The sequence below is a fragment of the Dipodomys spectabilis genome, unplaced genomic scaffold (genome assembly GCF_019054845.1).
Source record: "Dipodomys spectabilis isolate Male_0828 unplaced genomic scaffold, ASM1905484v1 ptg000089l, whole genome shotgun sequence".
Taxonomy (NCBI): domain Eukaryota; kingdom Metazoa; phylum Chordata; class Mammalia; order Rodentia; family Heteromyidae; genus Dipodomys; species Dipodomys spectabilis.
The window spans coordinates 19,729,536-19,801,624 of record NW_024870766.1 but is presented as its reverse complement, the minus strand read 5'-3'; positions in this window follow the sequence as shown (position 1 = coordinate 19,801,624).

The window sequence follows — 72,089 nt, the reverse complement described above, 5'->3', positions numbered from 1 at the left end:
GTTGTTTCTTTGACTAACTAGCTACCCAATAATACAAAAGCACTCCACTGTAGGATGAGCCATACAGAATATGGCAGATTTTCAAGGCAATGAAAATAAATCAAAGTTAGTAGCATCTGTGTTTCATAAGACAAAGATGTTGAAGACTCACGTGTGAGGGATTGCATATCCGACTGAAGGCAAACAGAATGCTGGCTGATGCCTCCACGCCTCTTTTCCCAAGATACCGAATCTGCTATGGACATCAACGCTGGCATTATGAACAATTACATCTGCAAAGTTTACTTGTCAGGGCTAATATTAAACAAGACAGAACTATTGATGAAATCTGAGAGCAAAGTCACAAAAGAAAATAAATGGCTTTTCAAAAGTTATGTTCATGTTCTTAACAGCCCAGGAAAAATATCTTAGTGTTTTGAGCAGAGGCACTTTGAGAATTACCGCCTTGGGGTAAGATTCTATGTCTGCCTCTAATAATGAAGAAAGAAAATGGTACTTGGGGCGCACAATCATCCTCCTTCAGCCAACCTCATGCAGCTTTTCTGTTTAAGTAAATGTTTTTTTCATGGGAAACATGGGGAAGGAGAATGATGTAAGGGGTGACACTGATCATCATACATTGTACAAATAATTTGATATTGAATTGAAACTATTTCATCCAGCTATTTAAAGGTAATAAAAATTGATTTTTAAAAAGTAATAATAATGTGTTTTTTGTGAAAGAAATGTTACAGGTCAAAGTATGCCCTTTAAGACACTGTAAATCCATATTCAAAATGTTGACACATGATGCCCTCATGCAATTAATGCCACATTCAATTAAAATATAGACTTATAGAATCTTTATTGTATCCTAACTTGTAATCTTTTGAATAAATACCCAAGAGTGGCATCGCTGGATCATAGGGCACACCGATGTTTATTTTTATACTATTAACCATGGACAAACTTTGAAAGCAGCCCAGATGCACTGAAGTGAATGAGTCAATCAAGAATATACAGTGCATATGTCTATGCCTGTGTACATGAAAATATGTATATGTGTATACAACAGAAATTTATCCATCAATCAGGAAGAATAATGCTATGTCATTTTCAGGGAAATGAATGAACCAAGAAAAATTATGTTAAGTGAAGTAATTCAGGCTCATAGAATCAAACAGCGTATGTTTTCCCTCATATGTGGACATCAGATCTAAACTATAAACATATATCAAAATATATATAGGATCCTATGCACATAAACATAAACAAATTAACAAAGCATAGTACATACAGGGGAGGCTTCCAATGGTATAACTCCTTTGAACAACTAACAGTCAAGTAGATTAAAACAGGAAGCTTACATGTGTTTTGTCAGAGAGGAGTGAGGCTTACGGGGAGGGATGTGCAGAAAAATTGAGAGAATGATGGAGGAATACTAATACTATTCAATGTACATATGTGAAAATAGAACTAGAAAAATTGAGAGGAAGCATAGGGTTGGGAGAATGGGAGAGAATGCTGGAAGGGGTGACATTGATCAAGAGGCATTGTACTCAAAAACTAACATGTTAAATTGAAACTACTTCATACAATTACTTAAAGATAATAATTTTTAAAGGACTCCAAAATAAAGTTTATTCAACACTAACGTAAAAGTCATTTCAAGGAAAAAGAAATCCACTTGATGCCCATAAATGCTTCTGCAACTGAAAGAAACATCACCTGATACCTCAGGGATCCTTTCTAATACTAAAGGTGCTAAGGTCTCCAATGGAGATTTCCATTACAGACCTCAGAAGACAGAAGTGCTCCTGGGCTCTTAATTAACAACCAAGACCTGTGATCTTCCCCTACCACCACCAACAAGAAAAAGCTCTTAAGTAGCTCCAGCTTGATCTGCCAGCATTCATAATTTAAATGGAAACATAAAAGACCATGTTAATGGAACATTAGGAAAAAAATCATATTGAAGCATTACATTATATCCCTGTCACAATTTAGTGACAATTTCACTTTCTGAAATTTCCATTTGAAACCTAGGGTCAACTGCAGGCTAAATACTAAAACAGAAAATCTCAGAAATAAGCAACTTGTAAGTTTTAAATAACTTTTATTATAATGCATTGATATAATTGTTCTGTCATACCATTTATTATTGTTAAGCTGTTGTGTCCTTTTATAGATTACTATACATATTTAAACATAGAAAAGCCATTACATATATGTATTAACATATATCTGTATCTAATATATAGCTATATCTAGTATAGCTATATCTATAGCTATGTATAGATATATAGATCTAGATAACTATAGTTACTATAACTTTATAGTTATAGAGGTAATCGACCTCTATCCTGAGAGTCTCAGAATACATAACAGCACTCTATCCGGTATCAGTTAGTTAAAACTTTCCTGTTTTGTTGGGGGGTTTTTTCCTTCCTTCTTTTACCTCACTACTAAGTGGCCAGAAATACAGTGAGCCAGATTAAGGGAAAAGGATAATCAGAAATCCTAACCATCAGCTAACCATCTCTTTCTCCAGCTACGCAATTCCTGCTAGCTACAGGTAGAAGATAGGAATAGAAATCTTGCTTTAAGTTCAGAGATTTGATTGCCACATATGACCGGACATTTTAATTATCAAGTAGAAACTGTTGGAACATAAAGCAATCATTGCTGCAAGAACCATGGGCCTGTGCCAGTTGCCAAGCAGGTCAGGAGAAGAACTAGCCATATAAGAGTTACTTAAAAAAAACAGTGCAAGGAAAAGGTAATATTTTTATTTCACAATTACATCTCAGAAGCCATTTTGGTTTAACATAATGATTACCCAGTTCTTAATACTGTAAGTCCCTCCTATTTAAAAAGAAACTCATGAAGATGGGAAAATCATGTCTCCAAACAGAAAAAAATAACATAAATCTAATTATTCAATAATTGATATTTGATCAATGCCAAAAATTAATGATGGTAGTAAAAGCACTAATATTATGTATAAAAGTTTGCTTTAATTCTTTTTTTTTTTTTTGCCAGTCTTGGAGCTTGAATTCAGGGACTGGGCCTCTTTGTGCTAAACCTTGAACTCAGGGCCTGAGCCTGTATGTGCTCAAACCTAGTGCTATACTATTAAGTCACAGTGCCACATCTGGCCTTTTCTGAGTAGTTTATTAGGGACTTTCCTGCTCTGGCTGGCTTTGAATGTCAATCCTCAGATCTCAGCCTCCCGAGTAGATACGATTACAAGCGTGAGCCACTGGTACCAGCTTAAATCTTACTTTTATAACTTTCTAGGGTTCAAAATTTTCTAATATTATCCTAAACTTTCTGCAGCTTTACCAGAACCTTCCTAAATATTTTTCTACATTCCTCAATATAATAAAGACTGTGTATGACAAACCTACAGCCAGCATTATAATTAATGGAGAAAAGCTAAAGACATTTCCTCTAAATTCAGGAACAAGACAAGGATGTCCACTCTCTCCACTTCTCTTCAATTTAAGATTAGAATGCCTAGCTACAGCAATAAGACAAGATGCAAACATAAAGGGGATCCAAATAGGGAAAGATGAAGTAAAACTCTCCCTCTTTTCAGATGACATGATCTTATATTTAAAGAATCCCACGGACTCCACTCCTAAATTACTCAAGCTGATTCAAAACTTTGGCAAAGTAGCAGAATATAAAATTAATCCTCAAAATCAATGGGTTTTCTGTATGCTAATAATGAGAAGAGTGTGGCTGAAATCAGGAAAGCAACCCCTGTTGTAATAGCCCACAAAAAATAAAATACCTAAGAGTTAACAAAAGATGTGAAGCACCTCTATGATGAAAACTTTAAAAACCTGAAAAAGGAAATTAAAGCCGAACTAAGGAAGTGGAAAAATCTCCCATGCTCCTGGATTGGATCAAGATTGCGAAAATGGCAATACTTCCCAAAGCTATCTACAAATTCAATGCGATACCTATCAATATTCCAACCTCATTCTTCAATGAAATAGAAGCAATCCAAAAATTCATATGGAATAAAAGACCCTGAACAGTAAAAATGATCCTTAACAGAAAGAACAGTGCTGGAGGAATATCAATACCAAATTTCAAACTGTACTACAAAGCCATAGTAATCAAAACAGGTTGGTACTGGCACAAGAACAGACCTCAGGATCAATGGAATAGAACTAAAGACCCAGAAATGAACCCACAGACCTATAGCCATCTAATCTTCGATAAGGGAGCTAAAAAAAAAAAATAGAATAGAAGAAAGACAGCCTCTTCAGCAAATGGTGCTGGCAAAATTGGTTAATCACCTTTAGAAAACTAAAGCTAGATCCTTATATATCACCTGCACCAGAATCAACTCCAAATGGATCAAAGACCTCAAACTTAAAGCAGACACCCTAAAAACATTACAGGAAGGAATAGGAGAAACTCTAGGGCTCCTAGGCACAGGCCAATATTTTCTCAATAGAGACCCAGAAACACAACAACTCAAAAAAAGGTTGGACAAATGGGATTGCATGAAACTGCAGAGCTTCTGCATGGCAAAGGACTTAGCTAGCAAGATCAATAGAAAGCCCACAGATTGGGAGAAGATCTTCACTAGCCATACAATGGACAAAGGTCTCGTATCTAAAATATACCTGGAACTCAAAATATTAAACTCCCCAACAACAAATCCTCAAGAAACAACTGCATGACAAATAAGTGGGCTAAAGACTTAAAGAGAAACTTCTCTGAAGAGGAAATAAGAATGGCCAATAGACATATGAAGAAATGCTCAACTTCTCTAGCCATAAAAGAAATGCAAATTAAAACAACATTGAGATTCTACCTCACCCCAGTTAGACTGGCTAAAATAAAGAAATCTAGTAACAACAGATGGTGAAGGGGATGTGGCCAAAAGAGGGAACCCTACTGCACTGTTGGCGGGAATGTAAACTTGTTCAACCACTTTGGAAAGCAGCATGGAGGTTCTTCAAATAACTCCATATAGAGCTTCCCTATAACCGAGCAATCCCAACATTTACACAAACAAGGGTATATACTAAAGCTACAAGCATAGCTATGTTTATTGCAGCATTATTTACCACAGCTAAGATATGGAACCAACCCAGCTGCCCCTCAGTAGATGAATGGATCAAGAAAATGTGGTATACACACACACACACACACACAATGGAATTCTATGCCTCCATCAGAAAGAATGACATTGCCCCATTTGTTAGGGAATGGAAAGACTTGGAAAAAATTATATTAGGTGAAGTAAGCCAGGCCCAAAGAAACATAGGTCCCATGGTTTCCAGGAATCAAATTCAGTGAGAATAGGGCTTATACCATGGGGGAAGAATATACAAAAGGAACAAAAAAATCACATAATACAATGTAAATATGTTAAAAAAAATAATAGCAAGAAATAAAAAACCACTTGTATACCTATCTTGGGATTCATTTCACTTTACATCATCTTATATGGTCAGTCATATGTACATAGCTTTTAACCTTTTCTTGTCCTAGATGTATCTTGTTCAATGGTCTCCCTTTTGTTTAAATGAGTAAGATGTAAATATTCTCACAGAATTCTTCTGCCATTGTATTATAAACAGGTCTATGTACATCTTGTTTTCCCTTTTGTTTGTTACTGGAAACTTGGGACTCTTTATAGGCTTAATTTGTTTCAATTTGACCATTCGCATTATCACTTTCCTTTTTATTGGCTAACTTTTTTGGTCATTAAAGCACTGTCCCCTGGTGCTTCAAGAAGCAGCCTTGAGTCATGGTTAACAACAGGTTGCTTTTTTCTCTCATTTCATCTTTGTCACCAACTTATACTCCACTACCCCCTAGGGACCAAAATTTGTGTACTAGAAGTACACATGAGGGTTGCTAATAAATTAGAACAGCACCCCAGATGTGAGCCCATTTATAATAATGACAGACATAGAAAATGAGACTTTGAAGGACCTGAATTCACACTGATTTTCTCTTTTGCAATGTAACATATTATTGAGCCCAACTTTTTTTGATTAGTTTTTATGCTTATAATAAATATGAAGTACAATGGAGTAAATGCATTTCATTCACAGTTGGTAATAAAATTCCCGCTTTGGAGAGATCCATCTCTCTTGGTAAAATGCTTTAAATTTTAGAGGAGGTGAATTTTTCTTTTCCCATTTTCATTACCATCAGGCCTAAAAAAGATCCAAGTACAGTTGATAAAAGAAGAGATGGTTTTTTTTTTTTTATGTTACTGCCATTAATAATGATCCACCAAACCAATACTGTGCATCAGCTATTTTCTATATGTATTGTAGCATATATTATCACAGCATTCTTCACCATAGCTAAGATATGGAACCAAACCAGATGCCCCTCAGTAGATGAATGGATTAAAAAAATTATACACACACACACACACACACACACACACACACACACATATGTAATGGAAGTCTATGCTTCCATCAGAAAGAATGCATGCACAAGCTTGTGAGGGGTGAAGAAAGCTTCCCTTTGGGGAGACACCTTGACTTTCTCAAGTATAGTTTCTCAACACTTAAGTTCTTCTGTGACTTCATCCAGGCGCTAGTCACCCTTCCTTTACTGGAATGTCATGCCTACCAAAGCAGCTTTATAACTTAGGCTAGTTGAATCCAGTGATACAGTGGAATTCTGAGCTTTGTATAGTCACATGATAGAGCAGATACACAACTATGAATTCAACAGGGATACACATTCGTGTGAAGAAGCCTATCAAGGTATATCCAGCAACAATTTAGTGGATTATGCAAAATACTTCCTAAAGGAAATATCAAAAATTAAACATAAAAGTTTAATAAAACTTTACAAAATGATTTGCAGCAAATGAAATGCACGTGTTAAAGCTATAAAAATGGCAAGTGTCTATAAGAAACAAAATGACCCTAAACCTTCCAATGAATGAATTCAGAAAGGAGTGTAAAATTTCTTCACATCTGCATAGCTTGTCAAAAATGAAGAAACATTTCCAGTCTCACTGTTCTAAATCTGTAATTTTCAAGCTCTACTCCAAACAGCCCCAGTTCCACGTGACACAGAGACTGGAGTACAACATTGACAATTATGAGCTACAGCAGCCCTGAAAAATATTTTTACTTATTGAAATTCGTAGAATTTTATTCCTAGTTTGATATTTTAATAAATTTTCCTTTTTTACTCTAAGTTTTCATTGCTGGTAAAAAAAAAAATCATCTATTCACAAACAAGGCCATACTAAAGCTACCAGCACAATTATGTTTATTGCAGCATTCTTCACCATAGCTGGAACCACCCAGATACCCCTCAGTAGATGAATAGATCAAGAAAATGACATATAACGGAATTCTATGCTTCCATCAGAAAGAATAGCATGATCCCCATTTGTTAGGAAATGGAAAGACCTGGAAAAAAACATATTAAGTGAAGTAAGCCAGACTCAAAGAAATATAAGTCCATGGTTTTCCTCACTTGCAATACTTCATAGACATCTAGGATAATTTTATCAGATGAGCAGAAAAGCTCAAAAGCTATGTACATATGGCCATACAAGAGATGCTAAGCGAAATGAATCCCAAGATATGGATACAAGAGGTCCTTCTTTGTTGTTGTTTTTAATGTACTATGTGATTTTTGTTTGTTTCCATTGTATGTTCTTCCCCCTGTGGTATATCCCGTTGTCACTGTACTTGATTTTGGTACCCTGCGAATGGTATATACATTTGTCTAATTTGGGGAGGGGAAGGGGAATAACAAATTGCTGAAACAAGGACACAGGATGACCCATTGCAACAATGATACCCACAAGACACTATATTGGAAATGTACAACTTCGGGTGGGGGGGTTAGGAGGCGTGAGGGAGGTCAAGGAGGGAAGAGATAGTGGGAGAACAACAAAGGAGGGGGTAGCAATGCTCGACAAGAAATGGACTCAGTACCTTTCTCATGTAGCTGTAACCCCTCTGTACAGCATCTTTACAATAAAATAAATACAATCATTAAAGAAAGAAGAAAACGGGACACATATACACAGTGGAATTCTAAGCTTCCATCAGAAAGAATAATATTGCACTATTTTTAAGAAAATAAAAAGACTTGAAAAAATTATATTAACCAAACTAGCCAGACCCAAAGAAACATGGGCTGCATATTTTCTCTCATTCATATTAATTAGAATGTGCCTCTATATCTACACAGATAGATTGGATGGTAAAAGACCAAAAAATTACACATAGTTCCATAAAGAGGATTCTAAACATTCACATGGTGAGACCAAAGGAGGATCTTCTTAGGAGAAGATCACAAAGGATCAATATCTATGTGCATATGATAATATAAAATGATGTTTATCAAAATGAACTCCATGAAGTGGAAATGAGGTGTTTTTGTTATTTTGCTTTTTGTTTTTGTGTCTTCTTTTTTCTCCTTTGTTACTGTTTGATTCTTATACCTTCTTTCTCATATGTAAGTTTATCTGTTTTGGTAAGGGCAAGGGAGAGTACAGAAATGGTGTGACAATACGAACAAATCCAGCAGTGATATTCACTAGACACTACATTGAAAATGAACTATACAACTTGTATGGAGGGGGATCAGGAGGGAAAAAACTGGGAGAAAAGTAGGGAAGAGATGACACTTTTCAAAAAGAAATGTACTCATTACCTGATTTTTGTAACTGTAACCCCACTATACATCACCTGTACAATAAAACTAAATAATTTTAAAGGAAAAAAATTATGTATTGTGTTTTCTATACAGATATAAAATTATTTTTATCCATTCCATTCTTTTGTTAGAAGTATTGGGAATTTAAAATATATAATTATATTCATCAATAAAAGGATTTTTACACTATGTCAATGATTAAATAATATAAATTATTTGCTATTTGGGATTAATTAAAGGTCTTGAACTGCTTGTGGCAGTTTGCTTGTGGCTCTTTGCTTATATATGTTTTCTGCATTGCACATATTAAATAAAAGTTATTCTAAAAAATATCTTTCCATAATACTGTTATTGTTATACACATAACACCACTTAAACAATATTAAGTGTACAATTCAGCAACAGTAAGTACATTAATGATGTTGGGATATCACAACTAATTATATGAGAATTTTTTCATTAAACCTTCCTACCCTTCCTTTAGCACTCTGATAGTTACTATTTTACTCTTAGTTTATCCACTCAAAGTACCTCATATAAGTAAAAGCACACAATATTTATTTTTATGTCTAGTGTATTTCACTTTGCATAATATTTTCCAAATTTATCCATGTTATAACATTAATCAAAATTCCATTCTTTAGGTCTCTTTGTGGAAAGGCACCATATTTGGTTTATCCACCCATGCACTGGTGGACACTTCGCTGGTCTCTTACCTTTTGGGTATTGGGAGTAATTATGCTCTGAGTAGGGGTGTGCAGGTATCTGTTTGGGTCCCTGATTTCAATAATTTGGGGTACATATCTAAAGTGGGAGTTAGTAGATTATATGCCAATTCTACCTACCCCTTAGTAAAAAGTATCAAATTCTTTCTTGTTGGCTACACCATCTTATGCATAAGTATTCACAATGCCTTTTTAAGTGGTATATTTTTTAAACATTTTTCTTATTTCTTCATCTGTAACTGCTTTTTTCTAGTTTGATACTTCTTTATCAATCTTATAAATGCTTATTTTTCAAGGAAATCGGAACTTTTCTTTAGTGAAATATGAACAATCTGCAAAGAATTTGAAACTGGTTTAAACTAACACCCTTCTAACACCTACATAAATTTAAGCAAATCATTAATGTCTCCAGTATTATATTCGTTATTGGAAAATGTTCAATATAGTCTCTAGAGTCTTTCCAGTTCTACAGTTTAGATTCTACCATTGTACACAGGAAAATGGAAGGAGAGGACAACGTTAAAATGGAACAGGTCAAGTACAATAGTTCAACTGAAAACTTTCAGGCAAAAGACAGATGTAATCTTCTTGTCTTGATAATATAACAAACTTTATATGCAAGGCTACAATAGAGCATCACTAACTTTCAAAATTATGGGTATTGAATAGGGCTATATGTTTTAAAGCTAATTCTATGGTTCATTTAGATACCGATTAACCTAAATTGAATAACTTAAAATTACATATTGGTCTCCATAATTTTCTAATTCAACTCTTAAGTGATGAATAATCATGCATTTGAAATGTACTTATGTCTGAGAGCTAGAATTATTTTGTTTCTGTATTCAAGTCACAGTACATTTCTTATCAACCATTGCAACTAAATCATAAAAAAATTCTATTGTATCTAGTATAGGTATGAGTCAAGCGGAAAAAGTCAGAGAATGTGATGTTAGGAAAACGAACCCTCAAATATGTATTTTAATGTTTTTGTTTCTTTCATGCATGTGTTTCTAACGCATTTATAAGATTATTTCTTTGTTGCTTTGTATGTCCCTCCCCCACAGTGTAACCCCCGCTTTCACTATATTTGATGTCAGTATAACATGTGGAGGAGACGGGGACAAACAAGTCGTTTAAGGATTCAGGTGGACCTGTTGCAACAATGAGAAGTACAAAATGTCATGTCAAAACCAGCTTTTACAATGTCGGTGGAGGGGGGGAGGGGGGGTATAATTGGGTGGGGGGGGAGGGGGGAGGCTGGGAAGGGAGGTGAAGGGTAAACAAAGGAGGAGGCTGCAATGCTTGGTAAGAAATGTATGCATTTTCCTGCCCATGTAATTGTAACCCCTCTGTACAGTATGTTCTCAATTAAAATAAAATAAAATTAAAAAAAAAATTCTATTGTATAATAATCCTACTTTTTCCTAAGTTAATGGGGGAAAACAGGTTAAACTAAGCAGTAGAAGTTTTCAGTATATTTCTTCCCCTTTAGTTTAAGGATGGAAAGTATAGCAGTTATAATCCAATAAGTTTCTGGTAAATATCAACACTTTTTCCAAAGTCTCTCTACAGACTCAACAAAATAAGTCATCACTCCATTGTCTTTACATGGTCTATATTTGTAGAATCAAAAGTCAGCCAAGCGTCAGTGGCTCACGCCTGTAATCCTAGATACTCAGGAGGCTGATATCTGAGGATCAAGATTCAAAGCCAGCCTAGGCAAGAAACTCCATGAAACTCGTATCTCTAATACACCACTCAGAAAACCGGAAGTGGCACTGTGTAGAGTGCTCACCTTGAGCTGAAGAGCTGAGGGACAGTGCCCAGGCCCAGAGTTCAAGCCTCACAACCAACAACAAAAAAAAAAAAAGAAAAGAAAGAAAGAAAGAAAAGAAAAGAAAAAAGAGAAAAAAGAAAAGAAGAGTCAAAGCTAAGATTTCATTTGTCCTGGGACACTATTAGTCCAGACCCTTTTCTCTTTAAGAGAATTTAAACCAGTAACTTTTACAGTTTATTATCACTCTCTTTTTAACATTTAAAATGTAAGATAATAAATCAAGAAAAATATAAAAACATGGAAGACTTGATGGCTATCCTATAGAAATTTACAACCTGGTTTAGGCAGTATTTTTTAAAAAGAAATTATATACAACATGAAATACAGATACAATGTAAATTCAGACAATGAAAATGTCATTGTGGTAGCCTCATTATTGGCTGTGAAACACATCCTAATGTTCGAGATGCCATACTGTTTGAAGATGTCCATATCAATATGTTACTCTACAAAGTAAAAGGGAATTTGCAGCTGAGATACAATTACAAATCTTAAAATGAGAGCTTATCATGAATTATATAGGTAGACTCAACGTGAATGTCTTCAGGAAAAAGACATCCAAAGGTCAAAGGCAATAGAAAGATGTCACAAGTCTGATACAAGGAGGGAGCCATAAGCAACTAGCTTGGTAGCTATAAAAGTCATGGAAAGGGTTCTCCCCTCAAGGGAGAAAAAGAAAGCCAGCCTTATTAACACCTTGACTTTAACCCACAAGACTGATTTTGGATTGCTGACCTATTTTCCAGTCATTAAATATTTAGTAATTTGTTATAACAATAATTGGACATGAATATAATCATAGTCTTCTTTCCAAAGGATAAGTTAAAGATAATCTCAAATTAAGTAATAGAATACAGTATAATGGAAAGGAACTATTCATGGCAATGACACGTTATTAGATTGGAACTCTTCTCCTAATCTTCATTTCCAGGACAATTTTATCTAACATACTCCTAGTGTCTCCAAGAATTTGAATACCTCTGGTGCTAGTGATAAGATCTGAATTATCTTACACTCCTGCTTGGTGGCTCACAACTATAATCCTAGCTACTGAGGAGGCTGAGATCTGAGGATCATGGTTCAAACCCAGCCCAGGCAGGAAAAGTCTGTGAGACTCTTATCTCCAATAAACCACCAGAAAACCAGAAGTGGCACTGTCACTCAAGTGGTAGAGCGCTAGCCTTGAGCTGAAGAGCTGAGGGACAGCACTCAGGCCCAGAGTTCAAGCCCCATGACCGACCAAAAAATAAAAAAAAGTTATTTGATTATTTGAAACAAATTATCTCTGCGTTCACAGCTCAGTTCTACCATCCTTTTTGAAAAAATAGTTTCCTACTGGGATTTTCTTTCCATGAGAAATCTGGTGCAGGTAATGTTGCTATGAGAGGAAGGGTGAGTGTATCTAATTTGGAGATGCATTTACAAAGCCAGTGTATCTCTAAAGCTAAACTGCATTGTCCAACCTATGTTTGTAAGTCATACGTTAGATTTTTGCCTGTATTCAGGTGATATATTACTGCTCTTTACTTCCTCTAAATTTCCCAAATTGATCAGAAAATGGATAGAAAAGAAAGGTGTAATTCTCACATTTACAGAATATACATAATATGTCGTTCACTACTGAAATATTTTGCATAAGTTATCAAATTTCCTTCTGACACAACTTCTGAGGCAAACACTGATATTAGCAGTGTTTAGTAGATAAGAATACCAAGACACAGAGAGGTTAAATAACCAGCTCATGGTCTCACAACTTAGAAATGACAGAGCTTTGATTCATCTCCAGGCCTTTGTCACTTCAAAGCCTGGGCTTCCAAACATCCTGCATAAGGCCCTTCTTCCTGGAGGGCACAAAGTTGAAGGGAATGCTGATGATGGTTTCCCCCCACCCAAAAAGGAAATGCCATGTTTCCCAGTATCCATCTTAGCTTGACTTCTTCCTAAGAAAACTGTAAGATATACAGTTCAACCAAACAATACACACCATAGTTCACAACAGCTTTGCTCAATACACCAACTTAAATGCTGTGAATTGTCCAACTCACTTACAACTTGCTTCTCACATTAACACAGCCTAGACTTGTTTACAAAACCAAATCTGCTTTCAAAAGATTTCACCTCTTAAAATATAGTCCCCTCAAAATCCTTTCATCTCCACTGGCATGGAACTCTCCTCATTTAACCAGAAACTGCCAAACAGGTAATCACAAAAATGGATGCCTATGGCTGAAAATTAAGAGATCAGACTTTCATCTTATTTAGCTATTTTTATTTTACTTTCGATTCCACAACTTCCCTGTTTTCTTCCCCTCCAAGCAGTGGGCCATATATTTTCTGCTTCACCAAGGATTTAATAGGTAGTCACAATTCTCCAGCTGGGCATCCTACAAAGCAACACTCCATGACAAATTTCAGCCATTTTTGACCCTCAGCTTTCCTTCGAGAGCCATATCAGGTATATCGATAAGACCTCATATTACCATCTCAGAAGTATAACAAGGTTAAGATGATTGCTGTCTCAGCAACATGCTAAGCTTTTGATTCATGCTTTTATAAACAACAAGGCAGATTACTACAATTTGTGGCTGGCATCCCTCCCAGAATGCTCGGTGCTTTGACTTGATTCTGTAGAAGACTCAGCCATCGACAACTAATACAGAAATGCTTTCACAGGCCACATCAGTGTCACAAGCACGCTGGAATATAGAACTGGCTTGAAAAATTGTAAGTACAGGTCTATCCTGCTTTTAACCCTCTGAAATACAGAGAACCCTTTCTTCTTAAAATGAAGATGGCATTTATAATTCTGGGACAGAACTGGCTATAGCTCAAGGAGTCTAAGCAACTTTAAGAGAATGTCACACTTCACTTGACCTATAGCTCTAGCAGAAATCTGAGGGAAATCTCTCTCTTGGAGAACCTAATGGGCTTATTACCAATTCCTGCTTGCTCATACACTAACTATATCATGTCAGAAGACACATTCATTTTAAAGTGATATATATATATATAATTTTATAGTCTACATAAATGCATTAGAGGATCTCCAATCACACAATGCCCCAGTATTTTAAGTCTCATTGGGAAGTATTTGTGCTTCTTATAACTTGATAAAGACTCTTACTATTTCCCATTCTAGTACTACCTGTTATCATTATATAGTGATATCCTCTCAAAATTCTTATGCTGGAAGCTAATACCCAATGTGACGGCCTGTAGAAGTGAGGCCTTGGTGAACTAAGTAAGTCAGAAGAACATTACTGCCATGCGTGGGATAAGAATCCTTATATAGTGAACTCTCGTGCCCTCTACCATATGAGGATACAGAAATAGGGCACCATCTCTAAGAAGAGAAGATCTCACCAGACACACTAAGTTTGCTGGTGTCTTCACCTCCAACTTCCTAGCCTTCAGAACTCTAGACAATAAAACTTCAATATGTTTAAGTTAATATATATAAGGTATTTTGTTGTAGCAAAGGACTAAGATAATATCACAGTATGCTCCAGGAACCAACCACCTCAAAAATGACCTAGGATATCTTTAAAAAGAGATAGCAGGCTCTCCTTCTAGATCACTAACAAGCTTCCTAGGCCATTATAATATAGACTAAAAATTGGGAACAATTGTAGTAAACACTATCAGCCATAGGTGTGAATTTTGCTAAGTTGTTTTGCTAACTTTGAGTGCTATCTGCCCCAGGTAGATGCAAGGTTGTCATGATTTCTATACACATTATGTGAATAAATCAGTTGATGGATCTTTACAGGGACTTAAGACTCACCAATGCAAGATAGTTCGTCTATTTGCTCCTGTGATCTGCTCAGCACATCAGACATGATGGGGAAGAGCTGTGAGCTGTAACAGAAACAAAACCAGATTCCCAGTTAAATCAGAATTTCAGATTAAAACAAATAATTGTGGCAGTATTGACAAATCTAGTCCCAAACCATATACTCCTAAGATGACCCAGTATCTTCTCCTGGCCCATGCTCCTTCTCAACCACAAAGGGAACAGAAATATGTGTGTGGACATATTTTATGTGTCAGAGTTCTATTACTTTAATCATTGACTTAGCACTGTCACTATTATCAACATTCCCCATATGCACATGCATGCCCATGTGCTCACTTTTACACACACCTGTGCATAAACATGTGCATTACACGCATTCTACTTGTGATCCAGAGACAGGATTGACACAATGTAGCTTTGAGGTTAAGAAGCAGATGGCATTCGCAGCAAGTGCTCAAATTCCATCTCTGCTATTCATATTTTCTGTGTGAAACTGGCAATCTACTCAAGGTCTTTGTACCTGAGTTTCCCCATGTGCAAAATGTTGACTAATAATTTCTACTTTATCAGTTGCTGTAAGGATTAAATATTTTGAACACAACCAATCATTCACAACAGTGCCTGATCATGGAGACCTTCTATGTATATTCATTATTATTATTATTATTATTATAGTGATCAATGTTACCATCATCACTTTCTCAAATGCAAATGATTTCTTCATTACTGGTAATTTGATTGTCCAGGAATTAATTTCCCAAGGTATTTCTCTCTCCTAGATCTGAAAAGGCCTACAAAACCCCAATTTTCTACTTACTAGGGCATGGGGGGAATAGCTAAATGATGGCTTCAATAAATTAATTTCTACCTTCTGTAAGTATCTAATGTATTCATGTCATTGCAATTTTTGTACTTTATTTTTATTTTAATAAGCATATATTAACAATGCAAGGCTGCTTCACTATAATTCCACACATTTGAACAAGTTCACCTCTATTTTAACATTTCCACTCCTACTCCTACTCTCTTCCTTCTCCCATTTTCAACTGTATTTGTAGGTTTCTTGATACTGACTTCATTCATTTATGTATATAAAATATTATATAGTGTGCATATACAATACATAATGATATATATACATACATACATATATTACTTTGACTCTCTTCTTTTGATATGATCCTCTTCTCCTTCCATATCTTTTCCTATCCCCCACATTCTATTTCTGATCACTGTCTCCCTTTTACATTTATGTTCCAATATTATATTTATCACCATTATCAAAACCATAGTCATCAGTTTAGGGCTAGGTTTCACAAATGAGCAAGAACATTCTGTATTTGGATCATGAGGGAATACTCTGAAAATACTCAGTCCATAGTCCAAAATAAAAAAGAGTGAAATTATAGACCAATCTCTTTAATGAACATAGATGATAATTTCTTGCTTGCCCAGGTCCTGGTGTTTGAATCAAGGGCCTGGGTCCTGTCCTTAGCTTTGTCTTCTCAAAGCAAAAACTCTACCACTTGAGCCATGTTCTGCCTCCAGCTTTTTGCTAGTTACTTGGAGATGAGTCTCATGGACTTTCCTGACTATACTGGTTTCAAACAGTGATCCTCAAATGTCAGCCTCCCAAGTAACTAGGATTACAGGCATGAGCTATCAGAGCCCCACTGATATTTTTAATTAGTGTAGAGGAACAGCCAAGAGTACGTATTTTGGTAATAGTCCTTTGACTAAAAAAGATTGTCATTGGAAATACTCTAGAGATCAAAATACAAAACAAAATACTTTAAATGTCTCATTTAAATACACAGAATCAAAATGTATCCTTGCTTTAAAAAGGATGAGTTTCTCACTTTCACTCACAATATATACTTTTCAAAGGAATATTAATTACTCTTCCTAATTGTTTCTTACTATATTACCCAATGCCTTTGTCCCAGAACAAATTCAGCATTATGTACATAGAGTATAAATGTGGCATGGGTTTTATATATTGATTCATCTACTTATAAATATCATGTGTCCTTTTATATGAAGAAATGAAGATATACAACAAATAACTGGTCATGGAATAGTCTATGGAGGGAATTAGAAAAAGGAGGAAAATATATCAAATGTCATTTGTTGAAAAATTCTGTAAAGATTGTCTCATTGTTTTATTTTTTATTGTTTTGTTTCTGCAATACTGAGGATTGAACCTGACCTTGTGCTAACTAGACCGACCCCTAGACCCAATCCTCCAGCACTTTTTTGCCTTGGCTATTTTCAATGAAGTAGTATGCTTTTTTTGGTTGGGCTGGTCTGGGATAAAAAAAAATCCTCCTACTTGCTTTTCATTGTGTTGCTAGGGATGACAGGTACCACCTCTCAAAGCCTGAAATGGGGTCTCATTTCTACACTCAGGGTGGCCTGAAGCTACAATTCCCAACCTTTGCTTCTCCAGAAGCCATGCCTAGCTTTGTAAAGATTAACTTAATTCTTTGGTACTGTTAAAACAAAATTCCTAGACCTGGGTATTTTTTAGATAATAGAAATGTTATTTCTCATAACTCTAGAGGCTGGAAATCTAAGCTCAAGGCCCTGGCAGTTCCATTATCTGTGCCTTTTACTCTGTGTCCTCAGATGATATAAGAGTAAAATTCATGACTCCTCTCAAGCCTTTTTACAATAACCCTAACGCCATCCATGAAGTCTCTACCCCATGACTTGATTACTCCCTAAAATCTCAGGTCTTAACATTACTATATTGATCACTACATTCTAATGCATAAATTTTGGAGGCCACATACCACAACCACAAGAAGCAAGAATGAGGATATGATGTGCAGGAAACTCTTTTGTGTAAAGTGAAAACAGCATACTGATATTTAAATAGAAACCCACAAAGGGTAATAGAATGAGTCCTGCAGATACCTAAAGACAAAAGTCAGCAATGCAAATACCTAAGCTTAGGAACATACCCGGAGTACTCAGCCAAGATGAAAGCTATCAATATGACTAGAATGAAGAGAATCTTGGAGGGTATATTAGACTGTGTCCAAGAGGAGCTAGATTACAGACATTGTAAATAATTGTATTTATATTTTATTTATTCAACAACTGAAATGTGAAGCTACTAGTGGTTTTTCGGTTGGTTGGTTCGTTGGTTTTTGTTGGCTGAGCACTGTCCCTGAGCTTTTGTGCTCCAGGCTAGTGCATAACCACTTTGAACCACAGCTCTACTTTCAGTTTTTGGTGGTTAATTGAAGGTAAGAGCCTCATGGACTTTTCTGCCTGGGCTGGTTTCAAACCATAATCCTCAGATCTCAACCTCCTGAGTAGCTAGGATTACAGGGATGAGCCAGCAGTGCCTATTTTATTAGAGGGTTTTGAACAGAAGAAAAAGAGTACCTGGCTTATCTTTCAGGGGACTACACTTGTTTCTTATGTAGAATGGCCATGCTGGGGTAGGAAAATAAATATAGGAGACACATAAGGAGTAATGACATCAATCCATGGAGATAACATCATGGACATTATTAGATGATGTTGGAATAATTACGGGTAATAAAAAGTAGTCACATTCACAATATATTTTGAAGGTAACAAAGAATGTGATATATGCCACCCAACAATCTAAGCATGTACATAAGAGTAGTAACACAAAACAAATGGAATCATATTTGAATTTTTCTTAAAGTTTGAATCCACTGTAATATCCATAGGTATCTGACTGAAGTTCTGGGGATGTTGTGAGGCCAGACTGGAAAAGTTGTCAAGAAAGAGGAAGCCATTGTGGGGGGAGGAGGGAGAGCTGGGTAAATGAAAGAAAATGAAAGTAGATAAGGAAGTGTATTTTTGTCAAATATACTATGTACTTTTACTCTTCTCGATTTAATTCTGAAATAATACTGTATTCCTGTAAATGACTTGTGAGAACAAAATACTAATTTGTGTGCACCACCTCAAACTGTACAAAAGTCAAATGGTACTATTTCCCAGCTCTGGGTCACAGTGAATCAACAACCCATGTGTGCCTCTAACCCACACCACTGGTGAGCAACCTCCATGCACACACTTGCTGCACCTGTTTGAGTGTTCAAGAAACTTTGGTTGAATTTAACTCTATGTCATCGGATTAATCATTTCAGAAGTATGGAAGAAATACCAGTGTTTAAGGAAAAATTCATGTAGGCATTATGAATCCCAGCTGCTGGGTGTGCTACTATACCATATCACCTTCTTAGTAGCATTTACTTAGTTCATTTGTTTACATTTCTGCTTAAGTCCTTGTTCTATTGATGACATTTAAGACTACTGAAAACCAAAAATTCAGTTTGCAACGTTATTTTGATTTATTTTTGCAAAAGAAAGGTGTGTGGTAGCATTTTAAAATGATACTGTGGGACATTTACCTCCTTGGCATTCACTACAAGTGACATTTATAAAATATGATCAGATTATAGAGTGATGACTGTTCTACAAAACAAATGGCTAAGAGTCCTCTTACAGTCAGATGTGAAAGACAGAAAGTAAAAACATCAATTCCAAATGATAAGCCTGGTTTTCCAGGTTCCTGAGGAAGATGGCTGCTGGAGAGATGGGGCAAGAAATGACTGGGAATGAAAGCACTTAAGAATATCGGTCTGACTCAGATATCTGGCCTCCTGAGACTATCCAAGGACATGGCTAGAGCCTCCTTAGACCTAGGAAAATATCAGGATTCATTTAAAATCCAAAGACATCTGTTCATTTGTTGGGTTTTTTTCCCATCTCTCTTAAAAGATTCTTCTTGTTAAAACAAATCAAACAGAGCAAACACAGTCAAATTCAGACGCTAGATAACTTCTAAAAAACCTAGATTAAATCAAGCCATCTAGAGCATCTGCTGAGGGCCATTTGGCACCCACATTCCAGAATTATCTACCAGGCTGCCATTACTGATTCTGCAGTTCTGCTATAAAACTAGAGTGAAAATTCCATGACTTGCTGAGCTGCTTAGAAATCTAAGTCTCCCTGGATGCGTTACCACCATTCTGCTGGGACGTTTGCCAGTGTCTCCTACAGTTATTCCAGGGGACAAAACTGAGCTACAAGGAAAAGTGTCAGTTACACTGAGAGAGAAAGGTGGAGGTAAGCTTCTCTTGGTCCTCTCTGAAAAAAACTAATTTCAATGGTGACCATGAAGTGCAAAATTACACATTTTTTATCAGTGTCTGAGTCATTATATTTATATTTTACTTCTTAAATTGGTTTTAAACAACAGCATCAACAACAAAAACCCACACACAGCACTGGGACACTTTCATGGAAAAAGAACATTTTCATTTCATGGTTGAAATTTTTCTGTCACAGAGAAGGCAGTGACATAGATGACAAGGTTCCATTTTCTCCTCTTCTGCTACAAGTGCAGACGTGCATGTCCACATGCCTTATAACCACACATGAATATTCAGCAACCATAAAATCAAGCCTGTAAAGGCAGCTTCTGGTCTGAATAATATTTATTGCAATTGTCTCTTAGGTAGACAGCCAATCTGACTTTACTAGCTGCTGGAAAAGCACTGGCCTAATAACTAAAAAACTCCTATGTGATTTTTAGCTTAGATACTACTTTCTCAGTGTACAAATGATGTCATTGGTGTCTGTTTTTTTTTGTTTTTTTTTGTTTTTTTTTTGGGTCCGGTCGTGGGGCCTGAACTCTGGGCCTGGGCGCTGTCCCTCAGCTCTTCGGCTCAAGGCTAGCGCTCTACCACTTGAGCCACAGCGCCACTTTGGCTTTTTTCTTTTTGCTTATGTGGTGCTGAGGAATCGAACCCAGGGCCTCATGCATGCAAGGCAAGCACTCTACCACTGAGCCATCTTCCCAGCCCTGGTGTCTGTTTTGTCTGAGTTGAAAAGTATATAGGATTTTAAATCAAATCAGGATCTTCAATTTAAGAATCCAACAATAGCTGGGCACCAGTAGCTCACACCTGTAATCCTAGCTACTCAGGAAGATGACATCTGAAGATCAGGATTCAAAGACAGCCCAGGCAGAAAAAGTCTGTGAGACTCTTAGTTCCAATTAACGATCAGAAAAAACTAGACGTAGACCTGTGGCTTAAAGTGGTAGAGACCTAGACTCAAGCAAAAAAGCTCAGGGACGGTGCTTAGGGCCTGAATACAAACCTCACGACTGACGAAAAAAAGAATCCAATAACTTAGGAAGTTGATAATAGAATGATGGTTAGTTGAGAGAGGTGTGGGGAACAGAAGAGATGGAAGGACAGGAAAAGGTTTATTGTTGGCCACTAACTTACAGCTATATAGAAGAAAGAAGTTTTGGCATGTTATTACCCAGTAGTGTGACTATAAATGACAGTAATGAACTGTTCACTTTGAAATCTGAGAAGTATATTAAAAGTTTCACAATAAATGAATAATGTTTTAAAGATAGATACATTTAACCTGATTTGATCATTAGAACTGTATCAAACTATTACACAGATGTGTTCAGTTTTTTTTAGGTTTTGGGGTTTCAGCTAAAAATTAGAATCAGGACAGGATTCCAGGTCCACCTCCTTTTATTTGAGAAATATAAGGGAAGGCAAACATTTTCAGTATCTCAATTTATTTATCTAAAAATAGAAAACCTCTCTCTAAAGTAAACTCAAATGGCAATCTACAGGAAAGCATTACCAAAACTGTAAGGTATCATATAAACGTTAGAGATAGAAGTATATATATTTTTCAACCAACACAGTGTATTAAAGAAAATCCAGCTTGGTAAGCTGAATGAGGTAAAGAAAATAAAAAGAGGAAACTGGTGAGAAATGTCTAGAAGAGTAAGGAAAGTAGGGGTGGCAGCACTAGGCACCTACTGAGTAGTAAAAGGAATATCTAGAGTCAAGAAGAAGGAATACCCTGAGCCAAAGAAACAGGACACCAGAGTCAGGCAGAGGGAATACCCAGAGTGAAGTAGAGGGAAGAGAAGAAAGAAGAAAGCCAAGCCAGGTAAGCTATGCTTCTTGTTTCTATGACTATAAGTCATAACCTAAACTATGCCAAGATATTTCTTGCCACAAATTCCCAATTAGCTGCTGCTAAGTCTATTCGGAAACTCAGAGGCCTTTTTCTAGTATCCATTCCTTGGACGATAGATTTTTCTCTTTGGTTAATAAAGGAACTCAATTGAAGCTCGACTAATTTGGGTAATACAAATTTATATGAAATAGAAAATGTCATACTGGAAGTAATATCTATCTGGAAGAAAATAACATATTGGCAAATTTGGATTCCTTCATTCTTTGAGCAAATGTGCAATGAAATCAAGCTCTGATTGCCATGTGGTTAGTAATCACTACACAAAAATAAAATAAACATTGCTCCTCATTGCTTGCAACTTAGCCTAGGTAAATAAACAAAATGTAAGTAATGTAAGAGATTAGCTAATATGTATTTGCATGCTGTGGAGGCAGAGAGAAATGACTGCCCTGGCAGAATGTTGGAAAGGAGTCATGGAGAAAATATTTGAGGCAGTTGTGAAGGAGCAGGGACTTGAGGAAAAGGAAAGGTCGGTTGTCCAGAAATAAGAAAAGCCATGAACAAAGTCACACAAATCCAAAGGTTGACTAGCTGGTGGCTCAGTGTAAGTAAAGCATGAAATGTCCAGCAAGTACAAGATTGATTAAGGAAATGATTTAATGGCCTTGTATGTTTGGATCTTTGAGTGAAGAAAATAAATGAAGAGAATGCTTTCATAAGAAGAGAACATGGTCAGAACGCTAGCTCTACAAGAATGATACCAGTAGAATTCATCCTGGACATACAGCACACAAAAACAGGGATGGTGAGAAAAAATAAAATATTACTTAAGATAATTTTAGGATACAAGTTCTACCAGCTTTGCCTGATGGAGCTTAGAAAATAGAGGAAGTTACTCAGTGAATCTCAGGTTTCTAACTTTGGCAACAGTAATGAGATCAAGGTTTAGAAGAAGAAATTATCTAGGTATCGCCTGAGTTATCACTAGAATATTTCAAGTGGTAGCAAAATAAATAAATTTGGAGACCAGGAGAGATTACTATGAGAGAGAAAGAGAGAGATTCAAATTTGAGGATAGAGTTCTAGTTAAAGATATGTAAATAATGTAATATCCTTACCTAGCACATGGTATAAAACAATCTGTAAATCAATGAATTGGGTTATAGAGTAAATTCAGGCTTAAAAACCTAGGTAGAGTGCCTGTCATCCTGATTTGTAATCCAGTGGTGTCTTCTGGGTGCCCTAAAGCGTCTTTACATCTGCATACTTAGCTTGGTAAGTGATCCGTGGCAAAATCTCATGGAGAACTCAAAACAAATTATGTAGCACCTCATCATTTAACAACAGATAATGTCTAGTTTTCAATTAATATTCATTCAATAAATGAAGGAAGTAAGAAAGACAAAAAGAGGGAGGAAGGCAGAGAGGGAAACAGAAAGAAAAGAGAATATGGGAATTAGGGAAGTTCAATACTAAATGGGAAAGTTGACTGGGGCAGAGAGATTTTATTTGGAATAAAAAGAAAACAGAAGTTACAAATTCATAGGGCATGGGCCAACACTGATAATAATAAATGTTGAAATAAAGAAATAAAAGAGACAGATCTTTAAGAAAAATTCCACATTATTTATGCATACATAAAAAATTCATATGACATCCAGAGATTTAAAGAGACAGTGCCTCTAAGATAAAGGGAAAGAATAGGATTAATTATGTTGTAAACACACACACACACATATATATATATATTTATCCTGAACTATACTACTTGCTGCATATAATAGAAAGTAAAAAGGGAAAAACAGTATTTTTGCAGCAGAAAACTATGACAACCACCTTAACCAAATGACCAGTCTTCCTATCAGCAGAATGCCACTCTGGTCTCAGATTCCCCTGACATGATGTCATTGACTATGATCTTGTCATAAGAAAAACATCAGACAAATTGAAACTGAGAGGCATTTTACAGAATAACAAATCAGTACTCCACAAAATGTCAAAGCCATGAAAAGCAAAGACTGAGAAACTGTTACGTACCATGGAAGACTAAGGGGATGTCGTGACAAAATGCACTGTGATAGTCGACATTGAATCCCAGGCCAAAAAGTAATGATAAACACCAGGAATTTTCAAATACACTCAGGATTAGTTAATAGCAAAGTGGCAATGTTGATTTGCTAATTTTGACAGCTGTTTCATGGCCAGATGTAAACATTGGGTAAGTAACCATAATGATGAGCTATACTTTGATTTCCTGTTCAAAGTCCCCATTTTGAAATGCAAGTCACCTTTACAGGTACAGAGGCAGGTTCTTAGACACACTTTTGGAGCTGGAGATGATATTTAAGCTATGGCAGGGATAAAACAGGAAAGCTCTGTAATTCCTCTGTCACAAGGAAGTTATTCCAGAATAAAATGCTCATTCATAAATGAGAAAAGACAGTGCTTAAGTGAAAGCAGTATAATGCAGGTATAACATTAGATATTAACAGAGACAGTACCTCTGTGACCAAGAGAAAGAAAGGACAAATAGGATTAATTACGTTCCAAGCACATAGACAGAATGTTAATATTGTTTATAGCAGATGAGACGGACTGGAACTTTAAAAGTCAAAAGGAAAAAAGTTTGAAGAGATAGATCAAAATCTCTGAGGAAAGGAAAGATATAGTTTTAGAAATTGAAAAAGAAGAATCAAACGTCATTAGGGTCTGTCCAAGGTCATAAAATGTGAGTAAGCAATGGTCCCAAACCAGTTAGATCATTCACCATAAAACCCTTCAGCAGCTGGAGCGCAGTGACAGAAACAAAGTGTAGTTTGAGTGTTCCAAAGAGACAGCTACCTAAGACACAGTGACCAAGAAATATGCTGGTGAAAATCAACTAAGTTCTTGACCCAGAGATGAGGAAGCAAGTGAGCAGAGAAGACAGTCAGCGAGTGCAGTCCTTTCCAAACCTGTCTGTGCTGACTGAGCACCTGAGTATTTAGTGAAATGGCAGGCCAGGAGAGGAATGAGAGGATGCTACATTTCCAGCCAGCTTTCAAGTGAGGCCAGTGCCCTTACTACTGATCCTCAGAACTAATTGCGAGCAGTAAGAGGCTAAAGAACACAGATATTAAAAAAAGAACATAGATATTAAAAAAAAGAACACAGATATTGCAAAGAAGACAAAATGTGATACAATGAGGGCACAGAAGCTGCGTGTCAGTGGTTTACAACTGCATTCCTACTCGGGAGACTAAGAACGGCAGGATCACCATTCAAGACCATCTGAGGCAGAAACATTTGCAAAGCATCTTCTCAACTCATAGCTGGGTACAGCAGCACATGCCTATCATACTAAACTACATGGGAGTTTGAGATTAGGAGGATTGCAGTCCCAGGCTAGCTTGGACAGAATAGGCCTTAAGTCTCCATCTGCATGGAGGGAAACTGGATGCACGGTGGGGTGGAAGCCTAAAATAAGTGGATCATGGTTGAGATGTATACCTGAACATGAAGCATGGCATGAGCTCAAAAGCAAACAGCAAAAATTTAGGGCTAGGAGCATGGATTCATGGTAGATCCCCTCCCTAGCAAGCATGAGTCCCTGAGTTCAAACCCCAGTACCACCTAAATAAATGAATGAGTTAATACACAGGAAGGTAGGAAGAAACAATATCTTGGGAATCCAAGAATCAGATTTTGAGACAGATTAAGGAGTCAACATTCATTGGGTAAAACAAGGAAAAAGTGGCTGAAGTCATCTGGAGGGCATGGAAAGACATTGGAGGGTTTGGTGGGTGATTCCTATAAACATGTGAGCTACAACAGGTTGAGCACAGAGGAAAACAGCACACCAAGTACCTTATTCTTTATACCTACCAACTATGAAGGGTGATATAACTGAGGGAGTCTAACAGCAGATGAATTTGTGTTCAACTGGAAACTATAAAAGGTACTTAAAGCACATGACACACTGGAGACACAACGAAGTAGAAGAATATGTAATGTGGGGGGAAGCTTTTCACATTAGCCTCGCTAACCATTCCCAGTTACTAATACCTTCCAAATATCCAAAGGTTGTCAAGCAATCTGAGGGTGCCATGTGCAAGTCTGGAAGGATGTCAACACAGGGTGTTAGGAGTGGAGATGGCGGGGGCCAAAAGTGGATTGCATCTTACTGGAACTTACCCTGAGAATGAAGACTAGAGAAACTTGAAAGAGAGAGAGAGAGAGAGAGAGAGAGACAGAGAGACAAAGAGACAGAGAGACAGAGGGGGAGAAAGAGAGAGAGAGAAACAGAGAGAGAGAGAGTTGAGAGCCAGAGTTGGAGGTAGTCAATATCAAAACAGGTTGCCTATAAGCCTCAGACCTATAAATCCTAACATCAAGAGACTGAGATCTGAGGATTGCAGCTGGAAGCCGGCCCAATCAGAAAAGTCTGTGAGACTCTTGTTTTCAAGTGACCAGCAAAAATCCAGAAGTGGAGGGGTGGCTCAAGTACTAGAGCACCAGTCTTAAGTAAAAAAGCTAAACGAGAATGACAGGTCCTTTGATTAAGCCCCAGTACCAGTACACACACACACACACACACACACACACACACACACACACACACACACACACACACACACACACACACACACACACACACACACACACACACACACACACACACACACAAATAAATGTGAAGTTGAAAAATAAATACAACTATACATGATTTTTAAATGCATAAAATAAAGTCAATATCATTCCATAATGCATGAGAAATTGATACTTCTCTCTGAAATATACTATTTCCAAATGTGCAAATGTCTGTAAACAAGAAAGTCAGAGTGTTTTTTTGACTGATAATCTCTCCATGCTAAGGAAGATGGTATCTGTACAGTGGCAATGGATTGAGGGCTTTGCAACCTATAATTATCAGATTTATTTCAAATTCTGATATGTAAAAAGGTGGCTTTGATACCTCCTACAGTGGGATGCTGTGCTTATCATAGACCTGGGGTGCTGTAGCTTGGGGCCCTGCAGTGGCTGACAAGAAAGCTAACACTGGATATAATCCAGTAGGGCGGATTAGAGATGAAATCTTGGAAGTTCTCCTGCATTCTAATTAGCTGATAGTCATGACAGATGTAAGCCTCAGACATTGACATTGTCACTTCTGGCAAGGACAAAAGTCATCTAATTTATATTAATATGAGAAAAGTTGAAATCAGCCCATTTAGGATGAGAGACTCTAGGCAAACTTTCATTAGCTCTCCTGGCTGGTAAATGAAATGATACAAGGTTATAAAAGACACATCATTTATTCTATAAATTACAGAGACTGAAAATCATTTTATGGTAAATCACCTCTTTTATCAGCAAATATATCTCTGGATTAGAACAAAAACTGGAATATTTTATTAACATCTTAAAAATCATACTCTTGTCATTTTTAGAGCCATTTATGTTATTGCCCTCGTTCATGAATTACCATTAACACTGGTGGAGAGTTGTGAAATCTGGATATAAGTGAAGATAATCAGGTCCTCAAAAATATACTTTGTTAATATTTTACTCCCCATATTTAGTAACGTTTTATTGTAACATAGTATTGTAAGTATATAGTACCTATGTAAAATACTTCTTATATATATATATATTTTGGGGGGGGTCCGGTCGTGGGGCCTGAACTCTGGGCCTGGGCGCTGTCCCTCAGCTCTTCAGCTCACTCTACCACTTGAGCCACAGCACCACTTCCGGCTTTTTCTTTTTGCTTATGTGGTATTGAGGAATTGAACCCAGGGCCTCAGGCATGCAAGGCAAGCGCTCTACCACTGAGCCACCTTCCCAGCCCAAATACTTCTTATATGTTAAATAAAGGTATTTTGCTTCAATCTATAAAGTTTATTACATGTACATTAATAGTTTTAAACTTCTTTACCTAATCTCTTTTAATTTTATCATACCCCTGACTGTAGTGGTTTAAAGACATAATATCAAATTTTAAGTTTAATCAAAGTAAATCTTACAGCCTTTTCCTACTTAAATGGCAGTGCTGTTATCTAGTTCATGAGTTATTATAGTGAAAGTTTCTAGAAGACTGGAGGCCTAGAGGGCTCTCATGTAGTAGAGATCTTGCACACAAAATCCTAAATTCCATCCTCAGTATTCACAAAAGTAATACAATAAGAAAAAGAGGAAGATCAATCATTGATTGATCTGGTTTCAGTGGCAAGGAAATCATTGCTATCTTGTAGCAAAAAAAAATCCAAAATGGAAATTTATGGCAGAAGGTACAGTAATCAAAAGATAACCAGCAAGGTAGTTTATAATTAAATGAGAGAAAATAATTTTTATGGCTGAGCATTCAAACCATTTTTCTCAAACACTTCTTCTTTAGAATTACCAGCAAATATTTTGCCTTTAGAAAATCCCAATTTGGGTAGGGGTAACATTGATCAAGGAGCATTATGCTCATAAACTAATACATTAAGTTGAAATCCCTCTGTACAAATACAAAGGGATATACTAATAAAAACTAAAAATCCTAATTTACTCTAGGGTAAATTTTTAACTATGGTTTCACTTTGTCAATGAGCCATTTCTTTTAGTATTTGGCACATAGTCAGAATCTAGCAAACTATTAGATAAACAAGTCAACCAGGAAAGAAAATGTAAAATTTATAATATTTCTTGGGACTTTCTTTTTCATCTGAATATATGAAACAACCTAGATTAAATGATGATCCCACATTAAATCTAAGTTTAACCAAGGTTTGTTAAAACAGACACAAATACATTCAACTAAATCCTGCCAAATTTCTTTCAAAGGTAATAACGTTCTCTACATTTATTACTTGTTATATCAACACTAGTATCTACAGAAAAAAATTAGAACCAATTTTATCAGTAATGTTGTCTTGGATGTATGCCTTCCTCTCATTTTTCATTATTACCTCATTTTTTACAGAAACTATTTGCAAGAATCTGAAGCACACCATTAGTATCCTATATCTATCGATGGCTGAAATCAACTGCAATATTTCCATCCTTGAGGCCAAATTTCCTCTTTAATCTCTCAGTGTTCTCACAGGACACAGACCTTGTCCTTGATAATCTCCTTCAAATATAACAATGTTATGTTCTAAGTCAATCATCACAAAAATCTGTTTCTTTTAAAGTTTAACTCCTTTTATATTTTACATGACTTTTAATATTCCTATTACTGCAAACAAAACAAAGGATAGAAATTAAATTATGAAAAAATCCTTATAGAATGGGAATAGTGGCTTGAGACCGCAATCTTGGCTACTTTGGCAGTAGAGATAATCGAGAGATAGTGATTTAGGGTCAGCCTGGGGAACAAGTTCCTGAGACTCCATTTCAACCAATGGCTGGGTGTGGTGGCATGAACCTATTGTCACAGCTGTATAGTGAAAGCACAAATATGAAGATTGTGGTTCCAGATCAGCAGAGAATAAAGCAAAACTACCTCAAAAAATAACATGTAAAAAGATTGGGGGAGTTGCTCAAGTGGTGGAGCATCTGCCTGGCAAGTGCAGGTCTCCAAATTCTAACCCCAGTGTTTAAAAAGAAATCTGATAGTTCAACTAAGTGATATCTCTACTTGCTGGTTTTTTTCCCACCCACTTGTCCTCAAGGGTTAAGTTGGGGTAACTATACTTTTTTTTTATTTCTTTACCTACCAGAGGAACTTACAAGAGTAAATTTCAATGAACAACTGAAATAAGGCTAACTATATTTTTTCTATAATACATATTAGGAAGCCTGAAAAATATCCAGTCAGCATCTTATTATTATTCATGGTATTGTCAATTAAACTCAGAGCCTATTGATTGCTAAGCTGATGCTCTACCACTTGAGCCATGCCTCCGGCTCTGCTTTTTATTTTTGAGATAGGGTCTCATGAACTTTCTTCTCAGACTGGCCTGAAACCATGATCCTTCCATTCTCAGTCTCAAGTAGCTGATGTATTAGGTATGAGCCCCAGTGACTACCTATATTACTATTTTCATCAATTAAAAAAACATAGGAAATAAACCTCTAAAGAGGCTGAAGAGGAAAAAAAATGATAATGACAGAACCTAGAAACCAGATTACTGAAAGGAGTTCAAGGAAAGAAGTTGAAATATTCAGAAGGTAATAAAAGTAATGATTACCACAAAAGCCACAAATACACTATGGTACTCAGCAGTTGATAGCTATACCCACATAGAATTAATATTATCTTATATGTTCTTTATTGAAAAAAAAAAGAAGAGTACTTCCTTTAGGCTTTATCTCTTCTATTAAATACCCCTCTGTACACTATTTTTAGAATAAAATTGTATTTAAAAAAATAAATAAATGATGAAGTACTTGTAAATTGAATTAACTTAATAACTACTTATTTGTATGGTCATTCATCAGAAATAAAACATACTAATTGGTAAAAGAATGTAATTGACTTTTAGAGGATTTCACTCTTTATGACCCCAATAATAATACTCTCTGTAAGGAAAATCCATAATGTTCAAATCAAGTATTTTATAAGATTTTATGATGTTCAAGTCTCCTTCCTATTATGACTATCATTTTTATCTGTTCTTCATATTCTAGGCATGTTCTTAGGAGTCAAAAACAATATTACCAAAGCCAGTGAATAAGTAGATGCTGTGCAATTTGCTATTCTTGTGTTGTCTACTTTACTCTAAAGGAAGCCAGGGATACATGGACGGTGAGCTGCCCAGGACAAAGACTGGGCCTTGATTCACTGTGAAATCCCACTACAAGGTGCTAAGAATAGTATGCCAATTAGGTCAGAAATGCCTTGGCAATTAGTGCACTAATTGCCTGTGTCTTCAGGGTTATCTTGTGTATTTTCCCTAAGTCATTATTCAGTATTTAAGGAACAGCATATTTATTAAAAAATGGATAATAAACTTAATACAAGGAACATTATATTCATATAACATGATATGAACAATGAAAACAATTTGGAATGTCATAGTGTCTTTCCACAATGTCAAATTTTATTTATTTTTTTTTGGTGGTTAAATGGAGATAAAAGGCTTATGGACATTCGTGTCCAAGGTAGCTTTGAACTGCAATTCTCAGATTTTAGCCTCCTTAGGATGGTTACAATCATGAGGTATGTTTACCTGGCTCAAAATGTAATGAGTAACAACAAATTTACAAACTACATCAATTTCATTGCCATTAATTCACCAAATACTCTTGATGCATGATAGCCTCAATTGTTGAAAACGCAAGCATTTTAATGCAAATCTTAACTACTAATATTAATCCAAATATCACACATTACACTTCACAATAATATAAAGGTTACAAGATTGCTAAGCAAGACTTATATGACTGTTGCATATTGACAGTCAGACTGCAAAACACCTTTAGCAGTTATCTCCAAAACTCACAGTATTCAGCTTCCACCTTTAAGGTCAAGAAACAAATACCTAAGCCTTTTCATCTATTGGGTCTGATTTCTAGGCAGGAAAAAGGAGGGGAAGTGGCAGGTGATGGTAAAAAAATATGCATACTGGCTCCCTGTCCACTCTTGTATTTTTTCAAGAAGTGCCACACATAGACTCTCATTTGTGTCTAACTGGCCATGTTATCTGCAAGGAATTCTGAGAAATGAAGTCTTTGTCTTGTAGATAGTTACCTGTAATAAAATAGCAATTCATTTCTGAAGAAAAACAGAAAAGGCACTGAGTTAGGGAGTATTCTGTGTATAAAATGTTTTCCTCCCTTAACAGAAAAAAAATATAGTATTTCAATGATTACTATAGCTTTCTTTGAGATTGTATACTGTATCTAGATTTATGATTACTCAAAACAACATAGTATCAGCATTATCTTACTCTAGAATAATTAAACAAATTTTAAACAGCAGAGAAAGACAGCGCATTAAATTATCTACATTTTCCTGCAAGGATGTTGGGCATTGTTCTTTAAGCTATTAAAGGAGTTTGGAAAACTCCCACCATTTTCCCCTCTGGGGGCAAGCATAGATATTTATTTAAGGGTGTGATACACTAAACTTTTTCATCAACTCACAAGATGTGAACCTTTCCCAGAGAACAAAACAGCAAACTCCTATTGTCTTTCATTTCCAAGTACCAGAGGGGAATTGCTTTTAATAAATACTTTTACACCGCACTTCACTCGAATTGCTATCATGTGAAAACAGGCCTGAGGAGAATAACACATTGCCAAATTTCTTCCAGTGAGTACAAAATAATACTGTGGTTTCTAGCAGAGAAATAAAGTGGAAATCTGATTATCTTGTTTTATTCAGTGTGGAGATAATGTTTGAACACATTTAAATGCATAATTCAACATATTTTAACTATGGCCCTAGATGATGATCTAATGGTAGCCTTACACTAACCTTGTAAAATGAGAGCGGCATTTAGAACTTAACAACTAAAAAGAAAGTTGATGGAATTACATTTTATTTTATTTTCTGCAGAGCTAAGCAAATCTGTTTATTTCATTCTTAATGCTAACAACCACCATAAATTTGAGGGAACTAACCCTATGCAGAGAAGGCCATACATACTAATAAAACTGAACAACTGTCTCCTTGCTATAGTTGGACACATTCAACAAGGGAGTAAAAAATAAATAAAATGTGGAGATCATTTTCATGGGTCAAATTACAGTAAGTGACTTACAGTCAAAATAGATTTATGGTAACTTACTATATAATTATACAAAATACACAATAAATGCAAATAGCTACTTTCGAAACAAATATAGAATGGTTGTAGGAAAATGCAGTTGAGAAAGAGTTCAGGAAGTCACTAGTAAGATATTAGGTATTCTTCAGTACTGTAGAAAAGCAATATTATCTTAGACTGGAAAACAGTTATAATCACCATAACTTTAAGATAATAACTTTGAAAAATAAGTTCTGTTATTTTAGGTATTTCACTTACCTTATTGGCAACAAGTATAAGCTGTCCTATTAACTGTTTTCAATTCCAACATTACCGTTCAGCATTGGACAGAGCAGATGATGCCTTACCAGTAAGTTTCCAGAATCCCAGGGACCAGGGACATCAATGAAATGCTATGAATGCTATGCATGCAAAGAGGCAACTCATTTCACCAGCCATTTAAAAATATATTTTATTATCTTTAAATAGTTTCACAAAGGGGTTTCAACATAACAGGAGCACAGTGCATCTTGATCAGTGTCACCACTTCCATCATTTTATTATCTTTAAATACTTGCACAAAGGGGTTTCAACATAACAGGAGCACAGTGCATCTTGATCAGTGTCACTCTTCCATCACTCTCCCCACCATCATATTACACTCTGTCATTGGAATTAAGCTAACCAGTTCCATTTTTTTAATAGAGGAAAAATGAGTATAATGAATGTGTTTACCTACCATTCATCTCTCTATTGATTCACTTCTTCCCCTTAAAATCGACCGCCTTCAAACAAGACTTGCTTCAGCTTCAATTAACTGTCAATTAATTATTCAAATGAGTTACACTATTAGAATTCTCCCTTGCATATACCATATGTTAGTCAGTTTGATTGTGTATGAAAGATATGGCCCTATATGTGTTTTCATATACATTTATATTTCATGTATTCCCACATACAAGAGAAAACATGCAACTCTTTGTCTCTCTAAACCTGATTTTTTCCAAGTGTAACCATTTTCTTACAAATAAAAAGTTACAATATCATTCTTCCTGATAAATAAAACCCCATTGTAGATAAATAGGTAGGTAGATAGATAGACAGACAGATAGATAGATAGATAGATAGATAGATAGATAGATAGATAGATAGATAGATAGATAGATGCATAGTAGATAGGTAGTAGGGCACTGGACTCACCGGCCTTATTTGTCACTGTGACTGTTACTTATGGCCTTGGAAACACACTTCTCACAAAACACAAGAGGCATAGAAATTGATAGTTTAAGAGGCCTAAATGGTCCCTCTACTTTCACTTCTTTACCTGAATGATATTTTAGCAAGGAAACTCTTTCATAAAGGTATGAATTATAAACTAATATAATGACATAGAAGAACTAAATTCAGCTTTACTAGAATTGAACATTAATAGGTTATGGGTGACAGGACATATTTGCATTGAATGCCAAGTTTCTCCTCACTTTCTTCTAATCCTAAGTGAAATAGATGTCTTTAGCTTTTTCAGCTTTTGAGTACCAGAACCTTTCTTTTGCTGTTTATATTATTTCCTTTGGCTTATAGTGTCGATTTAACAGTATTTATCAATTTAAACGTCTTTGAAATGTCTCTAGCACCACAGTGGCTGTAGGTTTCCATGTGAATTCACTTAATTCCAACTTGTAAGCTATATAACTGTCTGCCTTAATTACTACTGCTTCCATTGTTTCTACTATCCTGCTACCACTACTTTTCATATTGTTTCTACCTCTTGTCTCTTTTTTTCCTCCTGTCTCTTTATAATTATGTAAACTAGAACGGAATTGCAGGAAGAGTTGGAGATGCTTATGTCTGGTAGGAAAATTCCTTGCTTATTTAATCTGCTGTGTTTGGTGCTTGGAAGGGTTTGGCTTCCAGGAGATCAGGGACTTCATGGGACAACCCACATAGAAGGTACATGAACCAATTTCCCTTGGTAGTGTTAAGAGAACCAAGATCTAAAAGGCCATAACTTCTTTTCAGCCTCTAGGATAATGAGTGTGTCCCCCCATGGTTATCCCTTGTCCTTATGTTAGAAGGTCATTTTCTCACTAGTTCTTCCAACCTTTAATGGAAGTTTCTCACTTTATTTTTAATAATTTCAGCACTATTTAGAGAATTTCATACTAAACCCCCTGGATCATCCTGTAGCCTCTCTTTATCTTGTGGCTCTCTTCGTTTTCTTACCACACACAAATAAGCAAAACTCTTTGAAATTTGGAGCCTTAAGGTTTCAAACATACACAAACCTCAAGGTGCAGACAACCTATTGTCCCAGATCTTTTCTCAGCATTTCCATCCTTCTCTTCTCTATAAATATTATTCTCTCACATTGAGTATGGAAGACATCAAACACAATGCTTAAGTCGAATGGTTTCATTTGCTACAGTCCTTGAAAACTGCCTTTTATAGTGTGTTTGGCTGTTTTGTTGTAACAAAAGAAAGCATATAAAAGATACAAGAGATTGTTATATAGATTAAGTAATTTATAAAGAAGAGCATTTCATTTGGCTCATTGTTCTGGAAGCTTAATTGAGGGTTAAGTTTTCTATTAATAAACTTTTGGAGGGCCTCCTGAAATGATAGCATGTAGCATTTCTTGCAAGACCACATATCTGTGAATAAATCAGGATAAAATTGATTTAATGACCTGTCTTATATCTCAATATACTAGAGCCTATTTGGACTCATGTATACCCTATATCTGCAAGAATTGAGAATTTTTAAAGATATAAAATTATAATAAGATCTATTACAACTTACAGAAATAGAAATGCAGTGCAACAAGCCACTAAATATAAAAAAGCACCTTTAATGTCTTTTACAGTAAGATGCTAATTAAATATCAGATTAATTTTTAACCATGAATACATTCAATAATGTGGAACACTTCATTACGCTTGTTAGAAAAAATAATCTTTTAGGAAGGTGATACGAAATAATTGTCTACAAGTTGTGAGAATTCTACTCATTTAGTTTATTCAGCTAAAAATGGGATAATAGTAATTCGAACTTAAAATGTGTGATACAAAAGAAGTTAGTATTTTCCAATTAATTAGGATTGCACCTAACACAAAGTTCTAAATTAAGTGTCACCAGTTTTTTCTGAGTTCTGGTAGTTCACATCTATAATACTAGCTACTCAGGAGGCTGAGATCTAAGGAATGAGGCTTGAAGCCAGCCTGGACAGACAATTCCTCAAGATTCTTATTGCTAACTATCCAGCAAAAACTAGAAGTGGAGTCATGGCCCAAGTGGTAAGGTGCCAGCCATGAGTAAAAAGGCTAAGAGAGACTATGAGAACCTGAGTTCAAGACCAAATACCAGCACAAAAATGAATTGTATGTACTATCAATATGTAAACTAAGCACATATTTGACTTAACTCTTCACTTAGAACTTGTCCTAGAATTTGATGAAAGGAATGAACAGTAGAGCCCTCTGAATTCACTTTTTTTGGGGGGGGAGGGGGTGCGGTCGTGGGGCCTGAACTCTGGGCCTGGGCACTGTCCCTCAGCTCTTCAGCTCAAGGCTAGTGCTCTACCACTTGAGCCACAGCACCACTTCCAGCTTTCTTTTTCTGCTTATGTGGTGCTAAGGAATCGAACCCAGGGCCTCAGGCATGCAGGGCAAGCGCTCTATCACTGAGCCACCTTCCCAGCTCTGAATTCACTTTTTGAACCATCATAATATGCTGCCTGTTATTAAGTGCTTCTGTCTTCCCTGTTTTTGATAGTATAAGCCATGCTGCAATGGGAAGCCTTTAATGGTATCCTTAGCTACCCCAGCTGCAGCAGCCAGCAACAATATCATGTCCACAGATGTGAGCTCATGTGCTTCTTCTGGATATCAGCCTCTCTGGCTTTCTCCAGACAGCAGTGACAAGATACTGACACTGCTCTTTTCAAATTCCAGACCTCCAAGGTTGGAAGCTTTAAAGACCAGTTATTTGATGCCATTATGATTTGTGCTAATTGTTACACAGTATCTAGATAAGACAATAGATAAGTGGAATCACATGTATATATTTTCCCTTGATCTGAACATTTTATTTGCTCTAAACCAATGGCAATGTCTTAGTACAACATATGTAAAATCTGAGTGCCTGTAGGGAAAATGGAGTTAACGAAGACTACAGTTATGAGCTGAGTAAGAGCTGTATCTCCTAATTATATCGCATTATATATCTAATTGTATCTATCTAATAGATATCTATGGATATTATGGATACTTTATAAATATATAGATATATAGATATAGACATTTTATCTTGCTGTTCTCTTCTAATTATATCATATTACATTTAATTATATCTATTTCCTAATTATATCTATGTAATTATTAAACCTTTAATAATTAATTTAACAAATTAAATCCATCATAATCAACAAAGCTTTCTGGGTGACAGTGATAGATCCATCACAAAGTGAGTAAATTCTCCTTGGTGTTCAAAATGCAAGTTTGAGGTTGCAGAAAGGGATTAGACGATTAACCAAAGAAATTAAGAAAGACGAAAGAAAGCAAGATGATTCATATCTTATGTAGTGCCTTAACATTATAAGGATATAGTAAACACTGTGTACCCTAGAAAGATCGAGCAATACTCAGATAAACAATTAGAAACTCAGAGGAACAGTGTCCAGAGGCATTATATCATTCTGGAAATTAAGTGAACATGAAAAATAAATAGCTCATGTATACCACAAGAAATGTTCCTCCTTCGGAGAGGATCACAAAGATGCCATACTTATGTGTCTTGGATCATATAAAAAATTATCAAAATGAACTCCAGAAAACAGGAACAAGGTTTATTTTTTAATTTGTGGCTGTTTATTTTTTTTCCTTTTGTCTTGTTTGTTTTTCTTAATCTGTCTTTGGGAGGGCCAAGGGAGTCACAGACATGGTGGGACAAAGGGTGAACCAATGCAGCAGTGATACTCACTACATACCATGTTGAAAATGAAGTACACAATTTGTGGTTCTTATGGGATGGGGAAATTGGGAAAGAATGAGGGAAGGGATGACATTGTTCAAAATGAAATGTACTCTTTATCAGTCGTAGGTAACTATAACTTCTCTATGTATCACCGTTGCAATAAAAATAAAGAAATTTTTGGAAAAAAAAAAAGAAATGTTCCTCCATGTAGATGTTGTATTGTGTTGTGTTCGTCTATGTTTGTGCTGATTCATGAAGAACTTCTAGGAACTCAAGCCCACAAATGAACAAGTATGGGTCTTTGTATGTATGTATCGTTTTCTTGCATTCCCTCTTGCAGCCATTGAAAATGCTAAGAATCATGAGTGAGACGTTTGCAATAATAGTAATGGCTTCTGGAGTGTGAGAGAGAGCAGGATTGGGGAAACAGGCTGTGGGAAGACTGGGGAAACTACACTTCTTGTTTTTATAAGAAGAACATAATGCTTATACAGTCTACATTAAAAGTCAATTTTCAATAAATGAATCTAACTAAAGCACAGGATTTCTAACTTCCCTTCTTGGCTCTCAGGCAGTTACCACTGCAGTTTGTTTACTTCAGGCAAATTTTCTTTGAAAACACCAGTACTAGGTAGTAAGTCATAAGTATTCATTTTCAACATGGAATGGTCATAAAATGGCAAACTCTTGCATTTTTCCCTTATATTATTTAGCTCTAAAGATTTTCAGGTCCTAAAAACAAGGTAAACTTTTCTCCTGAGTTTATGTGCCTTTGACATATTTTAAGCATGTGGCAGTCATTTGTAAAGGAGGTGTCTAAAAGTGGACATCAAAACTGTGTTTGTGATAATCATTTTTCTTCTCCCTCTATCTCAGAGCAATCCCAGGAAATGCTCTTTCGTGACCAAAGCAAATCAACACCGGGAAAAATGCACTATTTTCAGTTAACTCTGCTACCAGCAAGTGTCAAATGCATTTGAAGACAGAATGTTTCACACCAGAGAAAGTTAAGTACAGCACTAAAAGGCAGCCATGAGATTATCAAGACAATCTACACAAAGAAACGAGTGGGCAGACTGTACGTGTTTATTTAGGGCAAAACGACCAACCATGCATAGAACTTAGCTTTATATATCTTACAACATGCCCTGGAGAATAACTAAGACTCAAAAAAGACTGAAGGAAATATGTATGGCTCTCAACTGTCAAAACAGGCAGTTGGGGCAACTATATTAATCATGATTTAGAAGCATGTAACATATTCTCTTTCAATGGTTTTCCACCCCTCCACCATCACCCTCCCCCGCAACAGGAAGGAAGAGAGTTCCTTGGGATGGCAGGGGGAAAACAAAGGAGGAGGCAACACTGCTCAATAGGAAATGTACTCATTACCTTGCTCATGTAACTGTAACCCCTCTGTACAGCAGTTTTACAATTAAAAAATACACTAAAAACCCCAGAAAATTTATAGTTGAACAACCTTTTTGTGTTAAAGAAAATAGATACCACTGTATTACTATCTCAGTGGATACAAATTTTTGGTGAAGGATGTTGTGAATCTATAGGAAGTAAGGGGTATAAACACAAACTCACAGAGTAGCTTATGCTTGAGAGAAAATGGTAATGATGAGCTCTTCCTTTCTGCTTTTCCCACTTGAATTAAGATCAACTAAATCAGTATTAGGAAGTCACCATCTTCATTACTGGAAGGGAAAGTGAAGGAAGGGAAACATCTATTTGACTACTGTTTTAGGGTTGCAAAGTAATTATGACTCTAAAAAGTGACCTCTCATTTGCCATGACAACTTGTCCCTGTTCATATATTGTGAGAGTACTATTGTTTTACTAGAGTTTGGTAAGAAAATATTGAACTTTCATTTACTTTACTCCAGAAATGCAAAAAAGGAATTGAGCTTTACTAATATTTAGTGTTGAAAGAACCCTGATTCCTGCCTGCCCCATCAGTGCCACATGCCACATGTGCTATGTAGAGGACACACAGGAAGGGGCAGGATTTCTCCAACTCCCACTTTTCGTTGATTCCTTAGCTCTCAACAGATGACACTGAATTTTAGATTGACCTATTTAACAACACAGAGTTACACAGTTTTTTGATGCTAACGCTTGAACCCAGGGCCTTATACAACGTACTATTTTTACATCAAACTAACGCTTCTCAAAATGATCAAAGAGCCCTAGAGAAATCTCTACAAAGAGATCCAGATTGAAGATAAAATTAACAATGCGTGTTTAAGCAAGAAAAAAATGGCAAAGTACACACTTCTATTATTAGTATGAGTTCATGGTCTCGTAAATAAATGTAATGATCTAAAGAGTCATTGGTGGCCCTATGTCAGTTTTTCAAATATGAAATTGTCAAAAACTTTCTATCCAGGTGGGTATGTGGCTTAGTGGTAGAGTGCCAGCCTAGCATGCATGAATCCCTGGGTTCAATTCCTCAGTACCATATAAACAAAAAAAGTCTGAAGTGGCACTTGTAGCTCAAGTAGTAAAGTGCTAACCTTGAGCAAAAGAAGCTTAGTGCCCAGGTCCTGAGTTCAAGTTCCAGGGCTGGCATAAAAAGAGTTTCTATCTACTTTTTCTAGGGAATTAATTTATTCCTAATTGTATAATATTCCTTGAGATAGTAGAAGAGCTGGCTTGTGGTTGAGCCTGGGCACAATTTAACAAATAAATCTGTTAAATGTGTATATGTTTAAATATGCCATGCTGCTTAAAAAAAAGAAAGAAAAGAAAAGAAAAAAAATACAGAACAAGGACAAAGAGAAAACAGTAAAAAAAAAAAAAAAAAAAAAAAGAGCATTTTAATATGTGGTTGATTTGCTCTGAAATGCAGACTAAACTCACTTTCTAAAAAGAAACATTAATTCAAACACACATGCATTAAAAACATTTTTTACACTCCCTTATTTTGCCCATCTACCTCCAGCGCCATTTCCTTGTAGTGATTAAGGAACTTAAGATGATACACTAAATAAATCATTAAATGCAAACATTTGATTTTATGTTTTGCTTCTATCTTCTCTTGGGAGAAATATGCATACTATCTGAAAATGAAAATGGAAAAGATTCTTTAGAATATTAATGTATCCTAACAAGGGAAACTTTGCTTCCCTTTGTTCTTTTTCCTGTTGTATCACTGGAAGAGATATCAGAAATCAACATTACAGCCTCTTCATTTCACATAGGGAAAATTCAGCCATCCCAAGACAGAGCTACATGAGCAGATTCACAGATCCTTAACCATACCAGCCAGGATCACTTCCTATGGACTAATCATTCTCCAACCTAAGGGGACGCAAGCAAAGGCACCATGACATCCTTAGCAAGCATTTTACTCATTAGTTAATTCACATACAATGGCTTTCCTCAAAAGACTGCCAGCAAGGGAAGTGAACAGGAGAGGAGGGGAGAGGGAGGGAGAGAAAGGAAGAAAAGTAGAGAGGAAGGGAGGGAGGGAGAAAGAGATGGAGGGAGCTAGGAAGTACAGAAGGAAAGAAGGAATATAGAAGGGGAAGAGGAACAGATTTATAAAGTAAGTCTGCCTTTGAATGAGGTTTTTAGTGATTGTACACAATTGACTCATTTACCAGGAATGCAGCACATTTGCAAAGGTATTCTCTGGGAAATGCTGGAAGATATTGAAATGTGTTTATGACAGTTTTATCCAGTACAAATAGTGTAGAGTACTCCATTTGTACTTAATATACTAAAGGAAACTAGATTTTCCTGGACTAGGGTGACCCAGTGACTTTGTACGGAGAGCAGGAAAAAAAAAATCTATATCTTCTCTAGTAAGAACTATTTTTTTGTCTTCAAAATACGTTTGATATTTGTGAAGAAAAGAATAAAAACAATGTATTTTCCAAGAAGTGAGTTAGCATTAAATATTTTATTACATAAAATACTTGCAATTCTTCACCAACTCAAGTTAACTTTACAAAAATGTATTTCTGATTTACTAAGCTTCAGAAGCAGCATCATATACAAAAATCTCTGTAGCTGATATAAAACACCCTTTCAACAATATCACATATTAAAATTTTAAAAGTTTAAAATTTAAATTTAAAGTTTAAAATTAAAATTAAAATTTTAAAGTTTGAGCAAATAGGGGTTCAGGAACTAGACAGCATTAAATTGCAAGTAGTTTCAAGCTCTGAGGAAGAGCTAGAAGGGAAGGATTTGATGTGGTCAGTGTGAAGAAAAAAAATTGATTATTTTTTAATTTAATTTATTATAAAGGTGATGTACAGAGGGGATACAGTTAAAATTTGATTACTTAAAGTTTGACCAGCTGCCTTATTTGAATTATCCTAATAGAAAAATCCCTGAAAATATATCAATGATCAGTTGGGCATTTAGAATTGGAAAATCTTATATTTCATATCATGTATGTAAGAACATAGGATGTTTGAGCCATTAGGGCCCATTGGCCTCTTCTCAAGCTACTTTATCCTCCTTGGCACACATTTATTTAAGACACAGTGTCTCATAATTTGGCAAGTAGAATGCTTATGTAATGCATTGTGTTTTATCTGCTTGATGTGGATCAATCATCTACTTACTTAAATGAATTTTCCAGTTTGCTGATGTGCCATCACAGTTACAAAGGTGGTTTTTAAATATCTCAGTCAGATTACTTCAAGTCTTACTTAACCAAATCTGAGTTTGAAACAGATTTTTTTTCCAGTAGTCCTCATTTGTCAAGAATAACAAAATTTTCATAGGCATCCAATGAAGAAAGTATTTTCTCTTATAGGTAAATCTATCATAGAAGTTGTCTTAAGATTGACATGGTCAACTGTCAATTAATAATTAAGCAAAATCTCCCATTATACTTCTGATCACATTCAAAATTCCTAACAAGTCCTCTTGTTCTCTAAATGCCTTCAAAATGTTACATGTAAGAATAAACTTATCCTACTAATAGTCATCAATTTATAAAGACTGACTTACGGGGGGGAGGAAAAAACGTTAATAAAAATGCTTCCTAATGATGGCCTAGACTGGATTCTATGCTTTGTCCTAGATTCAGCAATTAGATTCCTGGACTCAAGAGAAACATGGGGAAACTGAGATCAACAGAGTATAAAAAGGAGAAATAAAGAGAGGAAAAACCTGCCAGAGAACAACTTCACCATTTTGAGATTGGGGTCAGATTTGTAAGTCACAGACCAAAATTTAAAAAAAAAAAATCTAAGCTCAACAGTAGCTATGTGATCTTTTAAATGACTTCTATAAATTTCAGTTCCCCATCTCTAAAATGGGGTAATAATCATTCCTACCCAGGGACCGATATGCTTTAATTAGATGGGTATATAAAGTTAGTAAAATATGTTTCCTCTCTTCCTCTTCCTTTCCCCATGTATGCTTTAGAGAAGGAAAGAGGAAAGTGGGAGGATTTGCAAATCAGTTACTGAGCTTTCTTTTTTTTTTTTTTTTTTAAATTTTATTTTATTTTATTTGAGAACATACTGTACAGAGGGGTTACAATTACATGGGCAGGATAATGCATACATTTCTTACCAAGCATTGCAGCCTCCTCCTTTGTTTACCCTTCACCTCCCTTCCCAGCCTCCCCCCTCCCCCCAACCCAATCATACCCCCCCTCCCCCCCCACCGACATTGTAAAGCTGGTTTTGACATGACATTTTGTACTTCTCATTGTTGCAACAGGTCCACCTGAATCCTTAAACGACTTGTTTGTCCCCATCTCCTCCACATGTTATACTGACATCAAATATAGTGAAAGCGGGGTTACACTGTGGGGGAGGGACATACAAAGCAACAAAGAAATAATCTTATAAATGCGTTAGAAACACATGCATGAAAGAAACAAAAACATTAAAATACATATTTGAGGGTTCGTTTTCCTAACATCACATTATCTGACTTTTTCCGCTTGACTCATACCTATACTAGATATTGCAAATAAGGGAAACCATGGGACCTATGTTTCTTTGGGCCTGGCTTACTTCACTTAATATAATTTTTTCCAAGTCTTTCCATTTCCTAACAAATGGGGCAATGTCATTCTTTCTGATGGAGGCATAGAATTCCATTGTGTATATATACCACATCTTCTTGATCCATTCATCTACTGAGGGGCATCTGGGTTGGTTCCATATCTTAGCTATGGTAAATAATGCTGCAATAAACATAGTTTTGCTGGTAGCTTTAGTGTGGCCTTGTTTGTGATCATTTGGGTAAATGCCCAAAAGTGGGATTGCTGGGTCATTGGGGAGCTCTATGTGAAGTCTTTTGAGGAACCTCCATACTGCTTTCCAAAGTGGTTGAACAAGTTTACATTCCCACCAACAATGAAGTAAGGTTCCTTTCTGTCCACATCCCCTCCAGCATCTGTTGTTGTTAGAGTTCTTGATTTTTGCTGTTCTAACTGGAGTGAGGTGATATCTCAATGTTGTTTTGATTTGCATTTCTTTTATGGCTAGGGATGGTGAACATTTCTTCATGTGTCTATTGGCCATCCTTCTTTCTTCTTCAGAGAAGCTTCTCTTTAAGTCTTTCGCCCACTTACTTATTGGGCAGTTGTTTCTTTGAGGATTTGTTGTTGAGTGGTTTAATTTTTTGAGTTCCAAGTATATTTTAGATATGAGACCCTTGTCCGTTGTATGGCTAGTAAAGATCTTCTCCCAGTCCGTGGGCTTTCTATTGATCTTGCTAGCTATGTCATTTGCCCTGCAGAAGCTCTGCAACCTTATACAATCCCATTTGTCCAACCTTTCTTTGATTTGTTGTGTTTCCGGGTCTCTATTCAGAAAATTTCGGCCTGAGCTGAGGAGACCCAGGGTTTCTCCTATTCCATCCTGTAATGTTTTCAGAGTGTCTGCTTTGAGTTCAAGGTCTTTGATCCATTTGGAGTTGATTCTGGTGCAGGGTGATATATAAGGATCTAGCTTTAGTTTTCTACATGTAGTTAACCAGTTTTGCCAGCACCATTTACTGAAGAGGCTGTCTGTCTTCCATTCTATTGTTTTAGCTCCCTTATCGAAGATTAGATGGCTATAGGTCTGTAGGTTCATTTCTGGGTTTTCAATTCTATTCCATTGGTCCTGAGGTCTGTTCTTATGCCAATACCAAGCTGTTTTGATTACTATGGCTTTATAGTAGAGTTTGAAATTTGGTATTGATATTCCTCCAGCAGTGTTCTTTCCGTTGAGGAGCGTTTTTGCTATTCGGGGTCTTTTATTGTTCCATATGAATTTTTGGATTGCCTCTTCTATTTCCTTGAAGAATGAGGGTGGAATTTTGATAGGTATTGCGTTGAATTTGTAGATAGCCTTGGGAAGTATTGCCATCTGAGCTTTCTTATAAGTATGGATGTCTTGAAAAAAAATCTGTGGTAATTTTCAGGGAAAGATAATTGTTATTCCATGAATATGAACTCAATATATCTCTCATTTTCTATCATTTCACTATGCTTATAGAAAATGTTGATATCAACATATAATATATAGCATAATATTATGCATCCTTAGGAAATACACAAAGACAAGATTAATTTGGGGGTTTTTTGTTGTACTTGGAACTAGGAAAAATATAAAGAAATATAAAACATAGTTTATGAACTACAGGAGTTAAAAATTAATTACAGGTTCAACTCAAGTGCAAAGTTTTAGAACCATAAAAAATTAAACAACAGCTCAAGATATAATAGGAAAGATGTCATGAGGCAGTTCATGATTAATTTCCAAATGAATTGTACTGATAATTGTTATGTGACTTTAGAAGGGAAAGAAATTGGCCCTGCATTCACAGAGAGGAATGGCTGAAGTATATTTTAGAAACTGGTGTTCCATGTGTAGAAATCAACCTGCAGGCACATTGAGTATGAAAATTCTTCATGGTTTTGTTGATGGGGGAGTGTTTTGTTTTGTTTCATTTTTAAAGTAAGTTGACATCATTAAATATAGGGAGAATAATGCTTGTTGTCCAAGGAAAGCCTATCCAGACTAAATTGGTTATCTTGGGAATTTGAAGGAAGGACAAAAAAGAAAACCCAATTACAGTCCTCCTCTTCATTAGTTCATTGCCTTGTGCAGGAAACCTTGATTCTGCCTGGACATGTCTAACATTGAAATATATTCTCTGCCTTTCCTGCTGTCAAAAATTCTTGCTAACAACAACTTGAAAGAGACTTACCATTTCTTGATTCCCCTCTTATAATTAAAACCATCAGGGTAAACCCCAGCAGGTAGTCTTCTTCCTCCTCCTAGGTGATTTGTCACTTTAGATCTTGCTTCACAGACTGACCACTTCATAATAAAGTGAACAGGCAGGCAATTAAATCCTCAGCTCTGGAAGAACCCAAGGTGACTAAATGCCAGCAAGCAGGTCTGAGACATTTTGAGAACCAGGCAAAGGAATAAACAGATAACCTAGATTGGATTACAGCATGTACCCTGACCACAAAGCTGTAAACATAAAAGATTTGTTCACAGCTTCTGTCTTTCTGCTTAATGACACTATATTGGAAGAACAGTGAAATATTCTAATTTAAGTATTCAGAAGCCCAGGATGGTTTGCTCTTCAAAACCTTTTCTTTATCATGTAAACATTAAATTAAATCCCTTGTGGGATTTAATTGATATTTCCTGCCACAAGTTGCTTTAAAACTTATTTTATTCACTGAAAACACCAAACATTTTTTTTGTTGTTGTTTTTGGGTCCGGTCGTGGGGCCTGAACTCTGGGCCTGGGTGCTGTCCCTCAGCTCTTCAGCTCAAGGCTAGCACTCTACCACTTGAGCCACAGCACCACTTCTGGCATTTTTCTTTTTGCTTATGTGGTGCTAAGGAATCGAACCCAGGGCCTCATGCATGCAAGGCAAGCACTCTACCACTGAGCCACCTTCTCAGCCCTTGAAAACACCAAACATTCTGTGTACCAGTCTGCATATACAAAAGATTCTTTTCATACACTATTTCAGACATGGTTCTACTAACATTCTAATTTATACCTTTACTGAGTAATTCAGCACATTTAAGTGTATGTGTGTGTGTGTGAGAGAGAGAGAGAGAAAGGGAGGGAGGGAGGGGAGGGGGGTTCTGAGGCTTGAACACAGGGCCTGGGCACTGTCTCTGAGTGTTTTTGCTCAAACATAGCACTCTACCACTTGAGCCACAGCTCCACATCCAATATTTTGGTGATTAATTGGAGTCTCCAAGACCATCCTGCCTGCACTGGCTTTGAACCCTGGTCCTCAGATCTCAGGCTCCTGAGTAGCTGGCATTATAGACGTGAGCCATCAAATATTTAATAGCACTTAGTCTCTGGACTTTCCTTCTGATTTTTCATCAGCATGCAAGAAAATCACTCATATCCATGAGCTGTTAGAAGAAATGATTTGGGTAGAAGTGAAAGAGGGAATTAGCTAGGACCCAAAGACTCTGGGCAGCATCTTGGTCTACAGGCAAAAACAGTTGCAAAAGAGACTGTTTCAGAACATCTGCCTCTGCATTTCCCTATCCCTTTCTCACCTGGATAACTTCTCCATGGCCTTGGAGAGAGGATCACCAGAAGGGATTGGTTAGTTGTGGGACCTAACCACTAAGTGTTACCTTCCAAAACAACCAATCAGAGCACAGCCCCTGGTCTGTGTAAGAACTCCTGGACTCCACTGGGACAGTGATACAGAGGGACACACAGAGATAGAAAGAGTCACCTGGGGAAGAGAAAAGAGTGGGAACAGCTGCCTTTGAGCTATACACTTCTCTTCTGGATAAAATTATTCACTCACCCTCCACTTTTGGAACTTCATTGGTTGAATTCCTGAAACAAGAATCGGAGGGGAAGGCAGCAGCCCTGAGGATGAAGCTGCAACACCAGTAGGTGTTACTCTGCTGCTGAGCAGCAGTACTAAGCTGCTGTTGCCTGCTATAAGGATAAAACCCTAGAGGTCTGTACTGGCTGCTGAGACAAAAAAAAAAAAAGCTGTGTAGGCACTCCTCACCTTGGGCAACAACAGAAATTCTGCATCTGAAGGAGAGGAGATAAATATTTTCTGGCAGACAAGAATCACCAAATCATATATGCTGTTTCCATACACATCTCAGATATCCAAGATGTACAAGCTTGATTTTCCAAATTAATGCTTTTTTAAAACATAGGAAACCTTTCTAAAAAATTTATTTTAAAGGTGATATACAGAAGGGTTACAGTTACATAAGTAAGGTAATGAGTACATGTCTTTTTGAACAGTGTCATGTCTTCCCTCACAATTTTTCCCTCCTAATCCCCTTCCCCCAGAAGTTGTGTAGTTCATTTTCAAGAGTCCAGTGAGTATCACTGGTTCATCCATTGTCCCTCCATTTCTGTGCTTCCCTTAATCCTGCCCAAATTGGATAAACTTACCTGTGAGACAAAAGGTACAGAAATTAAAAACAGTGACAAAAGGAGAAAAACAGAAAAAAAATCACAAAAAAATAAAATAAAAAGCCTCTTATTTCCATTTCTTGGAGTTCATTTCTGTAAGCATCATTCTATATGATCATGTGGTAACAAATTGGAAAATCTGGAAGAAATGGAAGAATTCCTAGAGAATACTGATATAACCAAACTAAATCAAGAAGATTTAAACCTACTAAAATAACAAGTAATAAAATAAAAATGGCAATTAAAGACCTCCCATCCAAGAAAATCCCAGAAACAAATGGATTCAGTGCCAAATTCTATAAGGCCTTCAAAGGGGAACTCACTCTGATACTCCTCAAACTTTTCAATGAAATTGAAAGGGAAAAATCATAACTAAATTCATTCTAGTATAATCCTTCCCAAAACCAGATAGGGACTCATCAAAGAAGAGAACTATAGGCCCATCTCTGATGAAAAACTTATCAATAAAACTCTGGCCAACCAAAAGCTCATATAATATGATCAAAAAGGATTCATTCCAGGGTTACAAAGCTGGCTCAAAATACATGAGTCAATTAATATAATTCAACACATCAAGAGAAGCAAGGACAAGAATCGCATGATCATCTCAATAGATGCAGAAAAAGCATTTGACAAGATCCACGCACTCCTTCATGATAAAAGCCAGAGAAGCTAGGGATCCATGGATCATTCCTCAATATAATAAAGGTTGTATATGACAACCTACAGACAGCATTATACTTAATGGTGAAAAGTAAAAACCATTTCCTCTAAAATCAGGAATGAGACAAGGATGTCCACTTTCTCCACTCCTCTTCAATTAGTATTGGAATTCCTAGCCCGAGCAATAAGGCAAGAGACAAGCATAACAAACATAAAGGGGATCCAAATAGGGAAACAAGAAGTAAAACTCTCCCTCTTGGCAGATGACATGATCCTGTATTTACAGAATCCCATAGATTCCTACCATAGGACACCTTTTATGTAAACACTGACTTACAAGTGTGTGTGTGTGTGTGTGTGTGTGTGTGTGTGTGTGTGTGTGTGTGTGTGTGTGTGTGTGTGTCAGTTGTAGACATTGAACTCAGGGCCTGGGTGCTATCCCTGAGCTTTTTCACTAAAGGCTGGCATTCTGTTACTTCAGCCAAACCTACACTTCTGGCTTTTTACTAGTTAATTGGAGATAAGAGTCTCATGGACTTTCCTGCTGGGCTGGCTTTGAATGGCAATTCTCAGATTTCAGCCTCCTTAGAGTAGCTAGCTTTACAGTCATGAGTCACTAGCACTCAGATCACTTAGTTTCTTAGCTTTCCATTATTTATAATTAAATGACTAAATGAATTGACATCTAGGGTTCATTTTCAACTTTTTTAGGAACAAGTATTTTTTTTTACCCAAATATGGTATTCTATAGTGTTTAAGTCACTTTACCCATTCTTTAAGAGAAAGATGGGAATTTATTTTGACCAAACCAAAGTAGTTTACAACTTAGTCATGTTTAAAGTTAGTTTTGATGCTACCTAGGACTCTGCTAAGTAAATTCTACTAGTGTCTCCATTTTTAGCATTTCAAGGATGAATGCCAATCGCTCACGAACATGGTATTTTAGCCACTTGTGGTTCTAATCAGAATGTAACCTTTGGCAAATTGTTCAATTTTGTAGATAGAGAGGGGGAAAATACGGAGACAAAAATAACCTTAGTTACTTTATGTATTTGATGTATTTTCCACTTAAATATAGGGAAATAAATAGTAGTAAAAGTTATTTTGAACTTTTTAAATTTCATTTTATTGTCAAGGTGATATACACCGTGGTTACAGTTATATACCGAGGTAATGAGCACATTTCTTGTGTTACCCCCTCCTTCATTTTTCTCCCACTTTCCCTCCCCCACTCCCCAAAGTTGTAAAGTTCATTTCCAACATACTGTCTTGTGAGTGTCACTGTTGCACTGGTTCACCCTTAAGAGCAGGTAAGACAGTTTTGTAAGCACTAATAGAGAAAGGAACCAATTAGTCTTCTATAGTCCAGTCCTAAAACTAGTACACTACTGAAAGAAAAGCCTTTTGCTGGGCAAATTTAACAATACCTCTTCCCAGAACCTCATCTGAGCAGGAAACAAAACAGAGTCACAGAGTCCACAGAGCTAAATGGAACTTGGCACGAAATTGCTCTGGAATCCATGTGCTCATTTAGGCAGAGCTCTGAATCTCCAGCCCCTGGTTCCTTGCAAGCCCAGTGGGCACGTTCACTACAGAATCAAACTGAATGCAGAAATGCATAACCGGGTCTCAGAAGAGTAGGGAATTTCATTGTGTGGCTTTCTCCTCTGCTGTGAAACCCTCTATTTTCTTCACTAGTTATTCAGCTCTGCCTTCTAACCCCTATATACCTTGTTGATCTCACCCATAACTTCCTAATAGCCAATTATTATTCCATCATTTAGGCCTTATTTTAATAGTCTCTTCCATTTTCAAGAACATGTGGCATGGTGGTTACTCCTTCCCCAACACCAGTTCCAAATCCATCTATGACACAAGGCCTTAGGTTATAGTATTATCAACTATTTTATACATAATTATATCAGTTCTCTTTGTATCTCCGGCAGTTCTTTCCCCATTTCTTTTCTGGAACTCTTCTTCTCTGCTTACTCCTAAAACATCTAATATCCCCTCCAGACGGGGCTGTTGTTTTCTTTCAGCACTTAAATGATAGCTTATCATTAATAAAAATTCATACTGGGTTCAAGGACTTGAGGGGAAGGGGGAAAAGAGAGACTGTTTGATGGATAAAAAGTTTCAGATTTGTAGAATGGAAAGTTCTGGAGATGTTTCACAGCAATATGTGCATACTTACCACGGCTCAACTGTACATTTAAAATTGGTTAAATCAGGGCTAGGAAGGTGGCTCAGTGGTAGAGTGCTTGCCTTGCAAGCACTTAGCAGCACCTCTTAGCAGCACCACTTAGCAGAAAAAGCCGGAAGTGGTGATGTGGCTCAAGTGATAGAGCACTAGCCTTGAGCTGAAGAGCTGAGGGACAGCGCCCAGGCCCAGAGTTCAGGCCCCACAACTGGAAAAAAAAAATTGGTTAAATCAGAAGATTTTATGATGTGTTTTAGCACAATAAATAAGTAGGCAGATACCACTGCTTGATAAAGATCCTAAACCCCAAATTTAAAATAATTTTGATAAAAACAATCAGAAAACTCAACAAAGACTTACTTAAACAATAAGAGATATGTTGTATAGCAGGTTACCTTGAGAAAAGTCAACTACAGAGTTAGCTAATCATGACTCCAAGGCTCAAAGGTCAGTTCACAGGATTATACTTAGTATTGGCTAGCTGGAAAACTTTCTGATAGGTTAGAGAAGTCTCTGACCCCAGAAAAGCCTTAAAAAGTACTTAAATAATAAAGATCGAAGATATTCAACATGTAACATAATAGCTTTCATAGTCTGGGTCCTCTCTATCTCAGACTTACCCCTTACATCTTTTTTTTCTTCTTTTTTTATTTTAAATGCATTTTTATTTTCAAAATAGTGTACAGAGGGGTTACAGTTACATGAGTAAGGTAATGAGTACATCTCCTATCGAGCCCTTACATCTTACGTTCCACCAAAAGTAAGCTACTTTGCAGTTAATCGAGCATGAATATTATATATATATATAGTATATGCATAAATCAATACTTCTTTCTAGTGTATTATATGCTCCCTAATTTAGTTAGAACACATCAATACATCTTTCAACTCCAGGTTGCATATCACTTTCTCTATAAGCCTTCATTTATGAGACTAGAATTTATCTGTAGATATTTTTATACTTTTGATAAATTCAATTCCAGCATATATGCTAGTTTATTTCTCCACCAAACTGTGAGGTACCTAAGAAAAATAATAGTGCCTTAATTTTGGGGTGTCCATATCTCCTAGAAGAGATCCAAATGTAAATGAGTGTCAATTCTATCCATGACAGAATTTTTTTAAAGGAACCATTTAAAAATGTATACATCCTTGGCTAATTTATAATGTTCTATCATAGAGATAACCACAAATTGAACATTATTCTTTTAGGTATTTCTCTTACATAATTTTGACAGCAATGGTTCTCAAATTTTAGTGTGCACCAGACTTACCCATGAAGCTTCTTAAAAATAAAAAAAAAAAAGCCTCAGGCCCATCCCAGACCTATTGAGCCACAGTCTCCAGGACTGAGACTCTGATGTTGGCTTTTTAAAATACACTGCCCAGGTAAGCCTGATGCACCATAGCCCAACACCTGCTTCTCTTGAGATTTAGCAAAAATCACTTTCATTCCAAGATAAGGACCAAATACAATTTTTTACTTGTCTCTCCCTTGTGACCTCTGACACAGAAGTCTGTTACTACAAAGGACAATAAAGGACAATCCATTCAGTCACTGCTGACACACTTCCCCTGCAGATGGAGAAGCTATGTAAAAGCACTCAAAGGTGAAGAATAAAAGGAGCCTCAGTCTTGGAAGTCATTTGGACAGTTCCAGTTGAAAAACCAAAGCAGAAAATTAACATCCCCAGTGCCAAGAAACTTTTTTTCCACTTTTCTTCGGGGCATAAATAATTTATAAATCAAATAGAATTGTTCTGGGCCTAGTGATTTTGCATAATGGCTTTTAGCATGGCATTATGCTTACATTCCGTATTTCCCTTATTTCCATAGAGCACTGACCATACTATTCCCCAAAGATCCCATCAGAGTTCCCAGCCCACACCTGGCCCTGACCCAGGCCAATGAGCTGTGGAAAAACAAAAATAAGGTAAGGTAATAAATCAGAAAGGGTTCAAAAGCTGAATCTGGCCAGCAACTTGAGCAGTTAAGCCATCCCATTTTCTATTTGGTCAAAGTGAAGAGGTATTATAAACTCCTGAGACTCCATCAAGGACAGTTAATCAAGACAATTGCTGCTTCTTTGCTACTACTTGCTCTTTACAAAATGGATTCAACATCACTGCTTACTTGCTCCTGAGCCTAAGTGCTCATCTTACTACCAAGTTTGTCTTCACACTTTTACTTATGCACTGCTCACTTGGGCTATCCATGTAGGTAACTCACTTCCATTTCCACCCAGCAAAAGCACTGCATAGCTGATTGCTCACTACTGCCACTGTCTTTTAGGATCTATTAGCACCTTCATCAACCTTCCAGCCACTGGCCAAGCACAACAGAGGTGGTAAATCTGACCCATTTCTGACTTCCACAGGATTCCTCTAATAGGAACCTTTGCTCAGGGCTGAGACTTATCCAAAATCTAGTGGGATATTTTTCTATCCAATCCTCCTTTCTCTCTTTTCAATCACAGATATCAGATCTACCTGACTAATCCTGCTCTATTGCTTGTCAGCCTTCACAGGTATTTATACTTAACAAAAGTCTTATATATTGTATTGAATTTTGGACACCTAAAGGCATGGTATTTGCTGAGTTAAAGATTATTACAAATTATTTGCCACTCTTCATAAAAATGTAAAGAAACTGTAAGTCATCTTCCAACCATCCACATCAGGATTCCAGAAATACGAATGAAATCCTGGGAACATCTAGACCAGTTGATCTGCCAGCTTGATGTCACTAAGTCATCTCAACCAACACCATGAGGATCAGAAGCATCACCCTGATTCCTGACACGCAATTTAAGAAGAAATCAAATGGTGCTTGTTTTAACTATCAAATTTTGAGGTAATTTCTAATAACAGATGGTTAGAATCAATGCTATTTTCTTTTCCTACCAATTCTTCATAACTTTTTCAGAAAAGAAAAGCTTTTCAGAAACCATTGAAGGAGTATTTTTTTCATACTCACTTAAGCTAAAACTTTTAATATATAAAATCTAACCTGGCCAGGCGCCAGTGGCTCACACCTGTAATCCTGGCTACTCAGGAGGCTGAGATCTGAGGATCACGGTTCAAAGTCAGCCCAAGCAGGAAAGTCCATGAGACTCTGATCTCCAATAAACCACCAGAAAACCAGAAGTGGAACTATAGATCAAGTGGTAGAGCGCTCTCCTTGAGCTGAAGATCTGAGGGACAGCACCCAGGCCCAGACAGACAAAAACAAACAAACAAAGAAAAAAAACGAACCTGTTGGATTAAACGAAAATGTATTTGTAATTTCGGGTACCCAATAAAAACACCCTTCAGGGGAACAACAGAATGGTAAGACAAAGAATCAATGCAACAGCAAGATACACACAATATGCTAGAAATTACCTGTACAACTTGGGGGTGGGGAGGAAAAGTAAAATGAGGGAAGGGGTAACAAGTTTGACAAGAAATGTACTTATTACCTTAGTTATGTAACTGTGACCCCACTGTACATTACTTTCACAATACAAAAGATTTTAAAAAACAATAAAAAATCACCCATCAGCACTTCCCCCACATATGGATTTTTTTTTGGGGGGGGAGGGTCTGGTCATGGGGCCTGAACTCTGGGCCTGGATGCTGTCCTTCAGCTCTTCAGCTCAAGGCTAGCGCTCTACCACTTGAGCACAGCACCACTTCCGGCTTTTTCTCTTTTTGCTTATGTGGTGCTGAGGAATTGAACCCAGGGTCTCAGGCATGCAAGGCAAGTGCTCTACCACTGAGCCACCTTCCCAGCCCCATATATGGATTTTTAATTTATTAGTCCACTTTCAATCTTAGAGAAACCAACTCAATATTCTCCCAGTTAGTATGCAATTCTGCAAATTTTAATGCTGAACAAAGGTAGGGTTGTTGTGGTGGTAAGCATTTGAAAAGTTGGGGTTGTTAAAAAGAGCATGCTGCTGCAGGCAGATTTGAAACGGAACACTGATTTTATTTTGATCAATAAATCTAGATAACACAAGGCATTACCATTCTCAAACATTGCAGTTTTGGCTTCATTTTAACTGAATGTGTCTTCTGGAATCCTGCTTTATTCCATAAAACAGAATGACAATTTTTTTCACAGCCAGACAAGTTAGACCTATCTGAAATCAATCTTTCAGCATGGCCAATACATAGTAAATTATAAGGCACTGTGTATACTAAAGCAAGTGTCGTAGTTAATTTTAACAATTTTTTAAAAACATGTCAGGGTTTTGATAATACCAGAGATGAAAAATTCTTATGCAGCCTGCCAGATCAGCACAGTTTTCAATTTGAGATTATAGGCCATTGACCAACATGTCATCAAGTTCACATAGTATTTATGGTTGATACGCTCATGAAATTAAAAGCATTCAATCTTAGGCAAGACACAGATGTGAATGGATGAAAAGCAACCTAAAAATACCTTGGTTTTAGTAAATATATGCCTTTAATAGATCCTTTGATTGCTTTTCCAAGGAACCTAACACCTGCTATGAAGTTGCAGGCCCATAGAAAGCTTCCTATTCTCATCCTTTAGAGAAATCCTATCATTCAACCCATTTGCATGCCCTTCTCTTTAAGCTAATTGATCCCAGAAAAAAGATTGCATAATTTTACCTGTTCACTGTATCTTTGAAAACACTTTTTCCTTCCCTATATTGCAAAACTTTGCTGTTTTAAAGTATAAATCATCTCCATGGATTCATACATTATTTATATTAGAAAATAATTATAAATGTCTAGCAAAGAATAGATGGTTTTATTTTTGCAAGTGAGGGATATGGGATGAGACTGTGCAGCTGAATTCTATAGCTTATCTTTCTTGTTTGACTGACACATCATGCCTGTTCATTAGTAACTTAGTAGCTTTTACTTTACCCCCTAATTTTTTGCCATTATAGTGTTTGTCTGGTAATCAAGCTTTGAGGTTGATTTAAAAAAGTTGATTTGAAATGCATAAATTTGCAGATGTACTTCCACATTACCCCATCTGTTACGTCACTTTCTGGACCTCTAGCTTTCAAATTTGCCATCTCTTGGCAAATAACATTTTCTAGTTTATAATTCAAATATGGACTTCTAAGTCAGTCCTCAATTTCCATCTCCTATGGCACACCTTCGATTTGCATAGTTCTCTTTACAGACCAAAACTAACCCAATTTACTGAAGGTCAAAAATATTCATGTTAACTTAAAGCCAGCATTTTACAGATGTAGTTGAGTCCAAGACCATTTTACTAGGTCATCTGTAGCTGCCAAAAGAGAAATAAAGCCTTATTTAAAACGTTCAGAAGGAGCCAATAAAACAAAAAGTGTATTTTTTGAGATGAATAAGAAAATTGAGGGCTGGGAAAGTGGCTCAGTGGTAGAGCGCTTGCCTTGCATGCCTGAGGCCCTGGGTTTAATTCCTCAGCACCACATAAGCAAAAAGAAAAAAGCCGGAAGTGGTGCTGTGGCTCAAGTGGTAGAGCGCTAGCCTTGAGGTGAAGAGCGTCCAAGCCCAGAGTTCAGGCCCCACGACCGGACCCAAAAAAAAAAAAAAAAGAAAAAGAAAATTGATGTTGGTGTTCAACATTCCTAGCCATAAAGAAAATGTATATAAAAAAACAGTATTTGAAAAATTCATTCCATGAAGATATTACTGCCCCAATACCAATACTTTCTCCTTCACAGAAGAAAGCCTGGGTATACCTACCTATATTTTGAAGATGTATATGACATTTGCTGACTCATGTATAAGATGTGAAGGATGAATGAAACTGGTCAAGAATGACTCCATACTGGTACATGCCTGTAATACCAGCTACAAGGTAGGTAAAAGCCTGGGAAGATTGACGTTTGGGCAAAAAGTTAGTGTGACCTCCATCTTAACTTATAAGCCAGGCATGTCAATGCGCTCTAGGATCCCAGATACGTGGGGGGCATAGATAGAAGGTTTGTAGACCAAGGCCCACATCTGGCAAAAGCACAAGACCTTATCTGAAAAGTAAAACATATAATATACACAAGCAATGGTTCCAAGGGGTCTTTTCTGTAAACAAAAAAATTGTGCAAAGATGTTTCAATTCAACACATAACATTATTTATGTTTCTATCAGTTAAAAACTATATGGATGGAATTGCCAGTAACAAAGATGGTGATATAAGACAGAAAAAAAGCAAGCACTGGGAAGAACTGACAAGTTTCAGCTCCAAGTATATTAAAAGTGAGATTCTTCTTATACAGCAGATTACTGTATTGAGTAGACAGTTGAATATACAAGTCTATAGTTCAGATAAGTCAAATCAAAATTTATGATTTGGAGCAAAGTAATGAAATACAGAGGGGGTTCTGTGTTTTCAAGCAGATCCTGCCACCCCGGCTACCATCACAGCAGTGGTCACAAAGATTGCTTTTTCTCCTCATTTCCAGAAGAAGGAGGAGGTTTGGCACCATTAGCTTCCCTTCCTACGCCTTTTCTCAGAGGACTCAAACCACAAACACCAGTTTGTGTGGTTTCTATGAGGGAGGGGGTACTACATATAAAAACAAATGAAACCAGATACTTACTATAAAAGGATTTGAGATAAGAATGAAAAAGGAGCAAAAGGAAAAGAGAACGAGAAAAACACATTTACAACAAAGGTGAGTGTTCCTTAAGTGAAGTGATTTATATATTTGGCAGTGGCCAGCTCTATTATGAAGGCTGTGAGTTGTGGCTACCTTCATTATATCTAAAAGCTCTGGCGGCCCAGAACCAGCACCTGTTATCAGTATTTGTTCAATATATTTAAAATATTATCAAAAAATGTATATACAAGATGCCGGACACTGGAATCAAATACAGTAACAACAGGGTTGTACCATGGGGTTAGAAAATACAAAGAAACAAAAAAATCACATAGTACATTATAAGTGCATTAAAAAGAACAACAAGAAAGATAAAATTTCTTGTGTCCCTATCTTGGGGTTCACTTTGCTTATTATCAGGTTGTATGGTCATATGTACATAGCTTTTGACCTCTTCTGCTTGTCCTAGGCATATATTAGTTATTACAGATAAGGGAAACCATGGGACCTATTTTTCTTTGGGCCTGGCCTACTTCACTTAATATAATTTTTTCCAAGTCTTTCCATTTCCTAACAAATGGGGCAATGTCATTCTTTCTGATGGAGGCATAGAATTCCATTGTGTATATATACCACATTTTCTTGATCCATTCATCTACTGAGGAGGCATCTGGGTTGGTTCCATATCTTAGGTATGATAAATAATGCTGTGATGAACATAGTTGTGCTGGTAGCTTTAATATGGCCTTGTTTGTGATCATTTGAGTAAATGCCCAAAAGTGGGATGACTAGGTCATAGGGGAGCTCTATGTGGAGTCTTTTGAGGAATCTCCCTACTACTTTCCAAAGTGGTTGAACAAGTTTGCATTCCTACCAACAATGCAGTAGGGTGCCCTTTTAGCCGCATCCCCTCCAGCATCCGTTATTATTATGTTTCTTGATCATAGCCATGATAAAGAGGATGAGGTAGAATCTCAATGTTGTTTTGATTTGCATTTCTGTTATGGCCAGAGAAGTTGAGCATTTCTTCATGTGTCTATTGGCCATTCTTATTTCCTCTTCAGAGAAGTCTCTCTTTAAGTCTTTAGCCCATTTGTTAATTGAGTGGTTGTTTGAGGAATTAATCTTTTGAGTTCCAGGTATATTTTAGATATGAGACCCTTGTCCATTATATGGCTAGTGAAGATCTTCTCCCAATCCATGGGCTTTCTAATGATCTTGTTAGCTATGTCCTTTGCCGTGTAGAAGCTCTGCAGTTTCATGCAGTGCCATTAGTCCAACCTTTCTTTGATTTGTGTTTCTGGGTCTTTATGAAGAAAATTTTGGCCTATGCCAAGGAGGCCCTAGAGTTTCTCCTATTCCTTCCTGTCATGTTTTCAGTGTGTCTGTGTTGACTTCAAGGTCTTTGATCCATTTGGAGTTGATTCTGGTGCAGGGAAGGTAAATAACAAAAGGCTGAAATAAGGATACAGAATGATCCAATGACCCATTGTAACAATGACATGATAAGACAGTATGTTGAAAACGAACTTTACAACTTTGCAGTAGGGGAAAAATAAAGGAGGGGGGAGGGGAGGAAAGAGATGGTAGGGGAAAAATAAAGGAGGGGGTAACAATGCTCAATAGGAAATGGACTCATTACCTTGCTCATGTAACTGTAACCCCTCTGTAAAGCATCTTTACAATAATATATATATAAAGAGAAAAAAAACGAATCTAAACAAAGATACTAAAGATAGCAACTTCAGCTGAGTATCTGTATATTAATCATTAAAAATGGGGATGTGATATTTAGAAGAGCAATTAAAATAACAAATGAAACATTTTGAAGCAAAAACAAATCATCCATGTGATTTTTTTTGTTTCTTTGTATGTTCTTCCCCCATGGCATACCCCCTGTTTTCACTGTATATGATGTCGGTGCCCTGCATCTTGTATATACATTTTTCTAATTCGGGGAGGGGAAGGGAAATAACAAAATGCTGAAATAAGGATATAGGTTGACCCATTGCAACAATTAGATGTACAAGACACTATGTTGAAAATGAACTTTACAACTTGGCGGGGGAGGGAGGAGTTGGGGAGGTGAGCAGTGAAGGGATGGTAGGGGAAAAACAAAGGAGGCGGCAACAACATTCAATAGGAAAATTACTCATTACCTTACTCATGTAATTGTAACCCCTCTGTACAGCATTTTCACTATAAAAAATTATGAATGCAAAAAATAAAAAAGAATTATCAAGAAAAAAGAAATAGAATCACTGTTATAATCTAGGGATCTGGTAGACATAACACATGGTAGATAACGTGGCTTGTCACTGTGTTTCTTGTGACTCAGGCTCCTGCTTAAAGCCTTCTCATAATGCCCTGGCTGCCTGCTCAACTAATGAAAAGAGCCAGTGGGTGCATCAAGCAGTCAGTGAAAGGCACCCCAGGGGAAGAGACGTAAGAGGAGGCTGCACTATAACAGCCCTCCCAGAGAACTCTGCTGGACTCCTCTTTGGGGCCCCTTTCTTCAGGGTCTAGTAACTTTCCTTTTGCTGTTTGTCTTTCCCTTTCAAGTCAACTTGCTCGATCTGTTTTTTTTTAAAAAAAACCAACAAATAACTAATAGGCAAACAAATAAATTTGGGAATCCCTAACTCTAAATTTTTTTTATTACTTTTTTCTTTTCTTTCTTTCTTTTTTTTTTTTTTTTGGGTCCGGTCATGGGGCCTGAACTCTGGGCCTGGGCGCTGTCCCTCAGCTCTTCAGCTCAAGGCTAGCGCTCTACCACTTGAGCCACAGCGCCACTTCCGGCTTTTATCTTTTTGCTTATGTGGTGCTGAGGAATCGAACCCAGGGCCTCAGGCATGCAAGGCAAGCACTCTACCACTGAGCCACCTTCCCAGCCCTCTCTAACTCTAAATTTTTAAGAATTATTTTTCTCAAATTGCTTTCCTGTATTATATTATAAATACAGATTAATAATAATAATAATAATAATGTACTCTGAGAGTGTGGAGAAAAGCTTTCTTTAGGACAAAATCAGAGCCACAAGGTTGAGGTATAGCTAATTTGTATGAATTAAAAGGTCTTCCTTAGGTCCATAGTGAATACATTTTTATATCTCCTCACAATTGCACTGATATAATCCCTAGTGCTGCACGGGCCATGGCCACTTCCGTCACCATTCCCGGCTGTCAGCCTGGATTACCTCACAAGTCTCTGCTACCATTTCTCTCACTTCATTTCTAAACAGCTTTTACTTCGGTCAATATCTGTACAACAAATAAAATAATCTTCTAGAACACATTCTAATCCTATCAATCCCTGATGAAGGATATACCTTAGTCTGCTACTATATAAATTTCTTTTATTTTTTAATACCTTCATAAGATTCTATCTTGGTCTCTAATTTGAATCTCCCAAATGTGCTGTACCACAAAAATTCAATTTTGCTTATGCTCCATTTTTTTTCGTAAAGACTCCCTATGACTTATAATGCACCCTACTGTTTGTATATAACATCTGATGTAATTAGTTCCAGCCTCTAAAGGTGCTGAATTCCATGTGTTGCCATGGAAGCCATCCAAGACAGTGCTACAGAGGCATTTCATGACTTGTGTGTCAGGAAACCAGTTCTCATGCATGACCATGGGAAAACTTTCTTTGACCTTCCTCTCTGACCTTTGCAAAAGCACAAAGATTGGATACAACAGTCACTCCGTTTTTATCATTCTAACAACCAAGAGATTTGGGGCGCCAATGGCTCACCTCTAAACCTAGCTACTCAGGAGGCTGAGATCTGAGGATTGTGGTTCAAAGCCAGCTCAGGCAGAAAATTTGGTGAGACTCTTATCTCCAATAAACTAGTAAGGAAAAGCCAGAAGTGGTGCTGTGCTTTTTGTGCTGAGGACCAAGAGACCCAGGGACAGTGCCCAGGCCCTGAGTTCAAGACCGGAAAGGGGAAAAAATCTTGTGTAATGGCTGAAGAGGCTCTTACTTCTCCTAGAGAAGAATGCATTCAGGATTGAAATTGAATAGCATTAGCTTACAAGATGGTGAATTTATAAGAAATACACATTGGAAGCAACTTAGTAAACTTAGATGCTACAATAGTTAAAAGATACATAAATTCGCAATTTATTATTCTAGAGATTTTTATTTGCTTCTTATTTTTGTCATTTGTACAGTGTTTTGGCTTTTGCTTACAATCTAATAACACTGTCTACCTTTGACTGATGTGTCTGCATTTCACACTCTCTAATGTCTCCAGACAATTCCAATTGCTTTGAATCTATCTGCATCTGGCCACCATAAAGATAAAGCTGTGATGAAATTTCTAAAAATAAGTTAAAATTATCTCTGAAGCCAAAAAACAATAATCATAATGGTAAAGATTTCTATATCTGTTAAAAAAAAAAAGGTACAAACTCCTGCAGATTCTTCCCATCCTGGTATTTTCTCCCTCCGAGCTTGGCTCATGGTCTCAGCCACAGAAATTGCCATCAGTTTAAATCCATTCTTCAGACTCAAACCCATTTCAGCAGCTCTCCTCTCCCATCACTTGTTTATTCTTCATGGATCAGGGGCCGGGCTTGGCTTGGCTATCCTCACTGCCCACTTAGGAACTCTGTCTTCAGCTTCCATGTCTTCATCAAATCAGTGTGTTCAGAGCTCTTTGGAAAATCCTCACAGATGATCTGCCTGCAACTCTTCAATCCTCATTCCAATATTCTACGCCAAATTTTGATTATGTGCTGGCTTGTTCATGAAAATGGCAGGTATAGTAAAGTAAAAAACATGTTGACAACTCAATATGGAACATGTATGAAAGGAAAGAAAACTTATTTATTGAAGTCCAAATTTATAGAGCTATTGAATGGTATGGAAAAGTTAAAGTAAGTAAGCAAAAATGCTTCTGCACTGCAGTGTTAGCTCTCTGATGAGTTAATACAACTGCAAGTTAAATCTGTCAAAATACAGGAAGATCCATGTAGTTTTGCTGATTGCTAAGTAGTGAACTGAGAGATCAGTTCAGCTTAACAGCCTTGTTGCAAAGTTGCCCTGGGGAAAGAATAAAATTTTTGAGAAGCAGTAAGTGGTAATTAAGGCACAGAATCTATGTCCACACAGACAGCCCAGGCTTAAACCCTCTACCAACAACCAATACAGAGATCTTAAGCAAGATACTCCTTATCTCCATACCTAAGATCCAACAATTAAACAGTGATAAAAATGGCTCCTATCTGGCACAGGCCGAAATTTTCTTAATAAAGACCCAGTAACACAACAAATCAAAGAAAAGTTGGACAAACGGCATTGCATGAAACTGAAAAGTTTCTGCGTTGCAAAGGACATAGCTAGCAATATCAATAGAAAGCCCACGGATTGGGAGAAGATCTTCACTAGCCATATGAGACAAGGGTCTCATACCTAAAGAGGGTCTCATACCAAGAACAAATCCTCAAAGAAACAACTGCCCAATAAATAAGTGGGCTAAAGACTTAAAGAGAGACTTCACCGAAGAGGAAAGAAGGATGGCCATTAGACACATGAAGAAATGCTCAACCTCTCTAGCCATAAAAGAAATGCAAATCAAAACATCATTGAGATACCACCTCACCCGTTAGAATGCCTATCCTCAAGAACTCTAATAACAACAGATGCTGGAGGGGATATGGACAGAAGGGAAACTTACTGCATTGTTGGTGGGAGTGTAAACTTATTCAACCACTTTGGAAAGTAGTATGGAGGTTCCTCAAAAGACTCCACATAGAGCTCCCCTATGACTCAGCAATCCCACTTTTGGGCATATACCCAAATGATCACAAACAAGACCATACTAAAGCTACCAGCACAACTATGTTTATCGTAGCATTATTCACCATAGCTAAGATATGGAACCAGCCCAGATGCCCCTCAGTAGATGAATGGATCAAGAAAATGTGGTATACATACACAATGGAATTCTGTGCCTCCATCAGAAAGAATGACATTGCCCCATTTGTTAGGAAATGGAAAGGCGTGGAAAAAATTATATTAAGTGAAGTAAACCAGGCCCAAAGAAACATAGGTCCCATGGTTTCCCTTATTTGCAATAACTAATATATGACAAGCAGAAAAGGTCAAAAGCTATGTATACAAATGGATTTTTCTTTGTTGCTATTGTTCGTTCCTAATATTTTTATAATGTACCATGTGGGGTTTTTTTTTTTGCTTTCTATGTTCCTCTCCCACAGTATAACCCCTGTTTTCACTGTATTTGATGTCAGTGTCTTGCATCTGGTATATACACTTCTCTAGCTTGGGGAGGGGAAGGGAAAAGAGAAAATGCTTAAATAGGGATACAGGTTGACCCATTGTAACAATGAGATGTACCAGACACTATGTTGAAAAACCAACTTTACAATTTAGGCTGGGGGGGAAGGGAGGTATAGTTGTGGAGGTGGGAGGGAAAGAGAAAAACAAAGGAAGAGGTAACAATGCTTGATAGGAAATGTACTTATGACCTTGCTCATGTAACACCTCTGTAAAGTATTTTTACAATAAAAAAGTATTTTTAAAAAAGAATATGTTACTCTTCTCTCTGCTTCCTTATAGCAATGATTCTGAGAAAGTAGGAGTTTATCCTCTCAACACCACATAATTATCCTTGCTAACAATACCCCCTAGTGATTTACCTGTTATTACGTGATGACAATAGGAATGATGAGACTTTAGTCCTGGGTATAAGTGCAAAGTTACCAAGAAGAGGGATACCAGAAGGAATAAGTATTCTAAGCAGAGGGCAGGAGCCAAAGTACTGAAACCTGAATCAGAAATGTCTGATCTATTCAAAGATAAGTGCCAGAGTGAAGTAAGGTTTACGTATAGCAAAATGCACTTTAATGAATGTTGCAAACATATTCACACTCCAACTGATATTTAGATCTCTCTCTCTCTCTCTCACACACACACACACACACACACACACACACACGCACTCACACACACACTCATCTAAAGTCCTCTAGGTTTCTATCATTCAATACTCACAAATCGTAGATAATCTCTGTTGAAGTTTTATTCCTATGGATTCATTTTGCCTGCCTTTGAATTTCATACTAACAAAACTATTCAGTATGTAGTCATATGTCTGAATATTAACATCAAGTTCAAATGAGGGTACTTTCTTAAACATACATTGAGTTACTCCTGCAACACACCTGGCCATTTTCTTCTGTTCTGCACACTCCAGTTACTATCTGATAATGGTAGGATTTGCTTATGCTCCTTCTTTTTCAAGGCAAATCTCACTTTGGAATTACAAAGGCAGGTTCCCTCCCCCCCACACACACACACAATACAAACACTTGGTCTCCACAGCCCACAGATATTAGTGTTTAAGTATCCTGTGCTCAATCTCAAGGGAAGTACTGATGCCAGCTGGAAAATCAGTTGGCAACTTCCAGCTGGACTGTCAGTTATGGTAATTCAATAGACTCTTTAATGAGAAGGTGGTTCTTTTTTTATTTGTTGTGTTTTGTTTGTTTTCCTGAGTCTTTTAATGGAACTTGAGCCAAGAATGGATTCACACACTATACCCTTGACTCCATTTTGCCACAGGTAATTCCAATATAAGAAACATAAAAAGAACAAGGGACTTCGATCTCCAAAGCTTTTGAAAACATACCAAATCTTTGCTTGCTTTATCCTCCTCTGTTTCAAACTGATGTTTTTCTTCAATATAATTATTTGAGAAAAATCATAGTTTTATTGAATAGGACTATTTTAATACAGCAAGGATTGCTCACTTACAGAACATTGTATGCTTCATAAAATGCTTTGTGTGAGTTGAGTTTTATGTCAGAGGATGTTGGAATGCACATCATAAGTGATGCCAGACATTGTGGAGAGAAAGAAAAAATAGTCATGCCATTGGAAACAAGAGAAAACCACTATCCCCAGTCCAAAATGAAAGTTGAGTTATCTGCCAGCACAAAGCCTTCTGGAATTAAGGAAGAAAGAATACAATGAAGATGAGGCATGCTCAAGAGCTCAGAGCGGGATTGGGGGGATGAGAAATGAATACAGATTTCCTGGCAAGCAGAAGAAGCTGCACTATGAATGCCTGGAAGCTGGAAACAGCCCATATGGCAAAGGCCTGTGATGGGTGATCCAGGGCAGAAAGACTTACCAGCCAGCCTCCCGTGATCACGAGGCAGATGGACATTTGGAAGAGGGATCACTTGGCTAGATTCTCATTTGTCTGTATATTCTCAGTCTCTACATAAAATATATGGGTTATATGTGTTAGAACAGGATCATATCAGAATATAATTTATGATGCCCTATATTTTGTTCCTCTCTCCACTCCAGGTTGTCTTCTTCTATCTTCTCATAAGCTCTACACTCTGAGAGCCAAGAGGTTGAGAACAGAAGGATGTCTCCAGTCTGACTTATGGCCTTCAGAATAGAAAAATCCATGGTCAGCTAAAACTTCAAGAAAACTAAATCTCTGGTTGGCCTGAGTCTCCTAGATTGCTCAAGAAGTTGCCCAATCTATGATGGCATAGGAAAGACCCAGGCACCTGACCTGAAGAACGAGGATGATAAACATTTCAGGGAGACCATTTTCTTCCCATCTCCAAGTAGTTTTAAGCCTTAACTCCAATAATGAAAACCATCAACAGCCTTCATAAAACAGCCACTAGGCAGGTTACTGGGTAAGGAAGTACAACTGGTTTTTTTAGTGCAAAATCCTTTTTGGACCACAGATGAATGGGAAGTATAGGCAAGACCATGTGGATTTTAAATTGATGGTCCCTGAAACATCACTTGTACTCTTTGTCCAGGAGCTACATTTTTTTTAAATCCAAGATCAATGGAATCTTTTTGTAGTTCACAACTTATTTTGATCATATTTCACCTTGTATCTTCATCATAAAATCACCAAATGCTTTCCTCTGAATCTCTTCCCCAAAATGAAGCTATGAAACTAGTTAAACTCTACTTTCCTAATTATATTTTTATTTTCTTTAAGTAGCTGTACAAAGAAGTTACCATGTAACCAATCAGTTTATGAGTACAATGTATCTTAATCAATGTCACGCTTTTCATCATCCTTCCCCACCCCTCCCAACCCAAACCCTTCCTTAAATTGTTTAATTTAATAGGATAGGGCATTCTCCCCTTCTCCCACATCACTTCCTCTCTTCATTGTTCACTAATTCACAGAGCTCTCTCCCTCTGCTCTGCATTCAATCTTTAAAAGTTTCTTTTAAGTTGGAAGAAATGTCTTCCTTCAAATCCCATAGGGCAGTAGTTTTACAACAAAAACCATGAAGCTCTCTCATAAGCTTTCTCATACAAAGGACAGTAGATCCCATTATTTCTTTGAATAGAGGGAAAAAGAAATTTTTTTCAAAAGCTATTACATGATAAAGACTCCATTGTGGGGACAACCAGGAGTCAAACATGTATGGCTTTTCCATTACTGAAATGTGAATTCCACTAAGTCTAAGAACTGCATTCTAGGATTTTCTTTCTTCCACTGAAAAGACAGTGTCATTGTTTTGACTGTATCTCCTGTGCCCGTTCCAGTAACACCCAGCCTAGTCTCTTATTTGTGACTATGAACCACAAAAAAAAACAAGTGTTCTTCCCATTACAGTAAGTCTAGTTGTCCTTTTCCCTATCTAAACATGTATCCACGATTGATGGAAATTTTTACAGGAGGGAGTTGCTGTGAGAAAAGTCACGTAATGACAAAGTTATGTTTCAGGTATTGGAGCAGAAGTTCTTTGTCCATCCTACTGAAACATGTAATACCCGTGTGTTCCAATGTGCTTGACTTACCAAATTTAAAAGTGTGAAAGCTTTCTGACTTTACCCTAGTTTTATGTGAAGTCTCACCAGCTATTGTGGAAGCCATCCCCAAGGCAGGAATCTAGCTTTAAGTAACAGACAGAGAACCACCTGTCACTGAGCACATAAAGTAACTCTGTAATATGTGATCTATTGGACTTGATGACCTCTAAGTTTCCATGGGAAGTGTCTGGATACCCACAAAGCATTCAGAAACACTCAGAAACTGTCTAGCAGATGAGTAAAAGTGCTCCTGATTTACACTGCTTGGTGAATAAATCATTTGATACTTATGGCAAGTGAACCAAAAGGAAATTGAGATAGTCTAGGAAGCAAGGTGAATCAGACAAGAGAGTGGAAAAAAATTATTTTTTAATGAATTTAACTACTGTAATGAGGATTGGCAGTAGAAATTAGCATAAACACACCATCCAAATGGTAATGCAACTAGAACATTGTTATAAATTCTTAATGCCTCTTTTAAGAATAGAAAATGACAACTCATCAAAGAACAATTCATCAGGGTTCACTGAACACTGACCCAAACAGTTCACTGCTCTGATCTGCAGAACTCATTCCAATTTTGTCAGGAAAAATGCTTAGAGTAGAGAAAAGAGAGTTTTCATATATTAATAGTCTAGATTGGCTGTTTCCACATTTTCTTGGCTGACGAAAATTATTCCATTTTTCAAGAGAATTAGTAAGAAGAAATCCATTATAATAACAGTAATAACCAGTATTAATTAATGTGCCTAGCACCATTCTAAAATATATATATTAATCTATCAATACCTCACAAGATAAAGAGATAAGTGATATAGTAGCTTAAGTTTATGTCACATGAAGAGAGTAATGGTGACATCAAGTATGCGGCAGCGATCAACCAGTTTGTTACACCAGCCCAGATATACTCAGCATCCATTTGTAAGCAGGTGGAACAGAGCTGACCTTCTTGGGAGTGAGTGGGTATGATGGAACATGCCACAGTGTTGCCTTCTACTCTAAGTGAAATCGGCCTGTAGAACATCTCACAAATAGATATCTGGATTCATACCTACAGGATTGTAGCTCTGACTAGAAACAAACACAATCACCCATTCTGCAGGTTAAGCATGCAATTTATAATGGCACAATTCTAGGCCTAGGGTTAAGTACAAATAAGACCAGAATAATTGATGCCTTCTGTCTAAATTATTCCAAATAGAATCTGCACTTTCATTCAAGCTTCCATTACTTTTCTTATTTCAAAAAGTGAATTCAAAAGGCAAAATCCATGATTTTAATTTCCATATGGTACATATCTTACCCTTCACTTATTTCATCAATTTCTATATGAATCTTTAATCACAATAACTGCCTTACTTATACAGAGCCTATTGTCTTTCTGAGACCCTCTGACTCTGAAACCCTTCATCTATCTATAGAACTAAGTATAATGCATTCCCTAAGCCTAGCACCCATCTGCAATCAATGTGATTAGCTAAGTTAGACCAGCAAAAGAATATGACCAAGAAATCATCTACCTTGAGAAACAAACATATAACTGTAACTATATACTGTCTTTCACAAAAGACAGCATAATTTTATAGTCAGAACACAGACCCCCTAATAATAGCAGCACAGAAACATCCCATAGTTTGAAACTCTTTCCTATAAGTCAACTCAGTAAATGTACATCTAGAGCTTTTGTGTTTCCAGTACCAATGAGATCAAGGTATCAGACACAGAACCACACACAGTTCCACTCCTCATTACCATGTTAATTTTCTTTGTTCATGTATAGGACTTTCTGACTCACTTGCCTTTGTTTATGGATGAACATTTTCATTCTTATCTAGTTGTCCCACAACAGTACAAAAGCTCACTAAATAATCTCAGTAGGGAGAAAGCATCTGACATTTCAGCCTCAGCCTCAGCTTAAGAAGACTAGAAGTTTAAGAAGACTAGGTGGCCTAGGCCAGGCAAAGAAGTCCGTGAGACTTTTATCTCCAATCAAACACCAAAAAGCTGGAAATAGAGTTGTAGCTCAAGTTGCAGAGCACTAACCTTGAGTTAAAAAGCCAAGTAAGAGCTCCAGGCCATGAGTTCAAGTCCTAGTACTAGCACAAAGAACAAGAAAGAAGAGGAGGAAGAGGCTAAAAGATTCTAGAATACACTTAGATTAAAGCTTAATCAACTTTGTTAACAATTTGAGGAACTGAGTAATACCAACCTATAATAATCTTTGCTTTATTTTTTCCATATCATAGAGATTTTTATAACAGAATTAACTGGCTACTCCAGAATAATAGGATAGATCTTCTAGCACAATCATATTTTTAAAATATTTCCTTTGATATTGAAATCTGAATGTTTCTACTTCCTACCAGAGAAATGGACAGAAAGATGAAATGTATTCTTTCAACAGGAAAATAAGAGTTTTAATTCTAAACATCAGTCCTTTACAAGAAATTTGACTTATTAATAATTTTTTAAAACACTATGTTGAAAACGAACTTTACAATTCAAGGAGGGGTAGTTGGGCAGGTGGGGAGGGAAAAGATAATGGGGGAAAAACAAAAGAGGAGGTAACACTAGTCGATAGGAAATGTACTCATTACCTTACTCATGTAACTGTAACCCCTCTGAACACTATTTTTACAATAAAAAAACATAAAAAAGAAAAAAAAGCCATGAATGAAGAATATGCATCAGTTCACAATAACACTAGTTTAGTTTAAGCTTTTGAGAGCCAATTATTTAGATCTGCAACAAAATAACGGTTATCCCTGCTGTGATCAGAAATTATAAAGGATGCTCGTGTAAAATTCCTAAGGCTTCACTGATTACCTTTTCTTATATTTCATCTTTCCCTTTTCCTAGGTGGTAAAACAAATGCTTGTTTATCCTCCTGATGAATCTTGACTAACACAATATCAGGAGTTCACAAGGGAAAGTTTGGAATTGGTGACAATAATTGACTAACATTTTTTTCTAAAAGTTGATAAAATTATTCTACAATTCTAGAATGCACAGAAGCTGTGAGGTCTGGTAGTCATTTACAGACAAACATAAAAACAAAGTACCCATTTTGCCAAGAGAAATGGAAATGTAATTTCCTAAGTAAAAATCTATTTGTGGTGTATTTTACTAGCTTTATGTAATGGAAAGACTGTTATATATATATATATATATATATATATATATATTGTTTTGTTCTTCTCAACAGTTTTTGCATCTTTGTATGTGAAGACAAGATCAGTATAGTATAATAAAAAGTGTCATTCTTGTATGGTAAGTACCACTTCACAAGGCAATGGGCTGAATAAGGCAAAATAAATTCCAAAATCTAAATAGGACAAACGTGTTAAGATGAACAATAACTACATTACTTACTCTATCGATGCCATGGAAACGAACACAAAAACCTTAAAAACCAATTTTGAACTGAAATGTTCTTGAAAGCGATTTGTTTGAAAATCTAGTGACATCTAGTGGCCATTTCTGCTCATCACTACTGGACCCTTCACGACACCTCCATTTTAAAGACATTCTGGAAGATTTGATGGACATAAGAAATAGGACAAAATAAATTACCACAACTCATAGAACACATGTTCATTTAACGATTCGAGGTTGACAAAATGAGAAGAGGACAAACGAGAGAGAACACTGCCCTCTACCTTTGGCTTCTGTGATACACCTGAGCACAATTTTTTTAATTTAGGTTAATTTTTTTTTCCTAACTTCCTGAGGTTGTACTAAAGGTTTGCAATTTAATCTGTCCATTTAAATATCCTATGCTTTTTATTATCTTTAAAAAGTAGTTGTACAGAGGTACTGTCATTTAACAAAGCAGTTTATGTATACAATGTGTCTTTATCAATGTCACCCTTTCAATATTCTCACCCATCTCGCTGCTGGCTCCCTGCTTCCCTCACTCTCCTCATTTTGTAGGAACTAAGTTGGAATCTTCTCTGTGTTTTCCCTCTCTTCACCTCTTCATTTGTCTACCCTTTCGTCATTTCAGTGGGGATGCTTAAACAGGTCACACTTTGACAAAATAACTGGTACACACTTTATACATTGTCTACACAGAATGTAAGTAGACAGAAGTTTAATATTTATCCAGCCTCAACACAAGTGAAACCAAAAGCCTCATCTATAATATCTTTTAGACTTTCTTTTTCGTCTCCTGAAATTAATCCAGTCACACCTGAAAACACTTAAGAGTTTTAATTTATAGCCATGTTAAGAGCCTTGTTCCATTTGTTTACTAAGACACTGTACACTTACATGTATGATTCCTCACCTGGAACATATAGCATACTTTACATGACCAACTTGAACATACAAAGAGTCTTTCTTCCATGAATTGTGACATAACTTAGAAAGTATTGGGCTACCTGTGGAGAATAGTTGGAAAAAAGTTTACGATTTCAGTAAAAGTAACAGTCTTCTGAACCAATGTGAGGTTCCTGAATTGACCTAACAAAGCTCTATTCAATCCTATAAGTAGTACTACTTAACCCCAGGCACTTTAATTAGGCACAGGAGAACAAAGTCAAGTAAGCGATAACTTAGGATCTTATTCTTAGTATGGTGTATAATGAGATCAGGAAATATATCCTTGTGTACTGGGTCAAAAATGAGTAGCATGTTCTTTTTATGAAAGCAAGGGAAAAGACTGGATAAAAAAGGAAGAATAGCCGGGCGCTGGTGGCTCACGCCTGTAATCCTAGCTACTCAGGAGGCTGAGATCTGAGGATCGCGGTTCAAAGCCAG